This window comes from Brassica napus, chromosome C4 (assembly GCF_020379485.1).
Source record: "Brassica napus cultivar Da-Ae chromosome C4, Da-Ae, whole genome shotgun sequence".
Lineage (NCBI taxonomy): Eukaryota > Viridiplantae > Streptophyta > Magnoliopsida > Brassicales > Brassicaceae > Brassica > Brassica napus.
Genome location: NC_063447.1, coordinates 33,031,145 through 33,097,953, shown reverse-complemented (window position 1 = coordinate 33,097,953; position 66,809 = coordinate 33,031,145). Strand labels below are relative to the sequence as shown.

At 37.1% G+C, this 66,809-nt stretch overlaps 6 protein-coding genes, 1 non-coding gene and 2 pseudogenes across 8 annotated transcripts; 5 read left to right on the top strand and 4 right to left on the bottom strand.

The window, feature by feature from the left end:
* Positions 1–6,083: 6,083 nt before the first annotated feature.
* On the bottom strand, positions 6,084–8,973 carry LOC106393326 (annotated as a pseudogene).
* A 2,473-nt stretch (positions 8,974–11,446) lies between these two features.
* On the top strand, positions 11,447–14,137 carry LOC106396846 (guanylate kinase 2). Of its 2 annotated transcripts, none has more exons than XM_013837343.3 (11): positions 11,447–11,656; positions 11,938–11,985; positions 12,063–12,164; positions 12,243–12,319; positions 12,391–12,520; positions 12,606–12,968; positions 13,038–13,159; positions 13,243–13,378; positions 13,464–13,509; positions 13,608–13,701; positions 13,788–14,137. In XM_013837343.3, the coding sequence occupies exons 2-11, from the start codon at positions 11,983–11,985 to the stop codon at positions 13,870–13,872; spliced, it is 1,158 nt and encodes a 385-aa protein (XP_013692797.1). In that variant the 5' UTR covers positions 11,447–11,656; positions 11,938–11,982; the 3' UTR covers positions 13,873–14,137. The 2 variants fall into 2 exon arrangements, with proteins under 2 accessions (XP_013692797.1, XP_022562772.1); XM_022707051.2 differs by having other exon boundaries at positions 13,605–13,701.
* An 8,091-nt stretch (positions 14,138–22,228) lies between these two features.
* On the top strand, positions 22,229–22,335 carry LOC125586593. The gene has a single exon (XR_007323130.1). It is a non-coding gene; the product is annotated as a small nucleolar RNA R71 (small nucleolar RNA).
* A 3,439-nt stretch (positions 22,336–25,774) lies between these two features.
* LOC106396853 (acetylglutamate kinase, chloroplastic-like) lies at positions 25,775–27,341 on the bottom strand. The gene has a single exon (XM_013837352.3). It carries the CDS (start codon positions 26,981–26,983, stop codon positions 25,958–25,960), a length of 1,026 nt encoding a protein of 341 aa, XP_013692806.1. The 5' UTR covers positions 26,984–27,341; the 3' UTR covers positions 25,775–25,957.
* A 5,069-nt stretch (positions 27,342–32,410) lies between these two features.
* Positions 32,411–33,739, top strand: LOC106395083 (dehydration-responsive element-binding protein 2F). The gene has a single exon (XM_013835610.3). It carries the CDS (start codon positions 32,733–32,735, stop codon positions 33,531–33,533), a length of 801 nt encoding a protein of 266 aa, XP_013691064.1. The 5' UTR covers positions 32,411–32,732; the 3' UTR covers positions 33,534–33,739.
* A 436-nt stretch (positions 33,740–34,175) lies between these two features.
* On the bottom strand, positions 34,176–36,243 carry LOC106396855 (adenylosuccinate synthetase, chloroplastic). The gene is made up of 3 exons (XM_013837355.3): positions 35,851–36,243; positions 34,573–35,577; positions 34,176–34,492 (listed from the first exon to the last, which is right to left on the bottom strand). Exons 1-3 carry the CDS (start codon positions 36,148–36,150, stop codon positions 34,322–34,324), a joined length of 1,476 nt encoding a protein of 491 aa, XP_013692809.1. The 5' UTR covers positions 36,151–36,243; the 3' UTR covers positions 34,176–34,321.
* Positions 36,244–37,944: 1,701 nt separating this feature from the next.
* Positions 37,945–38,673, top strand: LOC106393328 (glutathione S-transferase T3-like). Its single transcript, XM_013834038.1, has 2 exons — positions 37,945–38,260; positions 38,354–38,673. The coding sequence occupies exons 1-2, from the start codon at positions 37,945–37,947 to the stop codon at positions 38,671–38,673; spliced, it is 636 nt and encodes a 211-aa protein (XP_013689492.1).
* Positions 38,674–56,090: 17,417 nt separating this feature from the next.
* On the top strand, positions 56,091–60,604 carry LOC106394397 (annotated as a pseudogene).
* Positions 60,605–62,245: 1,641 nt separating this feature from the next.
* LOC111205736 (meiosis-specific protein ASY2-like) lies at positions 62,246–65,382 on the bottom strand. The gene is made up of 4 exons (XM_048755787.1): positions 64,551–65,382; positions 64,227–64,361; positions 63,241–64,142; positions 62,246–63,160 (listed from the first exon to the last, which is right to left on the bottom strand). The coding sequence occupies exons 1-4, from the start codon at positions 65,380–65,382 to the stop codon at positions 62,246–62,248; spliced, it is 2,784 nt and encodes a 927-aa protein (XP_048611744.1).
* Positions 65,383–66,809: the final 1,427 nt, after the last annotated feature.

Below are 66,809 nucleotides of genomic sequence, written 5' to 3'. Positions count from 1 at the left end.
CTCTCCAAAATGAGCTAAAAAAACCCAAGATTTTGATTCTAAATTTTTTATGGTTCATAGAGTCATAGAAGCTAACGATTCTGGGTGGGTTACTTTCGTTTGTGATTTTGTGTGCTTGGAGAAGCCTTATGTATGCTAAGGAACTTATCTCACCAATTTAAGGTATGACATCGAGTTTTTTTTCAGATCTGTTCGTCAGACGACTTACTTGGGAAGTCGTCTGGCTGTAGACAACTTACCTGGAAGTCGTCTGGTCAACGCAGAGGTTATTTTTGCAATTGACTTTGAAATCTGTAACCTGAGACGACTGAAAGTTAAGTCGTCTGTTTTTGTTTGGTTTCAAAAAAATTTCCAAAGAACCTAGACGACTTACATTTCAGTTGTCATAGGTTAGTTTTGCATTTGACTGGATAATTTCAGAAGTTTGACTTCCCCAGACGACTTACATTTCAGTCGTCTGGCGAAAATTAAAATAATAATATTTTTTTAAAAGTAGACGACTTACAGTTAAGTCGTCATAGGTTAGTTTTGCAATTGAAAAAAAAAACTTCAAAATTTAATTATACACAGACGACTTATAATTCAGTCATCCACGAGACGACTTACTTGTAAGTCGTCCAGGATTTTTTTCCGAGATTCTGGTCAAACCTCGTAAATCCTGGAAGACTTACATTTCAGTCGTCTCTTGGACGACTGAATTATAAGTCGTCTGTATATAATTAAATCTTGAAGTTTTTTTTTTCAATTGCAAAACTAACCTATGACGGCTTAACTGTAAGTCGTCTACTTTAAAAAAAATATTATTATTTTAATTTTCACTAGACGACTGAAATGTAAGTCGTCCAGAAAAGTCAAACTTCTGAAATAATCCAGTCAAATGCAAAACTAACCTATGACGACTGAAATGTAAGTCGTCTAGCTTTTTTGGAGTTTTTTTTAGCCAAACAATAGTAGACGACTTATTTTTCAGTCGTCCGAAATAACAGATTTCAAAGTCAATTGCAAAAATAAACTCTGCGTTGACCAGACGACGTATAGTTTAGTCGTCTGGACAACTTAGATTGAAGTCGTCCGCGTCTTCTCCGCTAGTTTTTAAGTCTTCTACGTTAGTTTTTGAATAACTTGTATTTTTAAGAGTGATAAGTAACTTCAAGATATGTAAAACTCATATTTACAAAATATGTTCTCTCCCTTAGTTTTACTAAATTTGACTAAGTTTTTCAACGCAAACTTATAATAAAATATGATATGCTTTGACTAGTTACTATTGTTTGTTTCCATCTCTTAAGTATTATTGTTATAGACAATAATGATGACTATTGTTATGAGTTGGAAGAAGGGTTAAAATGCTTCTTAAAATGTTGTATCAATATAAAACTACCAACATTCTTGTTTATTAAGATGATAAAAAGGCCATTGGAGTTTATTATTGCATATGAGAGATCCAAAGATAAGAAAAAGGCTACTGAAGTCTATTATTTCATTGATTTGTAAATGTGTAAACACATTGTTAGCACATTTAATACATCTTGGAAAACATTATTATTGATTTTACAAAAAATTCACAACTAAAAGAGTAGACATGCAATTCACAAAACAGACCACAAACAAAACTATTATAGATCATTCCTCTACAAAGACAAGCTTGGATTCCACTTGAGTAGACAAGACCACACGACTTTTAAGAAGTCCAGACGACTTCTAAGAAGTCCAGACGACTTCTAAGAAGTCCAGACGACTTCTAAGAAGTCCAGACGACTTCCAGGAAGTTCAGACGACTTTGTCAGAAGACTTTTAGGAAGTTCAGACGACTTCCAGACGACTTTACAGGAAGTTCAGACGACTTTGTCAGAAGACTTCCAAGAAGTCCAGACGACTTCCAGAAGACTTCCAGACGACTAACAGGTAAGTCGTCCCAGAAGTCTTCCAGATCTGAAAAACCTGCATATTATATCCAGATCTGAAAAACTTGCATATCCAAAAACGTTCAAATGGCTTAAAATCAGAAAAAATGAGTGAAAGATTAGATAAATCTACCTTTACGGAACACACAAAAATACATATCTAAAAATAATAGATCTACCTTTAAATTAGTGGAAGATGAGTACCATCTAATTAAAAACCTGCAAAAAAGATAGATTAGTAAGAAAGACATGAGACAAAACTGGAAAATTCATATAAAGTTTGGTGTTTTCAAGTCAAAGAGATTAGAGTGGGTTTGGAGAGTTTTAGTTTGGGAAAAAAGTAAGAACTTTATACAACAAGAAGTTACCAAATGAAGAAAAATCAGACATAAGAACTTACCAAAACGCTCAGATCTATTATGAAAAGGAGACTTCGTCAGAAGACTTCCATGAAGTCCAGACGACTTCCTGGAAGTCCAGACGACTTCCTGGAAGTCCAGACGACTTCCTGGAAGTCCAGACGACTTCCTGGAAGTCCAGACGACTTCCTGGAAGTCCAGGCGACTTTGTCAGAAGACTTCCAAGAAGTCCAGACGACTTCCAGATGACTTCCAGACGACTAACAGGTAAGTCGTCCAAGAAGTCTTCCAGATCTGAAAAACCTGCATATCAAATCCAGATCTGAAAAACCAGCATATCCAAAAACGTTCAAATGACTTAAAAATAGAGAAAATGAGTGGAAGAATAGATAAATCTACATTTATAGAACACACAAAAATACATATCTAAAATTAATAGATTTACCTTTAAATTAGTGAAAGATGAGTACCATTTGATTAAAAACCTGCAAAAGAGATAGATTAGTAAGAAATACATGAGACAAAACTGAAAAATTCATATAAAGTTTGGTGTTTTCAAGTCAAAGAGATTAGAGAGAAGTTGGAGAGTTTTAGAATGATGAACATTACATTTTTGTTGCAGCCATTTGAGATGAGGAGAGAGGATGTGTAAATTTTTCTTTATATAGGGAGACAAAAAATCCAATTAGGTTAAATATTTTTGACTCAGGCGACTTCCTGGACGACTTACATTTCAGTCGTCTGGTGAAGAAATTAAAACAGACGACTTACATGTAAGTCGTCCAGAAGAGTTTAATATTTTTAGCGGGAAATTAAATATTTTTAGCGGGAAACTAAAATAGAAGACTTTCCAGACGACTTACAAGTAAGTCGTCTGGTTTAAATTATTTAAGCGGGAAAATAATTTTTTTAAAAAATTTTAGGCGGGAATATTTGGACGACTTACATGTAAGTCGTCTGTTTTAATTTCTTCACCAGACGACTGAAATGTAAGTCGTCCGAGTAAAATGATCCGGTTAGGTTAAAACGTACATTGGTAAAATTAAAGGATCGGTACGATGTGGACGACTGAAATATACGTCGTCTGAGTAAATTATTCAACAGACGACTGAAATATAAGTCGTCCACACCCTAAACATAACCCCTAAACTTAATTATCTAATTAAAGACTTCATAAAATCAAATCAAACTTGAAAAGTGTTTACTATACACATAAATAAACACATATAGGTGAAAACTAATTTTTGAAAAAAATATTTTAGTTTTCCAAAATCTAACCCTAACAATACATACAATACTACAACATATGTTTGCCAAACTCCTAAACCAAAGTATTTCATGATTCACTACTTCCACTCATCTATATTCAAAACAAATCAATTTTATCATATCTTAATTTATATCACTTAAAACTGTTTATAATTACTTGATTTTTATTTTTCACGCATCAAAATATTTTTTTACAAGATTGATAAATTATTTTTAAAATAAACCGGTACCAGACGACTTACACTTCAGTCGTCCAGATGACTTCCAACATCTCAGACGACTCAGACGATTTACTAGGGCTATATTCGTAAAAATGGCTTCTGTTTTTTTGTTTGGTCACAAGGGGCTGAGCTGTAATTTCACTAGGCTTGTAGGTTAGTTTTACATTTGATTCAAGTTTGGGTATAGGTTTGGGGTTAAAATCAAGTTGTGGGTTAGTTTTGGCAAAAACCTCATATAGTTTTTCTTTAATTAATCTAATAAATCAACCGTTTGTTGTTCAACTTAGATATTTTAAATAAATTGATAAATTAAAATTTAAAACTATTTATTTTCTTTATACCGTTTATAAGTTTTTGTTAAAAAGTCAAACATTTAATTACCTACAAAAAAAAATTGATTTGATTAATAATGTCTTAATTTTGTATTTGTTAACACACTCCCAATTAAATTTGACAAAATATATTTATATAAATTATATGTTTTCTATCATGGAAATATTGATATATTTGTAAATATTTATTGATGTACTTTTAGTAATGTTACGATGATATATGAGTTATTGTCATATTTTAGAAAATTTACCAAAAATATAAATTATATAAATGCAACTGTTTATATCACAATTAACTCTATGTCATGTCATATTTTATAAGTCTATGTCATTTTTCTTTTTTGAAAATGATTTTAGTAATGACATATAAACAATTTTTTTTAGAAAATTATTTCATAAATAATTTTTAGAGGATATCATATGTTATATTTTGAGAATATATATAAGCTGGGTAATATTGTGCACTGCTTTTAGAAGACAAGACAAAGTAAGTGACAACACTTGTTTTCCAAGCACATGTAAGACCATGTATAATGGGGGTGTTGAAAGTGAGTTTCAACTGCTGAAAGTCTTTCAATGAGGGTGTTGAAACATCGTGTTTATCTAGGTAGATTCAACAAGAGTTGTAAAGTTTCAACTGTTGAAAAAAATAATTTGTGGTCTCGCGCTGCCACATGTCACTTCATGATTGGATAAAAAAAATTCTCATTGACTGTGTAGATTTCTTTTGATTTTCATTCTCACTTAATAATTCGAAAGCATTTATTATATAATAAAATATTTTCTAAAAATATTAAAATTATATCAAAATTTAAGATTTTCCTTTATTTATAAATAGAGACTGCTCTCATTTCATTTGAATACATAAAAAAACGTCATTTTTCATTATAATCAACTATTTTAATGTTTTAACCTTGTTAAATGGATCTCAATAATAATATTTATATGTTATTTTAGTTTTCAAAGTTATTAATATATAATTTTTATGTTGTACAAAATAAATATAATTTAAAATAATGGGGTAAGGCGTTGAATTTTTTAAAACAAACCATTGTAGAGGGTTAAAATAAAGTGAGTGTCGAATAAATGAGATAAAATAAATAGAATCTGATGTAAAATATTTAAAAGAGAAAATTAGGGTGTTGATAACCAAATGGGAGTTGAAACCATTGTACATGGTCTAAAAAGTTACAGAGAGGTCGGCAACTCCTGTGAAGACGTCCTGATGTAACTTGAATTCGTTAATAATTTTACCTCCCATGTTTGTGAATATGATCTATAGCATCTTCTACAATTTCGACCATACTTAGATATATAAATTTAGAACCGGATCATTTAACTATACTACAATGTATGAGACATCAAGAAACAATAAAATAATCACTTTTGTGATCAGATTACCAATTAATAAAATGATCATCACATTAATTTTGAAATCAAAATGATCACTTGGCATATTAATAAACATGACATGGCTTGGACTAATTGTGACATTGACATTTACATTTAGTGTTGTTTTATAATTTTGGTAAGTTTTTAAAATAAGGTAATAACTTATAAATCATCATTAATATAAGAATAAATAGTAAAGTTAAAAATATAGTAATATATAATAATTTACGAAAATATTATTTAATTTTGTTTAAATAATTTTATAATTTTTAGTACTAAAACAAATCTTAAAAAATTTATGCATTTTCAAAAAAAAAAAAATTATAATCATATTATGATTATTTCTTTTTAATATTTACAAATTTTAGAAATATTATTTAATTTAATTTTTTTGTTAATTATACATAACAAAACTTTCCTTAATTTTATAGAATTTTATTTAATATATATTAACCAAAATAAATAAATAAAAATATTTCCAAGATATATATATATATATATATATATATATATAAATGTAAATAAAAATATTTATTTTATCTTAATTTTTACATAGAATTAAAATATTGTATGCAAATATTAAAACCAAAAAATTAAAAAAAAAATTATTTATGAATATAATTTTAAAATTTTATTTCTGCACATGGTGTAGGAAAACACCTAATACAATAATAAAGGCTTAATTTACATACATATATTTTTCGTAAACAAAATGAATACAAACATATGTACAAATATACGTATGGTGCGAATTTGGGCCAAGGGGCTAATAATGATCGCATTTGCAGCAGAGTCCAATCAACTAGCCCATACTCCATATCATAGATTACGGCATAGTCATGTGATTATTTTTGTTGACATGTCATCGAACGAAATTGACGGATACCAATAAGCAGAGCCGGACCTGAGATTTTCGGGGCCCTATTCAAAATAAAGATGAACTTATTGTAGTTTTGATGATAAAAAACAGCATCGAAAAAATTATAGAACAAGAAGAAAAAAAGAACAGTCTAAACATAATTAATCTTCAAAATACAGTTCTACCGATTTTGAAAAATAACTCTTCTTGCAGTTTTTTCAGCAAAATCATTCATCAAACTTTCATAATTGAGATTTTGAATTAAAGCTTTCTCGATCGATAGCATAGTCAATCCGTTTAACCTTTCCTGTGACATAGTAGATCGTAGATAAGACTTTATCAACTTCAACTTAGAAAAACTTCTTACAGCTGAAGCGACTGAAACAGGAATGGTGAGCATTATCCTGTAAGCAATCCATATACTCGGATAGCTATCCTTCATTCTCTTCAAATAATCCAGCACTTCTACATTCTTCTTGAAAATCTTTGGCAAAACTTCTCTGAAAATTTTGATTTCCATGAACAAATCATTCCCATCAATATCAGAATCTGCTCCATGCTTAAGAAAAGCTTCAAGGTTAGAACATTTACTCTTCAAAATATCATCGCTTGTTGAGTTGAGTTTCCGTAGACTGAACAAAAACCCAAAAATATTTTCATACTCTTTAAATTGTTCTAACCTTGTTTGGAAAGAAACAATAGCTTGGTCCATCATTTTGAAAAAAATAATTGATTCTGAAATCATCCTCCACACTTAGAACCTGGCAAACATCATCACCTTTGTCTCGCTCTTCATCAAAATGAGTTTTCCTTTCAATAAGGCGCTTGTTCCTCTTGTTAAACATGGGTATCCATAGCAATGGCAATTTTTAAAGCTTCAGCTTTTGCTTCTTGAAATCCCGTTTCTCTATACTTTTGGAAAAAAAAGGAAAAAAAGAAACTAACCCCTTTAGCTGAGCAATGGCATCATCGATATCAATATCTTCAGACTGTAGCGTCTTGCTCACAGTATTAACAGCAAACAGAACATCATACCATATAACCAGACCAAACAAAAACTCCAACCCTCCAATTCCATGTGTTTCACTTATCGCAAGACATTCAGCATCACTCCGCGCTCCTGGATCCTCACTGTTTTCTGCAAAGTAAAGTAAGACATCTCTGATTTCTGGAGCTTTAAAACGTATTGCCTTAACGCTTTCGAGGTGACTTTCCCATCGCGTATCTGATAGCGCTTTAAGCGTGAAACTTTCCACCATTTTTCTGTACATCTCCCACCTAGTCGTAGAAGGTTGGAAAAAATTATATAAACGCTGGATAATCCCAAAGAAAGACATCGTTTTATCAGAAGATTTAGCAATATCACAAATAGCCAAATTCAGATTATGACAACCACATGGCGTATAAAATGCTCTCGGATTGATATCCAACAATCTCTTCTGCACTCCTTTGTTTTTTCCTTTCATGTTGGATCCATTGTCATAACCTTGTCCCCTGACATCATTAATATCCAACTTCAAACCAATCAGTGTATCACATAGTAGCTCAAAAAGCCCTTTTCCTGATTTATCTTCAACTTTGAGAAAGGTAAGAAAAAATTCTTCAATCTGAACTGGACTCACTGATATATCCACACATCGAATAATGAGAGGCATTTGCTCTTTGTGGCTGATATCTGGAGTACAATCAAGAATAACCGAGAAGAATTTTACCTCTTTAATCTTCTTAATGATCATAAACTTGATTTCAGAACTCAACATTCCAATCAACTCATTCTGAATTTTGTAGCTGAGATAATGGTATCAGGTTTCTCCTTTGGTGATTCTCCTAATGTGCTCCCTCATTACATGATCAAATTTACCAATCATCTCAATATTCCCCAGAAAATTTCCATTGTTCTCTTGACAAATTTTGTCATTAGATCCCCGAAATGCTATATTACTCTTAGCCAAATATTCCACCACTGAAAATAATCTCAGTAAAAGCTCCCTCCAATGATTCTTCTCTTTTCGATTTCCTCTTGGACACACTTATCAATTGTCTGATTCGTTTGCAGCCTCATCTCTAGTTCCATCCACCGGCTCATACACATAATGTGATCATGACTGGTTTCATGTTGGCTCAGCCTTATTCCAGTATTATTTCAATCCAGAAACCCAATGCTTGCTAGTTGAGTAGTTTCCTTGTAACGGGTGAACAACTTGCAACAAAAACAATAGATCTTGTCAAATGTTGTTGAATAAACTAACCAACGCCGCTGCTGCATATCTCCATTCTTCATGATCCTTTTGTAATTTCTATGTGAAAAGTGTCTACCACTTTCATTTTTGGGGAAAATATAATCTTCAGATGGTGGTGGGAGAGGACCTTTCTCAACCAAATAATCTCTTAACTTCTGGTCAATTTTTCTCCAATTTCCAGGATCCATAAGATCAAAGGCTGAATCATCTTCTTTATTGGCAATAAGAATTATGATTGTTGGAAACTTGTCAACGTAACAAAAATCAAATGCTTGAATCCAACGTTGGAAACATATTAGCGTTGGCAACTTCGCATCCACAAGGAGACCAAGTCCTAGTCCACGACGTTGTCTCATTCATCTAATACTAGTCGTGTCACACATCATATTTTGGTTTACAAACAAAAGAAAAGCAATTAACCAAACAGAGATGGATTCTTTTCTGGATCACTATGTTACAAGCTTAGTTTAGTTAAGTTCTCTAAGGTAATATTGTTTTCTTCTTCCAAGTTCCATGTCCTAGAGTTTCATTCGCAGTACTCAAACCTGAATTTATAGCTGGACCGAATCTGGCGTCAACGTCATCAGCTACCATATTGAAAAGCATATACATAACAAAATTTTAGCCAAACCTAATTTTTTAAGTGTAAGTATTAAGTATGCTTGAAGTTCGGCTTCCAATACTTCACCAACCACATCCTATTTATACCTTTGCGTATGCATAATTGAATCGTAATTTATAATTCTTTTTTTTTTTTTGCTAAATTATGTCTGCTGGCTGCTGCATATTATTAGATGTACTTATTTATGTCGATAAAATATTACCCAGCTTATATATACTTTCACTCCCCTATACTATATTTGCGAAGTGATTTTGCCACATGTCCTCTCTACAATCAATTTCACAAAACAAATATGACATAGCTACTGAAATTGATGACATGGTTTCCAGAAAAATATGATATGGATAATTTCATTTAATGTTAATTTATATTTTTGGTAAACTTATTAGAATATGATAATAATTCGTATATTACATTTAATATTGATATATCTTTTTGGTAAACTTTTTTTTAAATATGGTAATAGCTCATACATCATCTATAAAATAAATATATTCATATATAACATTTCAAATTTCGAAATATTATTATTTTGGATAATTTTACAATTTGTATTACTAAAGTTTTCAAAAATTTCTACAATTTTTAAAAAATTTAAATATCTAATCGTAAGATCATTAGTTTCTTATATATCTACAAATTTTATAAATATTGTTTAGGCTAAATTTTTGATAATTATACAATTTTATATCATTTTATTAGTTTTGTACAAATTGATTTAATATATATCAAATCTATATTAAATATTAGTAAGAAAATAGTAAAATCTATAATATTTAATAAAATTTATTTTTAAATATAAGTTAGATTTAAAAAATTTCTTACTGCACATGGTGCAGGAAAACACCTAGTTATTTGGATTAGTAAAGTAAACTAATGTTATTGGTTCGACTTTTATATCATTAGAATACTTTAGCCAAAAAGAGCAGCAGTTCGAGCTTAAGTCTGACCAAACTCGACTGACACGCCATATAGCCGATGGGTTGCACACGTCTTGACAAATATATAGATTCTAAAGGTGTTTAGTGTCGATCATGGATACTATTCTTTACGCAAATGGTCATAGTGGACTCGTCTTTGTACAAAGTATTGAGGTATTGAAGTATTAATGAGAATCATGTTTTGATGTCCTTATCCACTTTTGAATATTCAACACTGGAGAGTTAATGGTTTGGTCAAAATCATGTCATGTTTGAATGGACGTTTGAATTTTGGGGGACAAAATCTCATGTTTCTAACCAATCCCATATGGCCTTGTGGTCCTCGTCTAACATTATTGGTCCAGTTTCACATTTCACGTCATTAGATTAAATGTTACCATCTTCTCTACGTTAACTCATTGTAGTACTTTTCGCTTGAAAATTCTTCCAAAGTCAAACTCTTAAAACTGCAAGATTCATGCATCAAATTTTGTTTTTAACTTTTAGTCAAAAAATGTTTTTAAACTAAAATACAAGCTATATAGAAGAAAAATGGAATAATTGGTGGAGTGACTGGTTTTTACTTTTTAGTTATATTTCTTTGTAAGAAAAAGAGTATTTGCACTCTCAACACAAACACTATAAACCTGTCTCATAATAAGATTTCACTCCCGACTAAGAATGAAACTCTACTTTTATACCAATTAGAAATTAATATGTGTTTGAAGATACAACTAAGACAATTTATTGATCGTCTCTTATTTTTGTTGAATTTCAAATTTTATAAAATAGTTTATATTTTAAAATTTTAAGCTAGCAAAAAAGGCTATCTATAAATAAAAATTCTAAATCCTAAGAAAATATAAAAACCAAAGCTACAATTATAAATGTTCAACTTTCAAATTTACATATTATTTTTAACAGCTAATCATAACTATGGCAATCTAATACTTCTTTAATATTTCTTTTTGTATATAAATTGATGTTTTAGGTTTTTTCACATATATTAAAAACAAGAAATAATTGTATTTATTTGTTAATTTTTGCATTGTTTTTTGTTTTGTAATAAATGTACAACCGTTCATTTTTTTATCATTTAATTTATTTGTAAATTTTTTTTAAAAATGTATTACTCAAAGTGTAAAACATCAATCTTTCAAGTACAAATAAAAACTCTAAACAAAATCTTTTTTAATAAGGAGAAAGTATTAATTGTATTCAAAATTATGACAAGCTATTAGTGTTTCAAAAAAAAAACAAGCTAATAAAAATTTAATCATTAATTGAATAATAATAACAATAATAATAATTACCTAATTGAAAAAAGAAGGATCGTATAGCTTTCCTCACAGCCTCCGGTCCTCTCTCCATGTTGTCTTGGGACTATGCACATATATATTCTGTATTCTTCCCCATAGCTGATTGAGAAATTTCCAGAGCCATATTCGATTGCCACACCAACAAAAAAAAAATTGAAATCTTTTTTCTCATTTCGATCCAAAAAGCCTTCGTCTTTCCTCAGCTTGTTCATATTCGAGGTAGGAAAAATCGTTCTTTTTTTTCCTTCTGGGTTTGGTCTCTTTCGTTTCATAGATCGTTTTGTTTATGTAGTTTCCAAAGTTTTGTGTTTTTACTTTTATGATTCTGCATTTTGGGTTTTGAATGTTTCTGCAGAAAACACAAAAAGGTCTAATCTTTTTTATTTAGACAAAAGTTGTTTTGCTCTGTCTTTTTTTTTTTTTTTTTTTTTTTTGTCTGCAGTTGTTTTGTTCTGTCTTTAGTTTGTTTTTGATCTCTTAATGTTGTGATTGTGCCATAGCTCAAGCTGAGTTGTGTCTTCTTGGAAAGCATAGAAAAAGCCTCTATGGTGAGACTCTTTTGGCGCGATTCACTTCGTTGCTATTCATTGTTTTGCTTGGGATGATTTTGGTTTCTTGTTAATAGGGAGGAGCACCAGCTTTATTTGTGGATCATCTGGAGAATGGACACACTAATGGCTGTAGTCTAAAATCCGAAGATACATCAGTTCAAATTGGAGATCGATCCGTAAGCCTCTCAGTTTCATGTTTTGGAATGTGAAATTGATTCAACATTATCAGCCTTGGTTTTGATCTCTTCTTTCAGTATGTGATTGGTGGAAGTCATGAAGAGAACCCATTGTTCCTTGGAGTTCAGATTCATGACAAAATCACTAACAAGTGGTGTGTGTTACATTACATCTTGTTCTATTAGAATCTTAAGTATCTGATGTCAATGTTGGTGTTTGTTTCAGGTCTAGTCCTACTGTTCTTGGAACAGGCCCTAAACCCTGCAAGGCCTACTCCGCCATTGTTCTTAAACAAGGACGGATCCTAGTTATCAAAAAAGATGCAGCTTCTGATGACTCTATATGGTTCCTCGAGGTTAGTCCTTAGTCACACCTCAATGTTGTTACCATTAGAATCTTTAGAGAGTCTTATTCTTACTTGTCTGAGCATTGATATGTAGGTGGACAGTCCTTTTGTCCGGGAACAAAGGAAACTCTTAGGCAAAGAGGTTGTTACATGGAGCAAAGGAGTGAGAGGAAACGCAGAGAAGCCTATTGTCATAAGCGGTCCCTCTGGAGTTGGCAAAGGAACGCTTATAACGATGCTCATGAAAGAGTTTCCTTCCATGTTTGGATTCTCTGTGAGCCACACGACTCGTTCTCCGAGGTGTATGGAGAAGAACGGTGTTCACTACCATTTCACTGAGAAAACTGTGATGGAGAAAGAGATTAATGACGGGAAGTTTCTTGAGTTTGCTTCTGTTCATGGTAATCTGTACGGAACCAGCATTGAATCCGTTGAGGTTGTCACAGATTCAGGAAAGGTAATACAAAGAGCATCATCTCTTGTGTGTTCTCCTTCATGCTGCTGATCTTTTAAATGATCATTGTAGAGATGCATACTTGACATTGATGTTCAAGGAGCGAGGTCTGTGAAGGCGAGTTCTCTTGATGCCATGTTTATATTCGTGTGTCCTCCTTCAATGAAGGAGCTTGAAGATCGGCTACGTGCCCGGTAAAAACTCAGACTTTTACCATATGAGTTGATGTAGTTGAAAGAGATTGTATTCTCAAGTTTCAAATGCTGTGAAAAACCAGAGGAACTGAAACAGAGGAGCAGATCCAGAAGCGGCTTAGAAACGCTGAAGCGGAGATCAAAGCTGGGAAGTCCTCAGGCATTTTTGGTCATATCCTGTATAATGACAACCTCGAGGAATGTTACAAGAGCCTTAAGGTGATTTTATCCGTCTTTTGTTTTGGAAAGAATGCTCTTAAAAGCTCTTTGGTGACGAATAACAATGGCTGGCTCTCTGTTTCAGAATCTCTTGGGGATAGACAATGACGCTCCAGTGAATGGCTTAGAAGGTAATTAAACCAAAACTGAAGAGTAGACACAATGTATATACTGATGAGGTATGAAAGTAAGCTTAATGTATTTTTTGTGATGGTTTGATTAAAAGCAGTAGAAGGGATCAATCTTCCCAAGGAGCATACAGTAACAAAGATGGAAGATAAGATATTGATTCAAGAAACAGGAGAAGTGATCAAGAACAACATGTACACTACTTAAATTGACTAATGAAATTTCTGGTTTGATGTCTCTCTATAGTGTTTTCGTTAATGAATGGTCTTTTGGTGAGCAGGATTGTGTTGGATTTATCTTCGATTAACGGGGGAGCACCCGGAAGAACAAGAGGGATCGTTCTGGACACGGTGAAGTCCAGCTAACAAAGAGTCTTTTTAGTCTTTCTCCGCTGAAAGCTAAATAGGGAAACATTGCTTCTTGTTTTTATTCTTTTGTTTACTGAAAAGACTTCAAGGCATTTTAGCGGTTGAAAGGTTTACTAGATAGGCAGTGATGATGATGATTACTATTATGATGATTCAAAAAAAAGACATCACCTCTTTTGAGAGATGATGGAGCGATATTTTTTTGTTCCTTTTACTGGTATAAAGTTTTTGTTTACTCTAAAATCTAATCATTTTGGTATTATTATTTAGGACATACACTAAGTATCAGAAGGTTGAAGCGCTGCAATGGTTTTTTTTTTTTAATTGAGATTCCTCATCACTAGTGTTTATATTTGTACATGACTCAAAGACGGTTAGTGGGCAGTTTACATTTGAAAATCAGCCAATCAAGTAGCTGAAAAGCATCTCAATAAGAGAAGAAGAATGACAAAGCTATTAAGGAGAAGAGAGCAACATGTGGGACTTTGGAATTAAAAGGGGTCCCCTCGAGGGAATGCAACTTGCATAGATTCGTTGGTCCAAAAGTCGGTGAGGGTGAGTGTGAATGTAGGAAGGTTGGGTGTACCCTACCCGAGCGTTACTTTACTTGAAGAAGACGACACCCATGATCCATTCCTGCTCCACCACACACTTGTCAAGTGATACTCTGCGATCTGTAATACCAAATAGACATGTGTGGCTCCTCACACGCAGTTAAAAGTATCTTTCTTGGTCCAACCCAACAACATTTCATCTCGGTCAGTTTGAACCAGAGATGGAGTTAATCTTGGTACTATACTTAGAAGGTTTTGTTGGGCTATAACCCAGAAATAATTAAATCTTGGGAGGCCCAAGCCTCAAAGGTGTTAAGGGGGGGAGGTACGAGGGGATAGGGATTAGAACAGAGTTTCACTTTTCAGTTCTGGAACTACTTTAGTCCTGTCAGTTTTTTTATCTCCTCTCCTGTCTATTATCTCCACACGAGAGCCACTTAAAACCAGGAACTAACAAAACCATGAAAGATCTACTTAAAAAATTGTTCTTGGATGCATTCTTCCGCGCAAGTGTGTATTTATTATAAGAATATGTCAACTAAATCTCCCAACAGTCCTTACGGCTTCAACAGACAAACAGCAAGCTCCGCATAAGTTCAACAACGGGAACCGGCGACAAAACAGCAGAGGACGCGGACGTGGTCGTAACTACCAGCAACGATCATGGAACAACAACTGGCCAAGTCAAAACGCAAACAACCAGTGGCCAATGCAATACTTTCCAGCGCCAATGATGCAATGGCCAGGCTATCCTTCACCATGGATGCAACAAACAAGAGGGATCCTTGGCTCTGCTCCTCAACGTCCTCCTCAAGCCCTCTTAACCGATACGCAGCTACAGCCAACAACTGACTTCGCTCAAGCATTCAACACAATGATTCTTGCCGATCCAGGAGCTGCAAATTGGTACATGGACTCTGGTGCTACAGCGCATCTGGCCTCATCGTCAGGTATTTTAATCTCTCCTCTTAAACCTTGCACCGGAAACGCAGTCACAGTAGGTAACGGTTCTCGTATTCCAATTACTCTCTCTGGTTCAAGCTCTCTCTGTTCACTCTCTCGACCTCTTTCCTTGAACAATGTTTTTGTTACTCCTAACATTATCAAGAATCTAATCTCTGTTCGTCGGTTTACTAATGATAACTGGTGTTCGGTCGAATTCGACCCTTTTGGTTTTTCTATAAAGGACCTCAACACCAGGAGGATTCTGCTCCGCAGTAACAGCATCGGAGAACTCTACTCCGTGCCCTGCCAAACAAATAAACCGACGACTTCAGCTTCTCCAACCGCTCTCGTTGTCGCAGATCCTTCTACTTGGCATAAGCGCCTAGGGCACGTTAACGATGCCTCTCTCAATTCTTTAATTTCTGCAAAATCTATTTCTTCTAATAAAAGGCAACTTCCAACTTGTTGTGAAGCTTGCCAAATGGGTAAACACTTAAAACTTCCTTTCTATGATTCAAATAAAACAGTTTCTTCTCTTTTTGAAATTGTTCATTCTGATATTTGGACCTCACCAATTTCAAGCATCAGTGGGTTCAAGTACTATGTTCTATTTTTGGATCATTTTTCACATTTCTTGTGGGTTTATCCTCTCAGATACAAATCCGAGGTCTTTTCTAAATTCACTCATTTTTCGGCGTATGTCAAGACGCAATTCAAAACAACTATTCAATCATTCCAATGCGACAACGGAGGCGAGTTCAACAATGCCCAATTCCACAACTACTTCTCTTCAAATGGAATCGTTGCAAGATTTTCGTGTCCTCACACCTCTCAACAGAATGGCCGTTCTGAGAGAATGATACGAACAATCAACAACACCATTCGAACTCTCCTCTTTCAAGCGCGTCTGGCTCCAACATATTGGATAGAGGCCTTACACACCGCTGTTCATCTTCTCAACATTCTCCCTTCCTCTACCATTCAAAACAAAACACCTTACTCTCTCCTATACCAAAAAAACCTACCTACTCCCACCTACGCACCTTCGGGTGCCTCTGCTTCCCAAACATAAACCACTCTCACCTTCATAAACTTGCTGCCCGCTCCACACCATGTGTCTTTCTTGGCTATCCTACAAACCATAAAGGATATCGCTGCTTAGACCTCAAAACAAGAAAAATCATCATCTCCCGTCACGTCATTTTCGACGAGACCATTTTTCCCTCAGCCCAAACACATTCTACTCCAGCCAAAAACACTTATACCTTCCTTGAAAACACTGAAACTTCCCCTGTTTTCAAACAGATTCTTCAAAAACCGATGGTGCCGGCCCATTCTCTTTCTGGCCTGACCATACCGCCTGCTGTAAATCAGCCGGCTCCGGTCCACTCCTTACCTCCTCCAACACGTCATCCTATGACAACACGGAGTAGGGACGGAACCCGCAAACAAAAATCTGTTCTTTCCCTCCACACCACAGTTTCACCAATTCCAAATACCCACCTTCAAGCTCTTAAAGATCCGAACTGGAACCCTGCCATGACTGTAGAGTACGATGCATTGATTAAGAATGAGACGTTTAAATTGGTGCCTAAACCACCTGACACTAACATAGTTCGTTCCATGTGGTTGTATAAGTACAAACTTGATGCAGATGGCAATCCAGTTCGCCACAAAGCTCGCCTCGTGGCTAATGGGAAGTCTCAGGAACAAGGGCTTGACTATGACGAAACCTTCAGCCCTGTGGTCAAGCCCGTAACGATACGTACCGTTCTTCATCTGGCCCTTCAACGCAACTGGGAAGTACATCATCTTGACGTCAAGAATGCCTTCCTCCATGGCACCCTCGACGAACCGGTTTACATGCATCAGCCGCCAGGTATGAAGAATGAAACAAACCCTCACCACGTCTGTAAGTTGGAGAAGGCACTCTATGGCCTCAAACAGGCTCCGAGGGCATGGAATGCTCGTTTCTCCTCTTTTGTTTCAGGTATCGGCTTCCAGAAGAGCAATAGTGATACATCTCTCTTCGTCTACGACAAAGGTGATCAGCAAGCTTTCCTCTTACTTGATGTTAGGAGTTTTCAAGGCTCCTAAGACAAATGCTGTAGTATAAATGATTGTCGAACCAGTTCTGAGGGATATCAAAGCACTGAGAATGCAAGTACTCACTTAATCTAAGTGCAACCAATGATTTAGATGGGTTTTAAGCTATGACTAAAACTAGAAAGCAATAACAGAATGATACTTCTTGACTAAGGGAAAAGAGAACTCATGGGCATAGGGATTAGACCTTGGGTGATCAAGTATCGAACTAAGGATGGCAAATGATCAATCAAACTATCAACCTTAAGCCTAGACACAATTCTAAGCAAGCTCTATGTCTAGATGAATGCTCATTTGCTAACATATCTCAAACATCAAATGTCTTTGGTTGAATAATATGAAAGCAATCATTACTAACAAGTCTATTAGCTATCTTAGCATCTTTAACAACAAATGTCTTTGGCAAAGTATACTAAAAGCCTAGGAGAGTTGTCTCAGGCATTTCATCAAACACCTTTCGGGTGGGAAATGCCTATTGATCAACTTTTGAGTGGCCAACTCAGAAGATGCATTAAGAATACTCTACTAGCAAGGAACAAGAATGATCTACACTAAAACATCCTAGAACTAACCTAATCACCCTTAATCTCCCTAACCCATGAATTCAAAAGGTGATTACTCACTAATCTCCATGATTCCTCTTAAACCCATGTTGGATTTCAGATTAATCATGTAGAGAAACACAGGAAATAGATAAGAACACAGAATTCTCAATAATAAACTGATCAATTGATTCAAAGAGATGACTTTCCAAAGGTTTTTTGGTGGTTTTTCTAAGAACAAAGATGATCCCCCTCTTGGTGGCTCCTAGAGTATTAAAACATAGGTTTAGAAAATAAAAACGTGCATAATGAAATGACCAAAAGGCCCTTGAGAAATCACAAGTTCGAGTAGAAATAAAACGCGCAGCGACCTCAGCCCGTCGCTCCGACAAGTCGCTCTAGGCTTCGGGAGCGACCTCGCTGTGTCGCTGCGAGAGGTCGCTCCGGGTTCCTTCTCGCGTCTCTGGGTGATGAAACCGCGAGCGACTTCTCCCTGTCGCTCCCATAACGTCGCTCTCAGCTGGAGCGACCTCGCTGTGTCGCTCCGAGAGGTCGCTCCGGGCTCGTTCTCGCGTCTCCGAGTGATGAAACCGCGAGCGACTTCTCCCTGTCGCTCTGGTTAGGTCGCTCCAGTAGGGTGATCAGAGCGACTTGGTGGTGTCGCTCCAGACTGGTCGCTCCCATGCCTTGCTCGCCCAATGACCACTCTAAACACTCATTTTTGAGCTCCAAATGCCTCCAAGTGCCTCCAAGAACTCCATGTGGTACTCCAATACCTAATAAGGACAATGAATGCAAAATGCAACCTAGACATGGCTAAATCCTAATCTATATGATGAAAATGCTCATGGATGAATGGATAAAACAATGTAAATATGCAAGATATCAACTCCCCCAAACTTGTTCTTTACTTGTCCACAAGTGAACTTTCTAGAACTCATAGGGAAAGAGGTTGAAGGTGGGAGCTCATAGCCAAAAGAAACACCACTAGCAAACACAATTAGCACACTCTCTTATTACACTCTAGCTTCTCTAGGCCTATCTCAACTCCTTTTGTCCCTACACTCATCATCAAGCATCCACACATTCAAATCTGCCAACTCTCACATTCATTAAGCATAAGATATCAAGTGAATTCTTGCAAATGGTCAGTTGGTCCAAGTCATTTGGTTGGGTAAGGGAAGGTTTTTATTCAAGTGATTGAAGAGGTTCAAAACATATGATCTTTAAGGTGGTTTACTCTCAAAACAAGTAGCCTTGACATTGCACATAATATATCTAAGAAAGGGACCAACTCATGCATACAATGCTCAATCTCCATTGTTCTACCCTTTTCCCAAACATATAAGTTACACATTCACTCTCAAATGTCAAACCCAACTCACACCTCTCACCAAAAGATTCTAAAAACATCAGCTCTTTTTCCTTGAAATCTATAAGGGATTTTTCACAACCTCAAAATGTCTCTCAGCTCCTAACAACTTTGCTAGCCCCCTTTTTCTTTCTTTTTCTTTTCTTTTCATATTTTATTTCTTTTTTTTTTTTAGATGGGGGCCAAGACTTTTCATAACTTGAGCTAGAGGTTTTTTTACTTATCCCAATAAGACAATTCACTTAAACACAAAGAGTCATTTCTTTTCCTTTTTCATTGCTCCCAAATCATAATCACAACTCTCACCCCCCACCTATAGCTAGACAATAGAGTGCCCAATCTAGCAAGAATGAAGATCAAGCATTGTCGTTCCCGATACTCTCAGCATTATGCACATGTAAAACTTTCCGAAGAAGGCCTCACTCATCAAACAATGAAAGCTTAAAAGGAAGGAAAGGTTTTGGGAGTGGTCTACCACTAGAGTTTGTCAGAATAAGATTGGCATAAAGGATGTGACAACTCAGGTGTGTATAGCCATGACTCAGTACACAAGGGACCATGAGCAAGAAGCATTAAGTTCGTTTAGTTCAAATAAGGTTGTAGTTGGCTTCAAAGACTGAGTTTCAGCAATCAACAAGTTTCAGGAAGAGTTTGCAAGGCTCGAAACATACAAGTCTTTTTGAGAGGTGCAAAAGCTACTCAGGTGCAACGTAGTGTTCTTTACAAGGCATTTAAAATCATTTCTCCCAATGCAAGTAAATGCAACCTATGTGCTCTAGACTCTCCTAGAAATGCCAAAGATGCAAACTAAATGAAAATTTTTTTTTTTTTTTTTTTAATGCAAATATATATGTATAATGCAATGCATGAGACTCAAATCATCAAAGCAAATGTGATCAAATACTTGGTACCTCCCCCAAACTTAAATAACACAGTCTCTGTGTTGTCAAGGAGAGAGAGATACCCAAAAAGAGAAAACTAATATGCAAAAACGAAATGGTATATACAAGGGAAAGTAGTGGGTTACCTTCTATGGAGAATGAGTAGGGGGAGATGCTCCCTCCTCATCGTCCTCAGGTGGTAACTCTTCAAGGTGCTCATCAGTAAGAGTGTCCATCTCTTCAATGTAGAAGGCTTGCCCGAACACAATTGGTTTCTTCATTTTCTCCTTGATGTCAAAGTGGAGAACATGCCCTTTACCCAAATGGAGATCAATCGTGCCCGCTTTCACCTTAACAATTGCTCCTGCTGTAGCTAAGAATGGCCTTCCAAGAATCAATGGGTCCTGAGCCTCCTCACCCATCTCAAGCACCACAAAATCTGTAGGTATCTCATACCTTCCAATCTTCACATGTAGGTCTTCTAAGATGCCCACAGGGTACTTCACTGAACGATCAGCTAACACCAGAGAGAGTCTACACTTCTTGTACTGAGTGAATCCCAGCTTCTTTGCAACAGACAAAGGCATCACGCTGACACTAGCTCCCAAATCGCAGAGACATTTCTCAAATACCATAGGTCCAAGAGCACAAGGTAGTGTGAAGCATCCTGGATCCTCTAACTTCTCTGGAACATCAAGCCTTTGGATGATGGAACTGCACTCATGGGTAAGAATCATCATGCTTTCCATTTCCTTCTTCTTTGCAGCTACAACATCTTTCAGGAACTTGTTGTATTGAGGAATCAACATGAAAGCATCGATGATGGGCATTGCAACCTGAGCTTCACTCATTTGCTTGTCAAACAAAGCCTTGTACTTCTCTAGCAGCTGCCTCTTGAATCTACCAGGGAATGGTAGTTTGGGTTCATAGGGAGGAGGAACAAAAGAGTTCTCACTTGCTGGAGCAAGAACTTCACCATCTTTCACTGTTTTCTTCGCTTCCCCAACCTTTCCTTTACCCTTGGCTTCCACAATCTTCTCCAAGATTTCATCATTGATTTTCTCATCAACAATCACCACTTCATCATCTAAGTTGATGGCCACCTCTTCACCTAGTTTCTCAGCATCCCTGGTGAGGGTTGTAGGAGGTAACTGCTTACCACTCCTAAGGGTGATAGCTTTGGCCTCCTTGGGGTTTTGGTCAGATTTTCCAGGTAGAGATCCTTGCTGGCGAGTCTGGTGAGTGTTCATGGAAGCAAACTGATTCTCTAAATTCTTGACTGTAGAAGCAAGATGTGAGAACTTGTTGTTGAGCTCATTGTAGCTTCCATCAATCTTGGAATGAAGGTTTTTCAACTCATATCCAACATGCTTCTCACTTCTAGTCTGAGACTCCAAGATTTGTTTCAGCAGGGTGTCAGTGCTGCTCTCTTGAGGAGCAGAGGAACCAGATGAGGGGTTTTGATGAGGTTGATAGCTGCCTTGCTGGTTGTTTCGAGGCGGATAACCACTCTGTTGGTTGTGGGGATAGGATTTCTGTTGGTAGTTGTTGTACTGAAAGTTGGGCTCTTTTTTGTACCAGCTACCATTGTTGTTGATGAAACACAGCTCTTCCTGACCTTCCAAACCCTCAACCTCATGGACAACAGGTGGTGTATCTTGGCTTGGGTTACCAACAAAGTGCAGGTGCTCTTGTGTGGCTTTATCAGCAAGGAGGATGTCTATCTTATCCTGTAGAGCTTTCAACTCCTTCCTCGTCTGCTTATCATCTGTTCGACTGCTTCTGTCGTGGTCTCCACTGTAGACTGCATCACTCTTTACCATGTTGTCAACCAGCTCCTCTGCATCTTCCTCAGTTCTCCCCAAGAAGAACCCATTGCTAGCTGTATCCAGTCTGGCCCTGTACTTAGGAAGAGCACCACGGTAGAATGTGCTCAGCAAGCTCTCCTTAGAGAAACCATGGTGTGGGCATTGAGCTTGGTAGCCCTTGAATCTCTCCCAGGCTTCACTGAATCCTTCCAAGTTCTTCTGTTGGAAACTGGAGATCTCATTTCTCAGCTTAGCAGTTCTTGAGGATGAGAAGAATTTCTCCAAGAATGCTCTCTTGCACTCATCCCAAGTGGTGATAGAGTGGCTGGGTAGAGACTTCTCCCACTGACGTGCCTTATCCCCCAAAGAGAAAGGGAATAGCTTGAGCTTTAAGGCATCTTCGGACACACCATTGGTTTTTGACAACCCACAGTAGCTGTCGAACCTATCCAAGTGATCAAATGGGTCCTCCAGAGCCAAGCCATGATACTTGTTGTTCTCGATCACGTTGAGGAGTCCTGACTTGACCTCAAAGTTGTTGGCTGCCACAGCTGGTGCTCGGATTCCGAATCTGTGACCATGTATGTTGGGGCGGTCGTAAGTGCCAATGGGTCGAGCTGCCCGCGGTTGGTGTTCTGCCCCTTGCGGTGGATCTGCCATATCAATATCCAAGTGGGCCTGGTGTTCTTCTTCTCTTCTAGCTCTAGCACACTCCCTCTCAAAAGCTCTGATGTCTGCTACTATTGGAACTAGGTTTGATGGACCCCTGCTCCTCAAGTTCATACACCTGAAAGTGAAAGGTAGGTGAAGAAGAAGAATCAGTAACAAAACAAAATTAAAATGACTTAGTCTCAAGCAAGTGACTAAATCTCAATGTTTAAATCTACTCAGAATTTGGCAACGGCGCCAATTTGATGTTAGGAGTTTTCAAGGCTCCTAAGACAAATGCTGTAGTATAAATGATTGTCGAACCAGTTCTGAGGGATATCAAAGCACTGAGAATGCAAGTACTCACTTAATCTAAGTGCAACCAATGATTTAGATGGGTTTTAAGCTATGACTAAAACTAGAAAGCAATAACAGAATGATACTTCTTGACTAAGGGAAAAGAGAACTCATGGGCATAGGGATTAGACCTTGGGTGATCAAGTATCGAACTAAGGATGGCAAATGATCAATCAAACTATCAACCTTAAGCCTAGACACAATTCTAAGCAAGCTCTATGTCTAGATGAATGCTCATTTGCTAACATATCTCAAACATCAAATGTCTTTGGTTGAATAATATGAAAGCAATCATTACTAACAAGTCTATTAGCTATCTTAGCATCTTTAACAACAAATGTCTTTGGCAAAGTATACTAAAAGCCTAGGAGAGTTGTCTCAGGCATTTCATCAAACACCTTTCGGGTGGGAAATGCCTATTGATCAACTTTTGAGTGGCCAACTCAGAAGATGCATTAAGAATACTCTACTAGCAAGGAACAAGAATGATCTACACTAAAACATCCTAGAACTAACCTAATCACCCTTAATCTCCCTAACCCATGAATTCAAAAGGTGATTACTCACTAATCTCCATGATTCCTCTTAAACCCATGTTGGATTTCAGATTAATCATGTAGAGAAACACAGGAAATAGATAAGAACACAGAATTCTCAATAATAAACTGATCAATTGATTCAAAGAGATGACTTTCCAAAGGTTTTTTGGTGGTTTTTCTAAGAACAAAGATGATCCCCCTCTTGGTGGCTCCTAGAGTATTAAAACATAGGTTTAGAAAATAAAAACGTGCATAATGAAATGACCAAAAGGCCCTTGAGAAATCACAAGTTCGAGTAGAAATAAAACGCGCAGCGACCTCAACCCGTCGCTCCGACAAGTCGCTCTAGGCTTCGGGAGCGACCTCGCTGTGTCGCTGCGAGAGGTCGCTCCGGGTTCCTTCTCGCGTCTCTGGGTGATGAAACCGCGAGCGACTTCTCCCTGTCGCTCCCATAACGTCGCTCTCAGCTGGAGCGACCTCGCTGTGTCGCTCCGAGAGGTCGCTCCGGGCTCGTTCTCGCGTCTCCGAGTGATGAAACCGCGAGCGACTTCTCCCTGTCGCTCTGGTTAGGTCGCTCCAGTAGGGTGATCAGAGCGACTTGGTGGTGTCGCTCCAGACTGGTCGCTCCCATGCCTTGCTCGCCCAATGACCACTCTAAACACTCATTTTTGAGCTCCAAATGCCTCCAAGTGCCTCCAAGAACTCCATGTGGTACTCCAATACCTAATAAGGACAATGAATGCAAAATGCAACCTAGACATGGCTAAATCCTAATCTATATGATGAAAATGCTCATGGATGAATGGATAAAACAATGTAAATATGCAAGATATCATTACTCTACGTCGACGACATTCTCATTACGGCTTCATCACCATCGTTAAGAAACAAGATCACTTCGCTCCTCAAACAAGAATTTGAGATGTCAGAAGAAGGCCTCCTCAAATATTTCCTCGGCATCAAAGTAGACTATAACACCAAAGGAATGATGCTCTCTCAATCAGCATACGCAAAAGAGATTCTAACACGTGCATCAATGGAGAACTGCAACCCCATCTCTACCCCTGTAGATCTAAAAGCGAAGCTCTCAAGTGACGAAGGCGCCCCAATCGACGACCCGACCTTATACCGAAGCCTCGCAGGCGCTCTACAATACCTAACCCTGACTCGCCCAGACATCCAGTATGCAGTCCAGCAACTTTGTCTTTTCATGCATGATCCGCGAGTCCCTCATTTCCAAGCACTCAAAAGAGTATTGCGCTATCTCCAAGGAACCCTCACGCATGGCCTACAACTCTACAGAAGCACTTCCTCAACGCTTACAGCGTATACTGATGCCGACTGGGCCGGGTGTCCAAACACACGCCGTTCGACATCAGGTTACTGCATCTTCCTCGGCGACAACCTGGTCTCCTGGTCATCAAAACGTCAACCCACAGTATCTCGGTCCAGCGCTGAAGCAGAGTACAAGGGAGTGGCGAATGCAGTTGCAGAAACGTGTTGGGTACAAAACCTCCTCCTGGAGCTCAAGTGTCCAATAAAAGCTGCGACACTAGTTTATTGTGACAACATTAGTGCTGTCTACCTATCCACCAATCCTGTGAAGCACCAACGAACGAAACATGTCGAAATAGATATACACTTTGTCCGTGAGAAAGTTGCGATGGGCCAAGTGCGGGTGCTTCACGTTCCTTCGTCTTCACAATTCGCAGATATATTCACAAAAGGCTTACCAAGCTCACTCTTCAATGACTTCAAACACAGTCTATCCGTTCGAGCTCCCAACGATTAGACTGAGGGGGAGTATAAGAATATGTCAACTAAATCTCCTATATTCTTGGATAGTTAGAGAATATCCCTACGATAGTGGAACAGATACTCAAACGTGATGTATATAACAATTGTATCGTGTACGTTTATGATCAAGGGAAATACATAAGATTTCATTTATACTTTACAGTTAACTTGGATCTGTAATGGCAAAAAAGATCAACCGTCTTTGTTAACTGAACTGATATGCCAAAAGTGTTTATTTGATTGAATCAGATAGAACATAGGTTGACATATATAGAAACAGAACAGAGCTAAGCAACAGGTACTCAAACACCTATCCTTAGAACAGCTTATTGTCTTCAAAAATTTATAACTTTTCAAGACCAATGATAATCATTAGAAATCAGAAACAACGAAGTTGCAAATGCAAACCACAAGAGCTGCCAAAAAAATTGTCTTTCTAAGACTCATAAGCAGCGATCATGAATGTATCTTGCCTACACACAGGCATTGGCATTCTCAAATACAAAACCATGGATCACCTATAACATCACATTTCATCCAGTAATCATAGTTCCAGCTCCTTCATCAGACATGATCTCATGAAGCAAAGAATGCTGCCTCCTCCCATCGATAATACTCGCCGTCTTCACTCCCTGAGCAAGTGACCTTATACAGCACTTCACCTTAGGAATCATCCCACCACCAACTTTCCCATCATCAATCATCCTCTTCACTCCCTTTATATCAATCTCCTTCACCAAGCTCCCCACATCCTCTCTATCCTCCAAGATCCCCGCCACATCAGTCAACAGAATCAGCTTCTCAGCTCCAAGCGCCGCCGCGAGCTCCCCCGCCACCGTATCCGCATTGATGTTATAAGCCTGACCAGCTTCATCCGCAGCCACAGAGGCAATCACCGGAATGTAACCGGATTCTACTAAGGGACGCAACACGCTCGGATCAACCCTCGCGACTTCTCCGACAAAACCTAACTGATCCGAGTTAGGAACAGGCCGCGCGGTGATAAGACGACCGTCGTGTCCGGACAGCCCAACAGCGGTGGCTCCGGCGGCGTTTATTAAAGAAACGAGATTCTTGTTCACTTTTCCGACGAGAACCATCGAGACGATCTCCATCGTCGTGGCGTCGGTGACGCGGAGTCCGTCGCGGAACTCGGCCGGGATGTTAAGCTGTTTGAGGTAGCGGTTGATGTCGGGACCTCCGCCGTGGACGAGGATGGGGCGGAGACCGACGCACGCGAGGAGGACGAGGTCGGTGACGACGGAGGCTTTTAGCTCCGGCGAAGTCATGGCCGCGCCGCCGTATTTGACGACGATGGTTTTGCCTCGGAATTTTTGGATGAAGGGTAGGGACTCGGAGAGGATCTCGAATCTATAATCCGGCGAAGGTGTGTCTGAAGGCGGTGGTGATACGGCGGCGTTTACGGATAAACGGTGGTGGTGATGATTGTTGCGAGGTGGAAAGCGGAGGGATGGAGATTTGGGGGTTAGGGGTTTGAGAGGATTGGAAATGGAGAAGGAGAAGGATTTAGGCGGCGTTTTGGATGTGACGGTGGCCATATCTGAGTGAATCCTACCGGAGTAGGCGGCGGAGATAATACTGAAGCGAGAGAGTCTCTCAGGTTTAGTTACAAATTAGTTAAAATCTTCAGCGGTGTATGTCGCAGGCAAACAGTAATGAACCAATAGTTACTGTCGACCTGGAATTTAAACTCAAAGACTCTGTCCTAAATCTGAGATGCGAACCAAAGACTTCAATCGGTACCCAATTCAAACAGTAAAAATATCAAAATTGAACATCATGTAACTAGGTCAGACGCGTTATTTTGGTCTCAACATGATATGAATCTGAAGATTATGAACGGCTATCCAAAGAACTTTTTCGAAAAACTTTTGAAATAGTTTGATCTGATTATCCGAATTAGTATCTAAAAGTATTCAAAATTTAAATATAAACTACCTTAACATATAATTTCATGTTTATTCTGATATAATATAGAAATTATATGAATCTGGAGTAGCCACGAGCATTTCGTTTTCGGTTTTTTAGCTTTAAAGATATAAATTTCGTTTGGTTATTTATGAAATTTGGTTCAGTTATTTTGGTTTTGGTTCTGATAATAAAGTTGAAAACTGACTAGTATCCAAGTATTTTTTTGGGTCCAATTTAGTTCTGGTATTTCATGTACTTTTGTAAATTTAGATCAATTTTATGGATAATTCAGATTTTTCAAATAAAAATATCGGGTAATTCAACTTCTAGATAAAATATCAGGTAATTCGGCTTCCAAATAAAACATCTGGTAACTTGAATATTTGAAATATTTTGTATAACAAAATATTTTCATAATTCTGGTTTTTGGGATAATTCAATTTCCAAATAGCATTGTTAGGATATTGGGTTATTGCAAAACTAAATATATTAATATTTTACGTAAAACTCTATTTCTAAGTATTATTGGAGATTTTCTGACGAATTCCAGAGAGGAAATTCTGACGACCCATGTATATCATAGAAAATTCTTTGAAAAATATTCAGGAATCAATCAAAAAAATCCTATGAATTTCTGACGAAATTAAAGAATTTTCAGCAAAATAAATCCGAGGATTTTTGTCAGAAATTTGTAGAAAATAGTTCGACGGATTTCCAGCGAGTACGGCCTGTTTGTTTCTCCATCCGAATGAGTCATCTGTGTGGAGATGAAAGTTTTGTTCGTTTAGTAACTAAAAGTGCAACTCATCCAGCCGGATGACTTTCGGAAATTTAGGCTTAGTTTTAAAGTCCATTCAGCTGAACCAATTTGGACCATTTGAATGGAGATGATTCATTCAATATGGTATAATGTCTATTATTCCCTTGATGTAATTCACAAATTACAAACCTAAAAATCGCATTTCCGGACATGAAAACTGACAAAACCACAAAAACGCATTTTCCCGCGAAAACCTAAAAACAAAATTTTCACGCCAAAACCCTAAAAACGCATTTCCGGACAAAATTGCAAAAACGTGTTTTCCCGCCAAAATTACAAAACGTGTTTTCCCGCAAAAAAATCGCAAAAATGTGTTTTCATGCCAAAACCACAAAAACGCGTTTTCACGCCAAAACTCCAAAACACATTTTTCCGCCAAAACACAAAAACATTTTTTTCCGCCAAAACCGAAAATGCGTTTTCTCATCAAAATGCATTTCCTGCCAAAACTGCAAAACGCGTTTTCTCGTGAAAACCGCAAAACATGTTTTCCCGCCAAAACGCATTTTCCCGTAAAAACGTGTTTTCCCGCCAAAACGCATTTTCCCGTAAAAACGTGTTTTCCCGCCAAAACGCATTTTCCCGTAAAAACGTGTTTTCCCGCCAAAACGCATTTTCCCGCGAAACCCGCCAAAATGTATTTTCCGCCAAAATGCATTTTCCGCAAAACCCGAAAATGCGTTTTCATGCCATAACTACAAAAATGTTTTTTCACGCCAAAATCGCAAAAACGCGTTTTCCCGCCAAAACCGTAAAACATGTGTTCTCGCCAAAACCGAAAATTGTTATGTTCTTGCCAAAACCAAAAAAAACTTTTTTTCCCGCCAAAACCAAAAAAATTTGTTTTCCCGCCAAAACCGAAAAATGTGTTTTCCCGCCATAACCGAAAATCTTGTTTTCCGCAAAACCGCCGCAAAACCGCAAAACCCGTTTTCCCACCAAAACCACAAACATGTTTTCTCGCCAAAACCGAAAATTGTATTTTTCTCGCCAAAACCGAAAAATCTCATTTTCCTGCCAAAACTGAAAAATGTGTTTCCCGCCAAAACAGAAAATTCGTGTTTTCCCGCCAAAACCTCAAAAATTCGTTTTCCCGGCCAAAACGTATTTTTCCGCCAAAAGCGCAAAAACGCGTTTTCTCGCCAAAACCAAAAATTGTATTTTCCCGCCAAAACCGAAAAATCTCATTTTCCGCCAAAACCGAATTTACAATCGGTTTGTTATTAATACTATTTTTAGTTTGAAACTCTAAAGTTTTTTTTTAATACATGTTTATCTATTTTTTTATTTATTAGAAGTTATTATTGTAGTAAAATTTTAACATATGATTAAATCAACACGAGGGTATTTTGGTAATTTGTTTACTAAACTCATTTGGATGGAAATGAAAATAAAGAAACAAACATAAAATCCATTTAGATGATTCATCAAGATGAGCTATCTGGATGGACAAACAAACGGTCACAAAAATCTGAATAGATTACCTGGATAGATCATTCAAATCTGGATAGATTATACAAATGAATCATCTGGATAGATCATACAAATGAATCATCTGGATAGAGATGAAAGATGCTGAAACGAACAACCCCTCCATCAGGAATCAGCTGTTCTTGTAGTGACTGAACACTCAATTTGGTAAAAGCCCCTTCATATTCCATTTCGTCTATGCATGGCAAACGTTCTTATAGTGCATGCTTGTCATCAAAAGCTCCTTGAATCTGCCAAGAATACTTTAGCTCGAAAAGCTCTTCCGCATTTCATTCCCTCAAGGTACATTTGACTGCTTACACTCATTTCAGATTCGGTTAAATCTATTTGTAACTTGTTTTACTGAATCTGGTGCAGTTCATATCTACGCATGAGCAGGCCCGGTCCATTAATTGAAAATCTCATGCAGGGCCCTAAGCTAATATAGGAAAAAATACAAATAATGAAAAATTGTATGTACAATTTTGAAATATTTTCCATGGGCCCTAAGCAATGGCTTATGTGGCCTACCCTATGGGCTGGCCCTGCGCATGAGGTCCGAGCAGCTTGTATACAGGTCCTGTTCTCGGCCATGTACCATCTAAAGTCCACACTTCTCCCTTTTGCATCTTTTTTTTTTTTTTTTTTTTTTCCCTTTTGCATCTTATCTACTGAAACTTGCCTCAAGATTTCTTGAACAAGGATCCGTAAAGATACCAGAAGACACAAGTCACAGAAACGATGTTATGAAGCGTCGTTTTCTTTCCACATGAAACTAGTCACGTTATGCTCGTGATATATATATTGTTTTGTGTAGGAGAAGCTGGCTGGTGCAAAACTGATGGCATCACTCATGGAGAGTGAAGACGTGATACTGGAACACATATTCTAAGGATTGCTCGAAGCAAGATCAGTTTTGTCGAAAGCATTGTCAGATCCTTCTCAAAACGTACGTGAAGTCTGTGATGAGCTATTGGCATGTATAACCCCCACGTAATGTCTTTTTCTCCACTAGGATCAGATTCTATACATATTTTTATGATATATTTTACCTTTTCTCCTTTTTGTGTGTCACGTGACGAAGAAATTTGTATGTATGTGGCATTTGTAGCAAGCGATGAGCCTAATCTTTTTTTTTTTTTGTATTTTTCTCATGGAAAATTAACTTTTTAAGCAAAATAAAAAAAGAATCAGTTTAAAATTACACCAAAAAAGTATCAATTTAAAATTTTATTTTATCTAATGTCGTATAAATTGTTTATGTTCTGCTAGAAGTTGCTAGACTAAAATCGAATATGAACTGAGCTAGCTGAATTAAGCCTACTGCTACATATTTGTAATACCATAACAAATCTTATTGGTCTCATATTATTGGTCTCGAGTATGAGCATACGGTCAAATAAAAAATCGACACTCATATAATGAAGTCATATCTTATTGGTCTCACAAAATCGACACTCATATTAATTATGAATTGTCGTTTTCTTTCCACATGAAACTACTCACGTTATGCTTGTGATATATATTGTTTGTGTACTCTTCATAATATGAGTCTCGATTTTATTGGTCTCGAGTATGAGCATACGGTCAAATAAAAAAGAATTGGTCGAATGTTATGTATAATCACTTTTATTTTACTATTAATAAGTAAATGGATTTCAATAAGCAACGTGTTCATTAGATGTGGGGGGAATGATCATGCGATATAGATGAAGGGAGCGGCGAATAAATCTGAAGAATCTCTAAAAACACTTAAGAGTACATCTTCACGATCGAACACGTGATTCTTACGTGTGTGTGGCTCGTGACTTTGCCTCTGTTTTCTCACTTCACTCCAATTCTCCTCGTAAAGAAGACAACCAAAATGATAGAAAAAATAATAAACCCAAAAGCTTTAAAGTGTCTCAGGAAAAGAATCATAGGGAAAAGACCTTTACATTTGTCAGGGAAAGACCTTTAAGTTTGTCTGACTATTTATCGCTCTAACTATAGCATATTAGTGGCACATAAACAAATTGAATCCAAATGAACAATTATATTCAAAAGTTAGAGAAAACAAGTCGAGTCAAATATTCGTCTCAATTTCTTTTACATAACAATGTGAATGAATTTGAACAAAAAAAAAAACAATGTGAATGAATTATTTACAAAATTTTAACATTATTTTTCAACATTTGAATCACCACACAATAGCAAAATCAAAATTTAAATAATTTGATTTGATTGGTATGATGGTTTCATAATGAACAAAGTTTCAACGCAACAGAATTGAGCAAAGTTAGATGTACAATGTCATTTTTATTAAAGTTTGTCCAATGGATTCAGAACCAATAAAAAATGTTTACACTTTTCTTTTGTTTTCATTTGTTTGTAGTTGGATCAGTGTATTCTTTCAAACCAAACAAATAAAATCGACATTCAATTTACTGTGTCTGAACTAACTAAATATTGTTAGTTCAATTGAAAAAATATTTAAACAATGTATTAACTAATGTTTGAGCATGTGTAGGCCAAAACTAATGTTACATAATGTGGTTTGAGATTCGGATCAGAATTTCTTATTAATAACAAATGTGTCTGAATTGATTTTTCTTTTAAAGATTTTATTAATATATAAGTGGAAATGTATTAAAATGTGCCAAGCTTTAACGGAACAGGTAAAAAAAGGTTTCAAAGGGTAAATATTGCTTTCAAAATGTAAAATCCAAAACGAATGGGATTAGCAGAATATGCCTAATCGTCGCTAATGGATTGCCATGAATGTGAAATTTCTATCATCAAAGTGGATAATACTATGGTATTACTACTACTCTTTAAAATAAAATTTGACATCTACAACTAAGGATTACGAGATTTATCTTTATTAATCTTCTCCGACAAGAAAAGAAGAGGACACGAGATTTTTTTCTCTCTCTCAAAATAACAGAAGAAAGCAACGGTCACATGCGCGGGTGAAAAAAAAAAATTCTCTGTGAAGTGAAGGGAACCGTGACACTTATTTAAACACTCAACTCTTTCAAAGTTTCCTATTATCATCATCACATCCCTCTTTTCTTTCTTTCTTCTTCACTCTCTGCAACACACAAATGGAAAAACCATCCTCAATGAAACAATGGAAGAAAGGTCCTGCCCGTGGCAAAGGCGGTCCACAAAACGCTCTTTGCCGGTACCGTGGAGTCAGGCAACGAACATGGGGCAAATGGGTGGCTGAGATCAGAGAGCCCAAGAAAAGGGCAAGACTCTGGCTTGGCTCTTTCGCTACTGCTGAAGAAGCAGCCATGGCTTATGACAAAGCCGCGTTGAAACTCTTTGACCATGAAGCGTATCTCAACTTACCTCATCTTCAGAGGAAACAAGGGCCTCCTGTGAACAACACTCAGAGGTTTAAATGGGTGCCTTCAAAGAAGTTCATCTCTATGTTTCCTTCTTCTCGTGGTTTGCTTAACGTGAATGCTCAGCCTAGTCTTCACATTATCCAACAAAGACTAGATGAGCTCAAGAAAAATGGACTTCTATCTCAGTCCTATTTCTCTACTAGCCTTCTTGATGAAAAAACCAGCAAGATGTTGGAAGGTGATGATCAGAAGAAACCAGAGATGGACCTGAACGAGTTTCTTCAGCAGATGGGAATCTTGAAGGATAAAAGTAAAGCAGAAGCAAGTGAAGTAGCAGAATGTCATTACACTCCACCATGGAGCGAACAAGAAAAAAGTGGAGGTCCTTTCACAGATCAGAGTTTAAGCTGGGAGTCGATGATTGATGAGATGCCAGGAAGTGACACCTTAGTTATGCATTTCGACTCCAATAATTTCGGAAGTTATGATGATTTTGAGGATGATCTAGGCTTCCCTTCCATCTGGAACTTCTGTGGAAGCTTAGATGAGTGAGAGGTACTTCTTGTGGATCAGGTTCAGAAGTACACGTGTGGAGTTAGGCTTAGTGTAGTGCTTTTTGGACTAGTGTAACATGATAGCTGCATGGATAGAAAAGGGATATGCTCAGAGTGCAGTCTAATGAGTCAGTGTACTTCTGAATATGAACGAGTTGTTCTATGTTTTTCTTTTTGTTGTAAGCATGTTCATTCCTTCCTCTATACTTCATCTCAAGAGTAATTAAAAAGTACTGAAACTCAAGAGTCCTAAACAATGTTATATGTAACCATGCACAAAAGCTTACCTACCATGGATAACAAAAACAGTACATAAAGATCATGGTTGGTATGAACATATCTACCTGTAAAACAAGATGTGCCTTCAAAATAGACCAGCAGCACAAACTTGCTGTCAAGAAGAGAAAACGACAAAACTGAATAACACATAAAGACTCATAACATGATGCATTAGTACCCTAAGAAAGGTTTCAATGCCAAGACTAATCAGAATCTGAGGGAGGGAGGCATTAGAGACTAGTCCTATTCTTTTCATTCAATGTCTAAACAATATCTACAGATCTTCTGAAAGGCCGAGAATGATCTTGAAGCAGTAGAAGGAAATAGAGTAAAGATCAAACATGAAAACATAAACTTCAAAAATTCAACAAGCTCATTCCTTATTCCTCTTTTTTATTCCAATATAAGAAACAGATACATTAGTCACTCCAAAGCAAGTGTAATCATCTCAATTAACTTGATGCTTCAGTCTGTGGAAGAGCCAAAAAGAAAAGCCTAACCTAAAACTCATTTATATATAAGGGCATCACGACCGGGGCCAATACCAATGTAATGAATGGGCACACCCACTAGTTCTTCAATCCTCTCAACATATTGCTGTGCAGCCTTGGGAAGATCAGCGTAGTTTCTTATTGAGGATATGTCAGACTTCCATCCAGGTAACACTTCATACTCCACCTACCATTCATTTTCACATATAAACAAGAGTTTATTCACCATTCTAGACAGTCAAACATATGTCAGAGAACAACACTTACTTGCAGTTCTTCAAGAAGGCGAAGGTCACCAGGGAAGGAGTCAACACGGGTGCCATCACTCTTTTTATAAGCCACACCGAGCTGGATCTCGTCTAGGTCGGAAAGTACATCAAGCTTAGTGAGATTAAGCGACGCAAATCCATTGATCTGGCAAGAGAATCTCAGGGCAACAAGGTCAAGCCAGCCACACCGACGAGGACGACCAGTTGTTGTCCCAAACTCCTGTCCAGCCAACCTCAGAAGGTCACCACCTGGTCCCAAATTCTCCGTTGGGAATGGTCCTGAACCAACTCTTGTAGTGTATGCTTTCACCACTCCAATGAGATCACCAACTGCTCTTGGAGCTATACCAAGACCGGTACAGATCCCACCAGCTGATGGACTAGAGGAAGTAACAAAAGGATAAGTACCAAAGTCAATGTCCAACATCGTAGCTTGACCACCTTCAACCAAAACCTTCCTCTTCTGAGAAATTGCATCATTCATGAAATGCACCGTGTCAGTTATGTAAGGCTCTAATCTCTCAGCGTATCTCTTGTACGCTTCAACTTCTTCCCTAAGCATCTCCGGAGTATACTTAAACCCTTTAAACCTCGCAGCTGCATCCGCTAGCAAAACCTCAAGCTTCTGAGGCAAAGTATCCATGTGCCTGAGATCACCAACTCTAATCCCATTCCTTATCACTTTACTAGAGTAGCAAGGACCTATTCCTCTCTTAGTCGTGCCGATAAACGATTTTGCAAGCTCGGATTCTCTGAGACCATCAACCTCTTGATGGAAATCAAACAAGAGATGAGCACGGTCTGAGACCAAGATTCTTCCTTGGCAGGAGACGCCGTTGGACTCAAGACCATCAATCTCTTTGAAGAGACCTGGCAAATGCACCACGACTCCGTTGCCGATTACACAAGTGGTGCCCTCGTTGAGTATACCTGAAGGCACAAGGTGTAGAGCAAACTTCTTTCCCTCTGAGTTGTAGATAGTGTGTCCAGCATTAGCTCCACCCTATGGTTAAACCACAAAACAAAGAAAGACTTAGACTTTGCAACTGCCCTCTATACAAAGTTAACAACTTTCAATCCAAAACAAAGAAATAGTTAAACTTTGTAACTGCCCTCTTTACAAAGTTAACAACTTTCAATCAAAAACAAAGAAAGACTTAAACTTTGCAACTGCGCTCTATACAAAGTTAACAACTTTCAATACTAATGTTTGTGATTCTCTGAGATTAACGAAAGGGTCACAGAGAATCTGAGGATAAAGGTGTGAGCTTTTTACCTGACAACGAGCAACGATGTCGAAGTGTTGAGCTAAGATGTCAACGAGTTTGCCTTTGCCTTCATCTCCCCACTGGCAACCTAGCACGCCTGAGACTTGACTCAGTGATCCAATACGTCCGAGAGGTTGCTCAGTGGTGGTTGAATCAGCGGTAACGCTTAGTGACGCTGAGACAGTTGGACGCTTAGGAGAGCAGGGTAGGAAGCTACGAGGGTGGAGGGGAAGAGGATAGCGGCGGTGGCATGGACCTCCGACGGCGAATCTCGGCTTGGAGTCTAGAGAGAGAGAAGAGAGAGACATCTTTGGAGAGAGTCAGAGAAGAGCTAGGGTTCGCCGGCACTCGAGAAGAACTTTTTCAAAATGACCGTTGTGCCCCCTCCACATGGAATATGTTCTCTGAATCAACAAAGTTGTACTGAACCGGGTAGAACAAACCGATTTAGCAAAGGAACCTTCAAAACGTGTTCCATATAAAATTTCAATCCAGATATCGGTTCGGTTTAAGTTCGGTTTTTTTCGGTTTTTGGTATTTCGGTTAGTAAAATATAACTACTATTTTAAATCCATATTTACTTCGGTTCGGTTCGATTTATATACCGTCGGTTTTCGGTTTATTCGGTTTTATACCAAAAAAACATAATTATTTAGTTTGAGATCATATTATATGAATTTTAGAGTCATATTGTCAACACAGTCATTTATTAAAAATATATTACATGTTCAAATAAATGAACAAAAAAGTAAAAATGCTTCTACCATCAAATAAAATAATCAAATCTATAACTAAAATCAAAGCTTGGAATTTTGAAAATAAATATGAAACAAAACAGAAACATCAAAGAAAATTTATTTCACTCTTCCATATTTAGTGTTCATTAAAGTCATGCTTTTTAAATTGAACAAGAAACTCTGTTTGTTTACAGATAAGAAAAAAATTGTGAAATTTTTTCATTAATTATTGTCCATCAAATTTATAATCTTCATATTAATTTAGTGAAGACTAAAATAAAGCAAAAAGATCAAAAGAAGACTTAGAAAATAAGATGTCTGAATTGCGATGTATTGTTATTTAATTATAGTTCAAGTGTTTTACAAATTAAGGTTCTTTATTACTATAAAATTATGGTAATAGTTATTAACACAAATTTAACTTATGTAACAAAATAGATTTTCATGTATTGTTATAAAATAGATACATATTTACATGTTTCTACTTTTAATCGGTTTTGTTCAGTTTATTCGGTTTAATCGGTTATATACCAAACCATATCCAAATCCTACGGTTTTTATAACTTTATCGATGGCTCTCGGGGATGAAGGAAAACAGCGACCTATCTATCGGTGGCTCTCGGCGACGAAGGAAAACGGCGACCTCTCTCTCTATCGGTGGCTCTCTGAGACGAAGAACGACAGCGACTTTTGCGGCTCAGGCGAATCGAAAGGTAAAGCTGCGGTTATATGTTTATATGTTTCAATCTTTCAATTATGCATGTCTTAGATTCTTCATCGTCAATTTCTAATATATATCCTCTAATTTGTTTTGATTTGTTTCTGTCTTTTTTTTCTTTAGGTGGTTTGATCAAGACTCAAGAGGCATGATCCAAGTTCGTCAAACAAAGGGCCTACGATTGTTCATACAAGTAAAGCATATCTCTTTGCTCTGTTCAATTGCATAAAGCATTGTATTCGTTGGTGGTTTTTCATTTATGGTGCTCCGTTGAATTGGATAAAACCTTTCTCTTTGCTATGTTGAATTGGATTATCAATGATTTTGTTTGAAATGAATTGAATCGTTGGTTAGTGTTAGGTTAGGTAATAAATAGATGTTTAAGTGGTTAGTATTAGATTATGGTTGTAATAAATAGATTTTTATGGTTAGATAGGAATCAATGGTGTAGTGTGATCAATGTGTTAGATATATGTCAACTCGGTTTGGTTGGTTGTGATCAATACATTGATTACCGTGTTCTTCTCTTCAGTCTTTAAAAATCTTTCCTTCTCCTCTTTCTTCAATACATTGCTCACCGTGTTCTTCTCTTCCCATTTTCTCACATATGTTCTTTTATTTCCCTTTTCCTTGAGCTTCCTTCGGATATGGATTCTTATCCATCTACGCAGACTTCAAAGTTTGTTGAACTACTTAATGGTCAACAAAGTATTTTCTTTGGTAACTATGAAGATAGTTCGACACTATCTTCATCACAAGTTCATTTTCTAGGCACTCTAGGTTCCGAAGCTTCAAACTTTGGTGGAGACACTGCTGCAGACCGTAGAGAACAAAGGAAGTGGACGCCAACAGATGATGTTGTGCTCATCAGCTCGTGGTTAAACACGAGCAAAGATCCTGTTGTTGGCAACGAGCATAGATCAGACGCTTTCTGGAAAAGAATAGCAGCCTACTTTGCGGCAAGTCCTCGGGTTGATGGCTGCTAACAGAGAGAGGCAAGTCACGACAAGCAACGTTGGCACACGATCAATGATCTTGTTTGCAAATTTTGTGGAGCCTATGAAGCTGCAAACCGAGAGAAGAGTAGCAGACAAAATGAGAATGATGTTCTCAAACTAGCTCATCAAATATTCTACAACAACCGTAAGAAGAAATTAACGCTTGAACACGCTTGGAAGGAGCTGCGCAACGACCAGAAGTGGTGTGACCTTGCTACTGCTAAAAACGAAGGGAGCTCTAAAAAGAGGAAGTTTGAGGACGGTGCAGATTCATCAAGCTCTCAAGCAACTGAAAACAAGCGTCCCCCGGGTGTTAAGGCCGCAAAGATGAGTGGTAAGAAGATGATGGCAGAGGAGAATGCGCTGAATGAGTTTTAGAGTATGTGGTCCATTAAACAATAGGATTTGGCAATGAAAGAACGATTGTCTAAGATGAGCCTACTTGACAGTCTTATTGCAAAAAAAAAAAGAACCTCTAGCTGAGTATGAAGAAGCCATCAAGAAAAAGCTTATTAATGACTTGTTGTCTAATTAATTAGTCGTCTAAGTGTAGTTTTGTTTCTTGTTCTGTTTCTTGTTATGTTCATGTTATGTTAACTTGTTCTCATACTAAAATGTTGTTGTTATGTTTATGTAGTTCTCACGATGTGTAATGTAGTTAAAAGTTTGTTTAAAATGTTCTTGTTTATGTAGTTGAACTTGTTCTCATGCTAAAATCTTCAAAGTTTCTAATGCAGGTGAGAGAGTACACGTTGGGAAACAATGTTCGTATGTCGGAGGAAGACAAGAACATGAGAAAAGAAGTGATTTGTTGCTGTTGATGGTCTTGTTGCTGGGAAACCCGTGTGTCATTTATTTGTTGTTGTTGAGAGAGATCTGATCATCAATCACGAGTGTCCATATCTTGTATTCTTGTGATGTAATGAAAGTGGTTTTGTATTCTTGTCACATGACAGTGAAAGAGTGTATTCTTGTGTGTGTTGTTTGTATTTGTATGTGTGTGTGTGTTGTATTCTTGTGTCACGAGACAGTTAAAGAGTGTTATGGAGAATGAATGTGTGTGTGTGATGAGAATGTATGCGTGTAAAACAATTCTTCTCTTTCTCACATTCTTCTCTCCATTTTGTTTCTCACAACGTTATCTTTTTCTCTCAATTCTCTTTCTCTATTATCTTCTCTGAAACAATTTATATTTTGTAAACAAGAATCTAAAACAAACCTCTCATGGCATCTTCTTCTCATAACACTTTCGAAAGGTCAACTGATGAAATTTTCAATCAATATTTTAATCAACATTTTGATCAAACATTTGAGAATCTGTTCAATGATCATGGTGATCAAGAAGATGAAAGGAAGACAAACGAGTTTTTATCGAAGGAAATCGTAAAGAAAGCCATCTCCAGTTATGGAATGGTTATTTCAGTGACACTTCAACATATCCTGAAAATCTATTCTGACGACGATTTAGAATGAACAAGTCATTGTTCATGCATATTGTTGATCGCCTCTCCAATGATGTTCAATTCTTTCGTCAAAAGAAAGATGGTATCAGAAGGCTTGGTCTCTCTACACTTCAAAAGTGTACATCAGCTATTCGTGTGTTGGCATATGGTTCTTCGCTTGATACGGTCGACGAATACCTCAGGCTCGATGCAACTACTACTCGGTTATGTGTGAAAATTTTTGTGGAAGCAATAATAAATTTGTTTGGCGATGAGTACCTAAGAAGACCAACACCAGATGATCTTCAACTTCTACTTCATATTGGAGAGCTTCGTGGATTTTCCAGGATGATAGAAAGCATCGATTGTATGCATTGGGAGTAGAAGAATTATCCCACCGCTTGGAAAGGGCAATATTCTCGTGGTTCGGGAAAACCAACAATCGTTTTAGAGGCGGTTGCTTCATATGATCTCTGGATATGGCATGCATTTTTTGGACCTCCATGTACCTTAAATGATATCAATGTTCTTAATTGCTCACAAGTTTTTGATGACATAATAAATGGTCGAGCTCCGTAAGTGAATTTCTCGGTCAGCGGAAGAGAGTATCATTTGGTTTACTATCTCACCGATGGTATTTATCCGAAATGGACAACTTTTATCCAATCTATTCCAATTCCACAAGGGCCGAAAGCAGTTTTATTTGTTCAACGTCAAGAAGCTGTCCGAAAAGAAGCCGAGTGTTCTTTCAGAGTCTTGCAAGCTCGATTTCCCATTGTTAAAAATTCAGCACTTTTTTGGGATAAAATCAAGATTGAAAATATTATGAGAGCATGTATTATACTTCATAATATGATAGTAGAAGACGAACGAGATTAATACACTCAGTTTGATATTTCAGAATTCCAACAAGGAGAAGGCAACAGAAGTTCACTTGTGGATCTCACGTATTCTACATATATCTCTACAAATATCGCCAATATGATGGGTGTTCGAACTAGAATTTGTGATAGACAAGTGCATCAACAACTGAAAGCTGATTTGGTTGAAAATATATGGTGTAAATTTGGACGTGATCAAGACAACAACTAAGCTTTGATGCTTTTTTGAAATTATTATCGTTTATTTTTGTAATCTTTGTTTTTATGTTTTTATGTTTTTATTTTTAAATCTATGTTTAAAATGTTATGTTTGACTTTGTTTTATTTAATAAATAAATTTAATCTTCAATAAAACAATGTTTAATAATTTTTTTAAGAACCAAGAAACTTCCATTGGAGCACTAAAATTAAATGTTTCTTAACAAAAGTTTTTAACTTAACTTTAATACTTAAAAATTCACTAAGAACCCACTTAGGGGTTGCCCCAATAAACATGTTCTAAAAACTAAACTGAATTAAAAATGATACGATTGATGGTTTGTTACGTGTGTACATAATTCAGTAAACATGATATAATTAATGGTGTGTGCCTAATACAAACCACAAGATTGTTCCTTTTAATAAATAATCGATGGCAAATAATCATGAATGATTCTGCCAATTTTGTGTTTATATGCTTCTCTGCAGCTACTGATGTATTTACTTCAAAAGTTTGTCTTGTGATAAAAGAGTGTTTTGCCTACCACTCTTTCTCGTTGGAAAAAATATATTTATATTGTTAGGGCTCTCGACAAAAAGATAAACCACCTTTTTTTTTGCCATCTATAATATTATTATAAGGGTCTTGGTCCAAACTGGACCAAACCCGACAATATTTACAACCAAAGCCCAAAAGAACTCAAAACAACATAAAAACATATTAAACAGAAGCCCATTAAAGGTAAGCCCAACACCGAAACCAACCCGACACGTCAAAAACACGTGTTTACGCCTCAACTGCGAGACAAACACGTGTCACCATAACCCTACTCCTTTTCCACCGTCGAAACCAAGCGGCGTTTCACCGGAATCCCCCTGGTTCACATGCATCTTCCACGGCCGTGCTCTTTTCTTCGGAGAGATTTCATCGATCAACATCGATATCTCATCCAGAGCCACGAAGCCGGCAGACACAGGATTAAGAAATCCAGAACCTCCATCTCGTTTGACTTCCACGCCTTATTTTCATTCTTGGAGAGCATCAATCGATCTATTCGAGATCTCATACAAGAAAGCCAATCCGACAAACCAGAACACCGTAACAGATAACCCACCGTGAATAAAGATCAAAATTCAAAAGCCGGCGACGCAAGGTTTTGAAAGCCTCCACCCCCCGGAATCTAAGTCGGCGACGACTAAACTAACAGAGCTTCCTCATCCCGGAGTCAGAACAAAGACATGCACAGCGAAAAAACGGAAAAAAAAATACAAAAACCGGACCGGCGGTGGCTGTGGAAGCCCACTCCGCCGACCGGAGAACACTATTTGCGGTGGTGATAAAACTAGAGAGAAGGAAGAGTGTTTTCTCTCTCCTAGTTACAATAGGTTGTTATCTACATGTCAACCTTATACGTGTTGTTGTTTTAGGTGAATTGGTTAAAATCTTTCTTTTTTACCCAAAAAAATTGAAAAGAAAAAACTTGTTATTATTATTATATTTTTTTGAAAAACTCATTATCTTGGGAATGCAAATGTAGATTATAAATATTAACGTTGAGTTGTATATCAGCAAGGACCGAACCAGCAAGAAAAGGTGAACGAAGTTGTTTTGCACCATGTGGGGGAATATATGATGATCACGCATGCTTTTACTGAGTGCATACCCAAAGGATTCGATCATGGATTATGTACTATTAATCGATGTTGTTGCTTCAAATTAACTAATGATAATACTCTTATTATGTGTGGAATTGGGTTTGAGATTTTAGAAAATGAATTATATTCATGATAACTGGATTTGAGCGAAACATGTTTTGTTCACTGCTTTAGTTTATCTTTTCTTCTTTCCCGCAAAACGTATTGGAGAATTTTAATAAAGCAGTAAAGAAAATGCAGCTGAAAGTAAAGCAGTGTTCTCGTTTTGATTTTTTCATTTATATATATATATAAGTATAAAATTTAAACTTTGTTAGATAAATCAACCACTTCAACAATATCCCCTATGTACATTCAAACTCTATTATTTACAAAAACATTATTTTTTACATAAATTGGTATCAGTGCCCTCAAAAGGGACCAATACTAGTGGTATACTCTCTCATGTTACACACATCATTTGTTGATCATCTTACCCCTACCACATAGCTTCTGGACTAGAACAGTAATCTAAGAGGCTAAAACAATGTGTCAGATCTCTGTCAGGTCTGTCATCGATGCTTTTTATTTTTCCCAACAATGCATTGGTATGTGAGAACAATCTCACATTATTTCGGGTTTGACTGACAACACAACAGAGTAAAGTAGAGTAACTTGGCGTAAAAATAAAGAGGTAATAAATATGTTACTTTTTGTATCCCTCTAATTTACTCCTTGTTTTTTAAGAGTAAATAAAATGGTGCAAACAACTAATAAAAGTTAATTTATGGAGTAAATGAGTGAATTTTTTTTTTCACCATATTAATCTTGATTGGATGTATTTAAGTGAAAGTAAAAAAGTTTTACTCCAATTTTTGTTACTCTAATAATGTCATTCAGTCATAATCTACATAAAGTAAAGCTATTTTCAAGATCTTTGTGGATGCATCTGAATATAATTTTCTTTCCAATTTTTTAATCTCATTCTTCCAAAAGAAAATAGATTTTTACTTGCTTTAGCATAGGCTATTCTAGATTTCAGAAGCTTAAGAATCCAATTTTGGAGTTTCTACCGTTCTATTACACAACGTTATTGCATTTGGCACATGCAAATTTTTTTGAATAACGTTCTAGATCCTTGTGAATTTGTGACTTGTAACTAGAAAGAGCATTTTGTAAATGGTGTTAGTCTCGTTCCCTCTTCATGCTTAACATATCTATAAAATTTTACTCTTTAAATATGTTTGTTTACTGATCAGATCTAAGTACACATTATCTTCTCTTCCATATTCTTCGGTCCTTATCAATTTTTTTTGTTCTGTTTGTTTTGCAAGGTGAAGAAAGAGACATCTAGGAAAAAAACAACTAGAGAGCAAGTCAAGTAGAGCTACAAACCAAAAAGGATCAAATCTTTTATTAACACGAATGAATCATACGATAAGTAACTTTTAAGTAATTTTGTTATTTTTGTTGATTATTGTAGATAACTATCTAAACAATTACTTTTTAATATTATCTATATGTTCAAATTAACACGGTTATGATGGTTATTGTCTCTCCATTTTTTGTGTTGTCTTGTTTTCCCATTTAACATTATATGTAACCGCTATAAAAATAAGTAGTTGTCATGTGTTCATGTCCAGCATTAGTTATGTTGGTTATTATCTGTTCAACTTTTTGTTTATCTTAGTTTTCCATTTAACAGATAAAATTTTACGTAATTGCTACAAGAATAGGTAATTTTGGTAACAAGTTGTCATTTATGACCCCATAGTTTTAGTTACACAGATAAAATGTTCGGTAACTGTTACAAGTATAATTAGTGATATGTCTAAATATTTTGTTATTAACAAAATTAAAGGTTGAAGTAAATTTCATCATTAAAGATTTAGATGGTCATATATCCACTGATCCATATTATTATGGGATGACGAGTTAGAAGACAAATGTGTGGATATCATGGTAATGTAAGGCTAAATGGCAAAGGAATGGCTTTAAAAACGAGATGTTTTATGGGGGCTTAACGGTGAACTTTTTCAAACGTCTAAGGAACCAGATGAAAAAAAGAAAGAAGCCAAAGAGAAGAAGGACAAATACAACAGTGTTGAGCTTGTGGATGCATATATTTCTGACCGTGTTGACCTCCAATCAATTGAAAACCTAATTGTCTCCCTGCACAATCTAATTGCTAAAATGGAAACTACACACTCTTTGAGACACACCAGTACTTGCACCATCTAACTAAAAATAATATTTTCTAACATTATTGTTAACCAAAAACCAGTCCTCTAAACAACAATATATAATTTTGCACTCTTATTACATAATTTCAGACAAGGTGTTCATGAATTATATGTGATAGTTGAGATTAAAGAATGAAAGATTTGGGTCACGGTTAAAATACTCAACTACTCAGTATTAATATAATTATTTCTCAAAAACCCGACTGTTAAAAATAATTTGACTCCGATAGCTAACTTCGTATCAATTAAAATTATTAATAACAGTTAAAAAATACACAAAGTCTGTGTCTTCTCGCTAACTCACCCATGGCGTTTCTTGTTATGATTCACCATTATTTTCTAACATTATTGTTAACCGATAACTAGCCTTTTGACAATGTGTTCATAATCATGTGTTAGTTGAGTTTAAATAATCAAAGATTTCAATCACAATTATAATACCCAATTACTCAGTGTTAACATAATAATTGTTGATTAACTCGATTGTTAACAATAACTTTACTCGGTAACAAACATCTTATCAACTAACGTAATTGTTATCAGTTAAATAACATACATAGTTTGTATTTTCTCTCTAATTCACACATAGTATTCTTCTTTATGATGCACCAATATATACATATCTACAAACTCTAATACCTAACTTGGATATATACACTGATATATATATATACAGTACCGGTCCTGATAATCCAAAGGCTGGAAGCAAAAAAAGAAATTAAGGCCCATTTATCAAAGGTATTTTTTATTAAAAAAAGAAGCTTTAAAGGAAATGGGGTAAAGAGGAATCAAACCCATTACCTTGATCACCCAAAACAGCTAAACTAACCACTAGCCTACTAGAAACTTCGGTGCTTTAGAGCATCATTATCCTAGAGACCCATTAAGAGTCTCTTAATTAATTTTTAATAGTATTTAAGAAGTAAATTTGGTTAAGAGACTTTGTTAAAAACTTTCAACCTTTTTGTCGTCCATTGCAAGTCTCTTAATCAAAGAGTTTTTTTAAAAAAAATGTAGAGAATGTTTTTTGATTATTTTGTGAATATAGAAGATGAGAACATTTCTTCCCATGATCATTCTTCCCATGATCATTCACAAACAAGTAAAACTGCACGTACCTCACCACTGATCCTCATGAAACAGTTTCTCACCGAAAGCTGCACAATTCAGTAGGCAAAATATTGTTAGGGAAGAACATGTTATTCCATGAGATGATTCTTCTTAAGGTGTGACAAAAAGAACAAATCCTATCGCATTGAGTAGAAGAACACAAGTCAGACAAGCAAAGCTTTAAGATATAACACAAGCACGTACAGAATCCAAGACCAATCATATATCTCAACAAAAATATGCGTAAAGAGACGAGTAACAATTCATTCCTTCAATAGTATGTCAAAGTTTTCATCTTTATCATACAAAACCGAGCTTTAATCCCATTACATACAAAAGATTGACATCTTAGAGTTTCAGCCCCCTATTCCATGAACGACATTCTAGCTTACTAATCAATAAAATCTCCAAGTTCACTTTTAATTTCAAAACCAAGCAGTGATGAAGTAGATCTTGGCGTAAAAAAAAATCAAGCTTCCATGATCAAAGATTACAATTTTAAAGAAATTTAAAAGATCAAAAACAAACCTCGAGCAAGATGTCTTTGATCCTAACAACCTCCTTAGAAACCATTGAAAACTCTTCAATCGCATCACTCAGGGCGTCCGCTTCATCTCACCTGTACATAATAAGTCAATACCAATCAGTTCTCAGACACATTGGTGCATCAGCTTTTTAGTTAACTACATACTGTTATGAGCATGGCCTGTAAGAAGTCACTGGACTTAGTTTTCATACTGTTATGAACATGAACAGATTCGTTTTCATCATATGGAACAAGGCAAGAACAGAGATTTATAGAAGCAAAACCAAGAAGAGATATAATCAAAGATCAAAGCTTTATGGACAAACAATCAAATCCAGAAACTTAAATTCCATTAAAACTGAAAATCCAATTCAATCAAGCGTGGTAAGAAGAGTCATCAGAGTTGATCGTAATTGAAAGAAGCAGGACAAGACCAAGAACAGCAAGCAGAGAAATCTAAAAAGGGTGAGAAGAAGAGTCATCAGACTTATCACCGCCGTTAAACCACCAACCATTGTCTCCGCCGGAGCCGTTTCCATTATCATTATTGCCGCCGATATCTCCAGAAGGAAAGCAGTTTCTCCTCCTAGCGATTGATTAGTAAAGCTTTCATTAGCAGTGGCTACTAATAGAGGGAACTGGGAAAAGGAGGGAAGTGGTGGTGGCCGGAGTGATTGCCGTGGGAGAAGTACCGTCCAATTTTCCGCCTAGAGAGAAAGAGATGTGGAGAGAAGAAGAGACACGTGTCTCATAAGATACGTCCCTTATTGTCCTCAATTAAGGAACGTTCCTTCTAATAATAGGCAATTTTCTTTTTCTTTTAATCCTAATAATATTAAGAGACAGCCTCAAGAGACTGCGTTAATGATGCCCTTAGCGGCCGATTTAATAGTTAACTAAACTAGGGCCGGAAGCCCAAGCTTCTAATGCTTTCCCTCAGGACCGGTTAATATATAATATATAAATATCTTTAGTCTCTATCCGTTGATTGGCTCGCTTCACATCTTGATATATGGTTGAGAGAGTGATATGAAATGTTCTTTGATATATATATGAGCTCATATGGAATATTAATAAATATATATTTTGCAACTGATCCATAATAATATATGTATGTTAGATGTTTAGGCATCGTGAACATGAAAATAGTAAAACATACTAGATTAAGATCCGCGTCTTGCGCGGAATAAACATTATATATAAAAATTATTTTATGTATTATATGTTCTTACATATTATGAAATAATAAATATATATTGAATAATTAAAAGTCAGTAACTATTACATATATAATTAAATTGGTGCGAACGTATAAATCAATTTTATTAATCCAGACAATTTTTTAAAAATTTGATAGGATATGTAATTAAATTTAAATGATATTAACATACATAGTATATTTTTAATATTAATGTCTATTAAATGATGTTTTCTACTCATATGTTTTTTTGATCATGTGCATCTTTAATAGCAAAAAATTTAAATTACTGATAACAAAATTTTCATTGTGGGATTAATAATTTTAGTAATTTATAATTTAAAAACAATTATCAATGTTAGTTCAAAACTTTTATCAAAAAAAATTATTCAAAGTAAATTTTGAAATTAAAATATTTATTTATTCAATATGGTTTATAGTTTAGTTTAAAATGATATATATACATATATATTTTAAATCTTAATGATTAATTAACTTAGACTTTTATTTATATGATTTTGTAATCATTTGTATTTTGTCATAACAAAAATTTTAAACAATGGATCGCAAAATTTGAATGTGAGACTTTTAAGAGTTTTAGTAATTTAAAGTCGTTTTTTAAAATTCAAAATATAACATATACAGAAAAATCTAAATTTTTATAATATGGTTATTGTGATTTTTTTAAATTATTTAAATAGTTTAAAATTAAACAAATTTGATATAAGATACATTATTTTATTATGAGATCTTTATTATTCAAAATCATTAATTGTCATATATACTTTAGCCACATTAGGCAATTCCGTAATCTTTATTTAAGAAAATAATAAATGATATTAATAATGAATTTATGGTTAGCTTAATAAAAAGTTTATTATATAATTAGATGGACCAACATATTTCTCTAATTATTCTAAGAATCATTCTAGTGATGACATGTGGTTACAAAAAGAAGTTGTAATGTTTCACAAATAATATATAGGGGATTTGTGGGATAATGAGAATTCGGCCAAAAAAAACCTTAACTTTGCACGAATTCCCAAAAGAAACATGAACTTTTGGGCTGACAAAAAAAACACCAAACTTTCATTGACTTTAGAATTAATTAACAATGATTTCGTTGACTTGCCAATTTAGCACGCCGTCAACAAATTTAACAGAAATATTTGACGTCGTTTATTGTTGGCGTTAAGTGAAACGACGTCGTTTTCAAATGAGATGAAACGACGTCGTTTTACATGATTTGAAATTAAAAATATGTAGACCCCTGGATTCGAACCCATGTTGTTTGGTCAAATGGCAAGGTCTTTTACCACTAGGCTAGTGGAACTTTCAATGTACTTACTAACATGTTTACTTTTATTTGGTACCGATTGAATATAAAAATATTCTCTAAAAACTTAAAAAGATCTTTAAAATTCCAAAAAATTGAAAAATAAGAAATTTTTTATAAAATCAATTTTGAAATTAAAATTGAAAATAAATTTTATTTTTCTTTTTAAAAAATAAAAACTCTTCCAAAATTTTCTATAAAATTAAAACGAACTTTAAATTCCAAAAAATTGAAAAAATAAAGAAATTTTTTATAAATTAATTTTGAAATTAAAATTGAAAATAAAATTTTATTTTTCTTTAAAAAAAAAAAGTTTATATTTCTTAAAAAAAAAATATCTCCCAAAATTTTCATAAAATTAATTTTGAATTAAAATTAAAATATTGTTTTTCTTTAAAAAGTCAAAAATTTTCCAAAATTTTCATTTTTTTAAAAAAATCCAAATTTTTTAAAAATTATAATAAAATGCAAAAAATTAAAGTTACAATTATCAACTTTTTATGTGTGTATAATTAATTTCAACTTTTAGCAAATGTATTAAAAAAATTGAAAATTTTGGAAGATTTTTTATTTTATGAAAAGAAAAAATAAAATTTTATTTTCTATTTTAATTTCAAAATTAATTTTATAAAAAAATTCTTTATTTTTTCATTTTTTTTGGAATTTTAAAGAATTTTTTAAGTTTTTAGAAAATTTTGGAAGAGTTTTTATTTTTTAAAAAGAAAAATAATTTTTTTTAAAAAAATCTTCTTTATTTTTATTTTTTTGGAATTTTATAGATCTTATTAAGTTTTTAGAGAACTTTTTATATTTAATATGTACCAAATAAAAGTAAACATGCTAGTAAGTACATTGAAAGTGTGAGTAGCCTAGTGGTAAAATACCATGCCATTTGACCAACCAACCTGGGTTCAAATCCAGGGGTCTACATATTTTTAATTTCAAATCATATAAACGACGTCGTTTCATCTCATTTGAAAACGACGTCGTTTCACTTAACGCCAACAATAAATAATGTCAAATATTTCTGTTAAATTTGTTGATGGCGTGCTAAATTGGCAAGTCAGCGAAATTATTGTTAATTAATTCTAAAGTCAATGAAAGTTTGGTGTTTTTTTGGTCAGCTCAAAAATTCATGTTTCTTTTGGCAATTCGTACAAAGTTGAGGTTTTTTTTGGCCGAATTCTCGTGGGATAATAGTTGCAAAAGAGAAGGGCAAACTTGAGAAAAAAAGACAAAGTATGATAATTAATTTATATTGATTTGTTATTTCCGTACTCCATTTTCTTTTAAAATAATCTAGATTTTGTTATAAAAAGAACTGGTATTTTATTGTTTCGCAGAAATTTAGATAAGGGCAAAATTTTATACCCGTAGAAACTTTAACACTGATAGAAAGATTTTATCAGAGAGAGAAGAGAAGGTTGAGGTTTTGAGATGCGTAATACAACGAACGTAAATGTTTGTATATATAGAAAGAAATTTACTGTGCAAATAGTGCAGCGGGCCCCACATCTTTTATATTTTTCAACATAAACGGCTGGCTGCTGGCTTTCTTAGCTGTCTTTCATAATACTCCCCCTTGGGGACCGGTGTCACTATCCACTCTCGCTTAACGTCTTTGTTGCCTCGTTAAAAACCTTTCGAGGAAAACCCAATGGGAAAAACCATAGTAAGGTAAAAAGAGTACAACCACGTAAGCTCCCCCTCGAATAAGCAGTCATATATCCTTCTGATGGCGCATTCCAATGTTGTGGATGTGTTTTCTGAATACCGAGGTAATGAGTGATTTTGTGAAGAGGTCGGCTGCATTGTCGCATGATCGAACATATCTTACTTCAATCTCTTTATTCTTCTCGAGCTCTTGAGTGTATGAGAAGAACTTCGGAGGTATATGTTTGGTTCTATCGCTTTTGATATATCCTTCCTTCGTTTGAACAACACATGCCGCGTTATCTTCATATAGAATAGTTGGCTCCGCATTTTCGTCAATCCCACTGCTTGAACAGATGTGTCGGCTTATTGATCTTAGCCATACACATTCTCTACTTGCTTCATAGAGTGCAATGATCTCAGCGTGATTTGAAGAAGTAGCAACAAGTGTCTGCTTCTGAGAACGCCAAGATATGGCGGTGCCTCCAATTGTAAAAACATATCCTGTCTGGGATCGAGCTTTGTGTGGATCTGACAAATAACCTGCATCTGCAAAACCAATCATTTGACCTTTTGAACTTTTAGGATAAAACAAGCCTAAATCAGTTGTTCCTTGAAGGTAACGAAAGACATGTTTAATTCCATTCCAATGTCTTCGTGTAGGAGACGAACTGAATCTCGCTAAAAGATTAACAGAAAAGATATGTCAGGTCGAGTACAATTTGCAAGATACATAAGAGCTCCAATTGCACTTAAGTATGGAGTTTCAGGACCAAGTATTTCTTCATTTTCCTCAGATGGTCGAAACGGATCATTTTCAACATTAAGTGATCTAACGACCATCGGGGTGCTAAGAGGAGTTGCTTTATCCATGTTAAAGCGTTTCAATACTCGTTTGGTATATGTAGACTGGTGTACAAATATACCCTTTCGAGAATGCTCAATTTGTAATCCTAGACAATATTTTGTCTGGCCGAGATCTTTCATCTCAAATTCTCCTTTCAGATAGTTTGATGCCTTTTGGATTTCGTTTTGAGTTCCAATAATATTAAGATCATCAACGTACACCGCGATTATCACAAATCCGGATGTTGTTTTCTTTATGAAAACACAAGGGCATATAGGATCATTCGTGTATCCTTCTTTTGTTAAGTGTTCGCTGAGACGATTATACCACATTCGTCCAGATTGTTTTAACCCATATAATGATCTTTGCAATTTTATTGCACATAACTCTTTAGGTTTGGAACTTAACGTTTCTGGCATTTTAAATCCATCTGGGATTCTCATATAGATATCAGTATCTAATGATCCATATAAATATGCCGTAACGACATCCATGAGACGCATTTCTAAATTTTCATTGGCCGCTAGGCTCATCAGGAATCTAAATGTGATTGCGTCCATGACAGGAGAATAAGTTTCCTCATAATCAATTCCTGGCCTTTGAGAGAAACCTTGGGCTACGAGACGAGCTTTGTATCTTGTAATCTCGTTTTTCTCATTTCTTTTTCGGACAAACACCCATTTGTACCCAACAGGTTTTACATCTTTGGGTGTGAGCACAATAGGTCCGAATACATTTCGTTTGTTAAGCGAATCTAATTCGACTTGAATTGCATCTTTCCATTTTATCCAGTCATGTCTCTTTTGACATTCATATACAGACTTTGGTTCTGGATCTTCGTTTTCTTCATTTATTTCCTTTGCTAAAAGGTATGAGAAAACGTCATCAATATCATCCATCTCATTTCGTTTCCATATCTTTCCATTATGGATGTAATTGATAGAAATCTCATGATTTCCTTCAGATTCAAGATGCTTTATATTGTCGTTAGATTCACAATTTTCTTCGTCCAAAATATTTTCTGTTATTTTGGGAGTATCATGCTTTTCACATTCCTTACGTTTTCTAGGAAGTTTATCCTTTGAACCAATAGGTCTACCGCGCTTTAAACGTGTTCCTGATTCACGTGTATCAACTGCCGTTCCACCATTTTGTGGTATTTCAATACGAGCAGGAGTATTTGCAGCGGGTATATGTGATTTAGTTACCATTTTGGTATCAGCAAATGCATCAGGTAGCTGATTTGCTATATTTTGTAAATGCATGATACGTCGAACTTCTAGTTCTGACTGTTTCGTAGGAGGATCAAGGTGTAATAACGATGGTACACTCCATTTGATCTCTTTTCCTACTTGTTTATTGTCTCCCCCTAGAGTTGGGAATTCTTTCTCATTGAAATGACAATCGGCAAATCGTGCCGTAAACACATCACCAGTTTGTGGTTCTAGGTATCTTATTATTGATGGAGAATCATAGCCAATATATATTCCCAACCGTCTTTGCGGTCCCATCTTTGTACGTTGCGGTGGTGCTATTGGAATATAAACCGCACAACCAAAGATTTTTAGATGAGAGATATTTGGTTCTTTTCCAAATGCTAACTGTAATGGGGAATATCTATGGTATGCACTTGGTCTTATCCGAATTAGTGCTTCTGCATGCAGAATAGCATGTCCCCATACAGAGGTTGGGAGTTTTGATCTCATGATCAATGGCCTTGCAATTAGTTGCAGCCGTTTAATTAATGATTCTGCCAAACCATTTTGTGTATGAACATGAGCAACAAAATGCTCTACTTCAATCCCTGATACCATACAATAATCATTAAAAGCTTGGGATGTGAATTCACCAGCGTTATCTAATCTAACTCTTTTAATTGGATAATCTGAGAACTGTGCTCTTAATTTGATTATCTGAGTTAGAAATCTCGCAAATGCCATATTTCGAGATGATAACAAACAAACATGTGACCATCTACTCGATGCATCGATTAATACCATAAAGTAGTAGAATGGTCCACACGGTGGATGTATTGGTCCACAAATATCACCTTGGATTCTTTCCAAAAACTTTGGTGATTCTTTGTCAACTTTGGTTGGTGATGGTCTTATGATTAATTTTCCAAGAGCACACGCATCACATGTCATTTTATTACTTTGGTATATATCTTGGGTTTTTATTGAATGACCATGTGAGCTTTCAATGATTTTTCGCATCATTGTAGTGCCTGGATGACCAAGGCGATCATGCCATAATGTAACATCTTCTGGATTTCTTTTTATCACAAGATGTGATTCTATAGCATCAATATAAGTGTGATGCAATCCAGAAGGAAGTTCTGGAAATTTTTCCAGTACAAGGCCTTTGCCTGATTTTTCAGAAGTTATATACAAATACTTCTTTCCATTCTCAGTTGCAGACTGAGTGTTATACCCTTGACGGTATATATCTTTGAAACTCAACAAATTTCTCTTAGAATTTGGAGAATATAAGGCATTATCTATGGAAAACTTTGTTCCATTAGGCAACATAAAGTTCGCCTTGCCAATTCCTTCGATCAGGTCTGTAGGACCTGATATTGTGTTTATAGTCATTTTTACTGACTTTAAAGTAGAGAAATATCTCTTATCCTTCAGTATAGTGTGCGTTGTGCCACTATCTGGTATGCAAACTTCTCTACCAATTTGTTTAGTTGTTGTTCCATTTGCTTTCTTATCCATTTCTGTAACACACAGTTAATATTAATAAAGAAAATAAACTTTCATAAGTAAACATATTATTCATCAATAACAAGTACACAATAATTATACATTATATATTTTGAAATACAACATTATTTTGAAAGTGAAATACATAATATTTTATGGCATCACTAGGCATTATTAAGCTTGATTAGTACAAGCACTTCAATTATTTTGATGAGTGGCCTCGTCGAAATCTCCCATAAAGTCAGAGGATTCGAGGTATGTCGATGTTGTACCCACAAGGTGTTCATTGAGATTTACTTCCTTTGCCTTGCCTTTAATAGATTCTTGGTACAATTGGCATAGATGCCGAGGAGTTCGACATACTTGAGACCAGTGTCCCTTCGATCCACATCTGTAACAGACGTTCTCATTTTTATGAGTAGGGTTTTCTTGGGTTTCTTTCCCTTTTACCCGATCAGATCGATTCCATGTGTTGGATCCCCTTCCTCTTGGGTTGTTACTCCTTTCATGGTTGCGGTTAAATCGATAACCACGACCACGACCAAAACCACGATTGTGACCACGGCCACGACCACGCCCACGATAGGAATAATTTTCTTTTTCCGGATTTTTTATATCCGTTGCATTTACCTCAGGAAATGCTTTGGTTCCCGTGGGTCGGGCATTGTGGTTTTTAATGAGGAGTTCATTATTTCTCTCCGCTATTATAAGCGCCACAGCGAGTTCAGAGAACCTCGTATACCCACAATTTCTATATTGTTCTTGTAGAACATAATGATTTTTGTGGAACGTTTGGTAAGTTTTCTCGAGCATTTCTGCTTCCGAGACAGGCTTACCGCAATAATCTAATTGCGCCGCTATTCTCAATATAGCGGAATTGTACGTTTCCACTTTTTCAAAATCTTGAAATCGTAGATTTTTCCACTCATCGAGTGCATGGGGGAGAGTAATTTTCTTTTGGTTATCAAACCTCTCCTTCAGAGCTTTCCAAAGATCTAAGGGATCTTTGGTTCTCGCATAATCATGCGTAAGATTTTCATCTAGATGCCTTCTCAGAAATATCACGGCCTTAGCCTTTTCACGAGAGGTTGATATATTGCCGTCTTTTATTGTTCCGAGTATTTCCTTGGAATCTAGATGAAGCTCCATGTTTGTAACCCATGCCGTGTAGTTTGTCCCAGTTACTTCCAATGTCGGAAACTGAAGTTTCTCGATTTTTGCCATTTGTATTTCTAAAGCACATAAATAAAAAATTATTAGAATATTATTCATATTAAAAGGAACCGTTTACATTAATCATGCAAGCAATTACAAAGAGAAGCGATGTAAAGAAAATTAAACCGATATTCATCTTAAATTCACTCGGAGTAAATTCTCCAACGAATAAACCATAAATAGAAGCACAAATAAAAATGACACATAAAAACAAAAGTGCGCGAATCATCTTTCTTGAAATGAGAAATCGGAGGAGAGCGATTTGAAATTTTTTGAGAGAAGATGAAATGTTTTGGATGATGAAATGGAGTGAAAATGAGTTGTATTTATAGATAAAAATTACTGTTCATGACCGTTGGAGAAAGGGGAAATTTTTGAAAAAATTTCTTTGTGACCGTTGGGGTTAAATCGAGTGCACTAAAAATCAGTCTGAAAATATCGTATTAAACAGTCAATCAAATCTATAAAATTTCATAAAAGTAAAAATTATGGCAATGAAATATTTATGTTATGACAACAAATCATGCGACGGCTCAGCCGATCAATGCAGAGTAATAAATAAATTATACGGCGGCTCGGCCGACCAATTAATAATAAACAGAATATAAGGCGGCTCGGCCGACCAATAAATAATAAACAGAATATAATGCGGCTCGGCCGACCAATAAATAAATTAAATTACTAGTAAATAATATAGGCGGTATTCCGGCCAATATAACATGATATAAATAATAGTAGAGGCGGTATACCGACCATTATAACATGATATAAATGATACAAATAAATTTTACCGAATCGCAGAGTGATCGTGCTGATAACGTGTTATAAAAAGAACTGGTATTTTATTGTTTCGCAGGAATTTAGATAATGGCGAAATTTTATACCCGTAGAAACTTTAACACTGATAGAAAGATTTTATTAGAGAGAGAAGAGAAGGTTGAGGTTTTGAGATACGTAATACAACGAACGTAAATGTTCGTATATATAGAAAGAAATTCACTGTACAAATAGTACAACGGACTCCACATTTTTTATATTTTTTACCATAAACGGCTGGCTGCTGGATTTCTTAGCTGTATTTCATAACAGATTTCTTTTTTTCATATTGTTTACGATGATTTGAATGAGTGGATGAAAACACAAGAGAATGTGTGGCTAGAAAGTTTCCTACCTGCAGACCTACCACTTCAAACTGCAGACCTACCACTTCAAACAGTAGCCTATGTAGTCTCAGCTCAAATCTCATTAGGGATATTCTCGTCCATCTGAAGCTAAGACTGTAGTCGATTATCCACTAATATTGACTAAGGGTAGTCTTCTAATTTAGACTTCATTTGGATATATTTCCCTAAATCTTTCTACTTTCTATGCAAAAGTGTCATTTAGTTTCTACCAACCATGAAATATTCTCACGCTTAGTTTACATAGCACAAAACAATCTGAGCAACGCCAGTTATTTGACTATATATAATCAAATCCAGTATCCCCAGAGGTGAACTCGAAAAAGCTGATCATCTATATATGGATGAATAAACTCAACGGAAGTTAATAGTTTGATTAAATCAAGTAACAGTATAGTAGTGGATAATTTTTCTGCATATGTAGACTATAGATCAGTTCTTGTATACTTTTCTTGGCAACTTCTTGCTCTATTCACGTATACTTTTCTTGGCCACTTCAAAATTCAATTTGCTTTTTAAAAAGTTGGTCCATCTTATTAATTATAGAAGATACGAGACGTTTTCAAGTTTTGAGCAAATCGAGGGGCTAGATTGAAATAATGAAAGTAACGCCCATATATACTGTATTTTTTTTAAAGTGTCCTCGTGATCATCTCCGTATATAAATCAAATCAAATAAATAAATTTGCAAAGTGTCGGGTGTTCAAACTCGCCGTTTAGTTTTACGTAAATCTCGGAACGAGTTTTGCGTTATTGGGACTTGCTCCGTCGTTGATCCTTCGCAGCTGTCATTAGTTGACATGGCGATGGCTGCAGCTGTAATCGTGCCTTTAGGCCTTCTCTTCTTCATCTTTGGTCTCCTCGTGAACCTCCTCCTAGTGAACTTCTCTTCTTCTTCTTCTTCTTCTTCTTTTACCTTCTCCGTATTAATTCACTGCTTTTTAGGGTTTCCGTACGCTGAAAAGATTCTTCTTCGTATTTAGGGGTTTAAGTATAAAGTTCCTCGAGAGTTATGTTGATTCTCTGTACTTGGTTTACTTCAGTTTGATGTTTACAAAACTTGTTCTTTAATTACAGGCAATTTGCTATGTCCTCATTCGACCACTGTCTAAGAACACATACAGAAAAATCAACCGGGTGCTTGCAGAAACCTTGTGGCTTTAGCTTGTCTGGATCGTTGACTGGTGGGCAGGAGTCACGGTATTATTTTCCCTATTTAGTAATATGATTAGGAAGCAAACATGTACCTGCTTATTATCTTTGTTACAGACTTACAGTAGCTTATATAAGTGTAGACATGACCTTATGTAGATTTTGTTTTTTAAGTTATATGACTTCCTCTAACACTTTCTTTTTCTTCTGTGCCAGATCAAAGTCTTTACTGATAATGAGACGTTTAATCGAATGGGTAAGTTCCTGTATTGTGAACTAAAATATAAAAATTCCTATATATGTGTTACGATTTGGATCTCAAAAGTGAGCAAAGTTGATAATCAAAGATGAAACACTGTTTTATTGAATAGAAAGATTGATTACAAAGGTTAAAATGTTCTGATCAAGATCTCTCTCACTAAGATCATCTCAGTAGCATCACTCTCCCCTCTATTAGCTTACTCAAACTTTCCATAACCTCCTCTTTCCCATCTCCCCCTCTAATATTTAGATAAAGCATAAAGATAAAGTAACTAAACCATAATAACTTTATGCTAACTATGGTTACGTGCTCTTTTCTAGTCAAGAGTCAGTGGCCATTTATCCCATTTGAATATACTGCTCTTATCAATATGTACAATATTATGTAACTTTCTCTATAATTCTCTTCCAGGCAAAGAACACGCTCTTGTCGTTTGTAATCACCGAAGTGATATTGATTGGCTTGTGGGATGGATTCTCGCTCAGGTACATGATTTAATCTCGGTGTTTCATGCGTCTTGTTTCTAGGCAATCGCTTTTGCTTGAATACTTAAATGGGAATCAACATAGACTTCTTGGTGAACACGCTTGTATACGTACAATGGGACCATGTATTGCTTTCTAGTTTCTAGTGAATATAGATTCCCTTAGCTAGAAGGTTACAGTGAATGTTCCACTGATGAGATAAGAGATCATATAGCATCATCATTTTTTTTTTTAGCATCATGAGATCATATTTTCTCTAGCATCATCATATTTTCTCTAACAAGCTCAATGTTATGCTTCATACATCTTTAATTTATTGTTTCATATCTTCTTACCTTGCAGAGGTCAGGTTGCCTGGGAAGCGCATTAGCTGTAACGAAGAAGTCTTCCAAATTTCTTCCAGTATGTGAATTTAAAGTTTACTTAGTAACCTTGAATTGTATTTCTTAATAGCTAGCTTTAAGTTAGAAACTTAATAACTAGCTTTGAGTTGAGAAAGCAATAATTTCTGTAGCTTTCATACACTATTCTCCTTTCTATTATGTCACATACTCTTGAGTATTCATATAATAGAATTGTCGCACATATACAGGTCAAAGGCTGGTCAATGTGGTTCTCAGAGTATCTATTTCTGGAAAGAAACTGGGTAAAGGATGAAAGCACAATAAAGGTATGTGTTTCTATTCTTCTTGTGCAACTCATTTAATTAGTTTTTGCTTCTGTGTAAAACGTTTATGGTAAACCTCATAACCCTGAATATGCAGAATTTTCATCACCAGAACATGACGTATATCTGTTTATATAAATTATAGTCAGGTCTTCAACGCTTGAAAGACTTCCCTCAGCCCTTCTGGCTAGCCCTTTTTGTGGAGGGAACTCGCTTTACAGAGACGAAACTTAAAGCAGCACAAGAGTACGCAGCTTCCTCTGAGTTGCCTATCCCTCGAAATGTCTTGATTCCTCGTACCAAAGTAAGTTTGAATGTTCTTGTAGTTGTGGATCTTTTTTATACTTAATACTTTGATCACATCGACTTGGTGGTTGATGTTTGTGTGTTCTGTAGTGATTACTAAACTTGGCTTGTTAAGTTTTCAGGGTTTTGTGTCAACAGTTATTAATATGCGTTCATTTGTCCCAGTCATTTATGATATGACCGTGGCTATTCCAAAATCTTCTCCTCCCCCAACAATGCTAAGACTATTCAAAGGACAACCTTCATTATCCATTTTCTTTACATTGTAACTGAGACTAATATAACCCTCTATCTTGTGGTATTTGCTGGTTTAGAGAGGGAAATGTCACCTTTGCTTCCATAATATGCATCCCAAATCTTTTTGTAACTAGCTGACCAGTCCCCAAACCATTGTTGCTGGTGTCAGGTACATGTTCACATCAAGTGTCACTCGATGAAAGACTTGCCTGAATCAGATGAGGCAATTGCATAGTGGTGCATAGATCAGTTTGTGGCTAAGGTATAAATATTATGTGTTTACTGATTTTTCTACTTCTCTGTTGTTGGGAACACACTTGGTCAAGATTTGTAGAGAAATTTTCATTCTGGACACACTCATCTCATCTCGGCTCTGTGGTACAGGATGCACTGTTAGACAAACACATAGCGGCAGATACTTTCTCCCATCAGCAAGAACAGAACATTGGCCGTCCCATGTAGTCTCTTGCAGTGAGTCTCTCAAAACATTCTCTTGTATTCATACATAAAAAACTCAAAAAAGTATCTTCATCTTTTCTTTCAGGTGGTTCTATCATGGGCCTGCATACTAACTCTCGGAGCAATGAAATTCTTGCACTGGTCAAATCTCTTTTCCTCATGGAAAGGCATGGCGTTATCAGCGCTTGGTCTAGGTATAATCACTCTCTGTATGCATATCCTTATCCGCTCCTCACAGTCAGAGCGTTCTACCCCAGCCAAGCCAAATGACCATCATCACTCAGAATCACCCCCCCAAACAGATGTGGAGAATGAGAAGTAAAAAAGATGATTCTAACAGATCAAACGACATACACAACAAGAAGCGTGTCAGTTTTGTTATAAGTAACCAAAAAAAAATATCCAAGTGAAATCCTCTAATATCATCAATTTTTGTCCAGTTACTAGTACTATCTACACTTTTATAGACCGTAGGATTTTTTTTGTTCTCAAGTCCTTGTATAATTAGATTTGAATTTGGGATTGATCTTAAGACTTGCTTTATTGAAAACAGTTTATTTTTGCAGCTTATGCAAGTCATATTACTGATAAGTTTAGGAAGATTACGGTAGCAGATATTATAAAGTGTGCGAAAGTGTCTGTAATACCATTCGCAGTTCATATGGGTGAAGTTTGTAGTGTTCACAAGCTTAAAATAAATCTCTATAAGCCAGAGGATTATCCTAAGCACACTGATATAACTGAAGCACACTTGGAAGAGACAATGACGGTTATGTTTTTGAGGAAGTTGGAAGATGCTGAGCATGCTATAGTTTTGTTATAAGTAACCAAAAAAAATATCAAAGTGAAATCCTTTAATATCATCAATTTTTTTTCCAGTTACTAGTACTATCTACACTTCAGTAGACCTTAGGACTTTTTTTGTTCTCAAGTGCATAGTCCTTGTATAACTGGATACTTTCTATTATTAGAATTGAATTTGGGATTGATCTTAAGACCTGCCTTATCGAAAACAGTTTATTTTTGCAGCTTATGCAAGTCATATTACTGATAAGTTTGAGGAAGATTACGGTAGCAGATATTATAAAGATTATGGAAGTGTCCGTAGCAGTTCAATGAGTTCATATGGGTGAAGTTTGTAGCACACTGATTTAACTGAAGCACACTTGGAAGAAACAATGACGGTTATGTTTTTGAGGAAGTTGGAAGATGCTGAGCATGCTATAGAGACTAACATGAAAAATGCTCTGTAGAATGGCATAAAAGTTGACGAAGAGACCGGTCCAAAATCTGGAAACGAAACAGATAATGATGATCAGGCCGAGGCCAAGGGTACGGAGGCGGGGTTGATCTTGATGCAGATGCACAGAAACGTAAAAAGCAAGCAACAGATGAGCAGGGTTATGAAGAAAGTTGTGACGATGAGAAGAACGAACCATCGTTCACTGGTGGAGTAGATGACCTTGTGATGGATAATGAGGATGAGAACACAGAAGGTTGGTTTACACAGTTTCTTAAAGCTGTTTCCCTTATGACTCTGATCTGTGCTAAGACCTCATTCTAAGGTGCACAGTGGCTTATTGTGGTGATCCTCAAGTGATATGGGAAGAGTTGCACAATCAACTTCTCAATTCCGCAGAATGACATTTGAAGCAGATGGAGAAGTGGACATACTAGAAACCCCTCGCCTAGAACATGGAGCACTGAGATGAAGTCATCAAGACTTGATTCGTCTGTCAAATCCTTAAGTGGAGCCTACTGCCGAATTTTCTCTATGGTTTTAAAGTTATACTATAGACTGTGTTCCCATTAATGGATAGTATCTGCCGACATATTGAGAAAACGTTTGGAGGCAAAGAGCTGCTGCATCTGTAGTGACCTTTTGATCTGATTTTATGTGTGATTACATGCAAAAATAATGCTATCAGCCCACTTTTGTATTTACCTAATTTATGTTTGGTACCTTTTATTTTCTTAAATAATTTGTGTCGGTTTTGGATTATGTATTCCGAACACTTTTTTTCTTTATGTATTCCGAACACTATTGTGCCTTTTAATTTACCTAATTTATGTATGGCACCTTTTGATCTAATTCTATGAACTAAATCATAATCAAAATTTTGTACGCATAGAAAAATATCTTCTAGTTTTCACCAAACCAAACGTGTTAACTAGACAACTAATACCGGTCTAACAATACTAGAAAAGACTAAGCTTCCCGATCGCTCTCACGATCGTTGAGGACGGAGAGCTCCGAAGCCCTGACGCTTGACTCACGAGCAGCTGGAGAAGCATGCACTTCGTCTGATCTCGGGACGATCTCTGGATCGGCCGAAGGACCTTCAAGAAGAAGCGTCGGGTCTTCGCGCCGCTCTTCAGTCGGATGGGTAAGCGGAACATGAAGACTCGCTGCAGTCTCCGGATCGATCAAGCCGGCGTTGGACCCATACGGATCGAGACTCGCCAAGATTCGAGCATCCACAAATTGAGAGTCCAATACGAGAGGAGAAAGCGTGAGATCTTCCCCGGGTATCTCGCCCACCCTAAGCTTCTTGGCTTCCTCCTCGTATTTCTTCTCTTGCTCGGCGAATATCTCGATAGTAGCTTGCGAGATGTCGTTTCCAGCCCTCTTCAAAGCCTCAAGGCATTTCCTGGTTCCGAAGGCTTGGCTATGAAGCAACCGGGCCTCCTCATAGGGACCTCGTCGCTCTTCTCGGGAACGAATCCTAGCGAAGCGACGATTAGCTTTCGCGGCCATCTCGACCTCAACTCTTCCCCTTTCCCTCGTCACTTCCAGGATCCTGGAGTCTCTAAGGCGCCTCATCTCTCTTTCATGAGACACAGCGAGCGAAACCTTCTCGCTCTCAAGTTCGGCGTTCTTCCGCTCGAGCTCACGAACGACTCCTCGGGATACCTCCAACTCGGCTTTGAGCTCGTCTCTTCGAGGGATGATGCGAGCAACCATCCCGTTAAGCCTCTCGACGTCAGCCCTCGACGCATTCAGCTGGCGAGCAGAAGCTTCCTCTTTCTCCGCGTACTCCTTCTTAGCCAGCTCGAGTTCGCCTAAAGCTCCCTTCAGGGCAGTGTCGTACTTATCGATCACGACGTTCGTCGCACTATCCCCCTAAATAACGAGGAGATGAAAATTGTAAGAAAAAGTCAAAGAATAAAACAAGAAAAAATAGAAGGGGCCGAGCCATTTACCAGCAGCTTGGCCCTCGCGGCTTCCTCGTATTCACCCCCAAAGATGAGGTCCTTCACAGCGGGCAAAGGTTTCGCCCTCCCCCTTAATTGGCGAAGGAACTCTCCGCACTTCTCAGGAACGTACAATAGAGGGGCCGGTCCCTCGTAGTGAAACGAAACCTTGTCTGGAAAGTTGACTCCGGGCACCCTCCTCAAGATAGCGGAGCCGCGAGAAGAAGTGCCGATCTGAGCGACCCCTTCCCCAATGGGAACCGGAGTTCCCTCGCGAGAAGACGCCAGAATAGGAGATCGCGCCTCATCGCCAACCTCGTCGTTACGTCTCCTGATCAAAAGCGGCGACTCTCCGCTGTCTTCTTCAGAACCGTCTGGACGGGCGGCATTAAGAGGAACTTCAGATTCTTCCCTTTCACCAACTTCCACCGCATCGTCCCACTCTCCCGAGATTTCAGCCTCAGAAGCCTCCTCTTCGGGTTGAAGTTCTTCTTCTTGAACATCACCCTCCTCATTCTCAGTCGGTTCTTCGGGATTCTCCGACTGCTCGTCAGCGGGCTTCTCTGTCCTCTTCTTCTTCTTCTTCTTCTTCCTCTTCTGGGGTTCGCCAGAAGGAGGAACATCGCTCGCCTCCTCGGCGCTCCTCTCGACTCCCGAGCCGCCCCTCTTCCTTTTTTTACCCTTCCCCGCGTTTCTAGCGCCAGAAGGGGGAACCTCACCAGTGCGAGGAACCGTCACCGAGGGTCCTTCCTCGCTGGCCAGTCCCAGCTGGGCGGCTAACATCGCGCTTAAATCGGGAAGAGTTCCCATCCTCTTTGCTTCAGAGACTTGCTTCTGGATGTCCTTTGGGAAGATGTCTAGTCGCTTGGTGCGAATAGGAAGAACGGTCGGAAGATCAGATCTCCACTCTCCTGAAAACACAAGGCGAAAGGGTCAGGACGCGACAAATAAACTTTGCGATAAAAAAAATAACCAGAAACGGCGAGAGAACGCACTTCGAGCGATCCGGTCCTTAAGTTCGCGAATCTTCTCGACGGTAATCTCGGACCAACGGTAGATCCGAAGCAAAGCGACGGCTCGAACGCTCTTCAGGAAATCCTCAGGATAGACTGGAGACGTGGGATGGCCAACTGCGAGCACAACAAAAGAAAGTTCCGTTAGGATCAACAAAATCAGATGTAGCTCGCGACTAGATATTCTACCACAAAAACAGTTCCATAGAACCCGATAGTCCTCTCGAGGAGGTTCCTCGAAATCCGAGTCGTCGGACTTGATGAAGAAGTAGGAACGCTGCCAATTCTACGTTTTGTTTGGATGACCGGCGCACACATTGCAGTTTGGTCGCATCTTCACCGAGTAGGTTCCGTCCTTCATATCGGTTATCGAGTTCATCTCCTCGAACGACCTGACGCTCATCGGCATGTCAATCTCCTCCGCTAGGACTGATAGAGTGACGGCTAGTCGCAGCGAGCCGTTCAGTAACTGACTAATCGCGATATCTCGCCGCCTAGCGTACGCGGTGATCAGTCGCGGGATGGGGAACCAACAGCGAGTGTCATCCTGGAAATAAGACTCGTATACTGTTTGGTACCCGATCGGAGGAGACCAAGGCCTTTGCTCCTTCGTAGGGATGAGGAAGGTCACGCCTGTAGCGTTCTTGGCCCGAAGAACCCTCTTCACGCTCCTCAGGGTCGACTTAGTCTCCTCCACACCGTCCCAATCTTGACCAGCCACGAAAGCAGGGCGCAATAAGTCAGGATGTAGTCGTGGAAGCTCCTCGAAAATCCCTTCGGGATAGAAGGTCGTCGGAAACAACTCGGCTTCGGAATCGTCGTCTTCCGAAGGATCGTCTTCCACTGCGCGAACCCTCAAGGTAATCGAGTCAACGGGCACCGCCCCACTCTGTCCGTCTCTCGCACACTCCGTCGCATTCCCCACGACGACGTTCTCGCTCCCTTCCCTCGCAAGCCGTGTAGCATCTGCGACCAAAAGCCTCTGGGAGCGAGACAAATCAACTGTGTCCATCATCGCCTTGTGATGAGTCGACTCGAGATCCCCGATACAACCTCCGTCTGGACCCGTTGCCGGAGCTGATGCCGCCACAACTGAGTTCCCCCTTTGCTGCCTCGATGACCCCTGAGCCGATGACATGGTAGAGCAAGGCGGCGAAGAACGCGTCGAATAAAGGCTATAACACTTAGAGAGATAAAAGAAGAAGAGAGAGAAAGTACCTTTGATCGCGAAGAAAACTTGAAGAAATGAGAGGGGGTCTGCGTATTTATAAGGAAAAGAGAGGGGGGAACTCGAGGCATCATCATTAGGTCTATTCGGGCCTAGATGGGCCTCGAAACTCTCTCCAAAAATCCAGCGGACCCTCGCGACGTTTCAACTTCTCGGTGCATTTAAAAGAGAAAAAAGGGGGGGGGAATTCGAGGTGTCGTCATTAAGCCTGAACGGGCCTAAATGGACCTCGAAACTCTCCCAGATATCCAGCGGACCCTCGCGACGGTTCGGCTTCTCGTCTAAATCGGACGTCGGTCATCTTAAAATCAGAATAAACCAACGGTTAATCTAGATATGTCAATCGGGATCTGATTATCCGCGACTAATCGGCCTCAAGCGGAAATATTCCAGAACCCTCCATGCGACACAACGATCAAAAGGAGCGATAAAGCCTCTACTGCTCGCTTCCGAGAGAACGACGCCGTGCGACTCATCAACCAACCGCTCCAACTTTCCGACAGACCTTCTATTCCCTCAAACCTTCAAACCTTAGAATCCATCACGAGCCAGAAAACACTTCACTCACTAATGGACTGGGGGGGGACTTACTGTAGAGGATGGATTTGACCATCCCACAAGGCCCGAAGAATAGAAAGGCCTGGCCCGGATTAGGTAGAGCGACGGCTCGATCGGTCGGCTCAAGAGTCAGGTCTCTCGGCTTGACTCTTGAGTGCTTTTAGTCGATCATCATCGACTGAAGTACATCCGGCTCAGCGGCTGCTCGGACGCCTACGGGCTTCTCGGCCCAGCAGAGGAGGCCAACCAAGATGGCGTAAATTAGGTCAAGGACGAGGCATCAGGACGTCTATATAAGGGAAAGGGGAGACAACGAGAGAAGGATCCGAAATCACTGACTAACACTTGGCGGCTAGATTAGGGTTTTCACCTTTGCTTCATCTCGCCGTTAGTTGTACTTTTCCGGTAGCTCATCGAGCCACCGGCTTCCTTTCTGTCGCACTCTCTTCTTTTCCCTTGTAACCGACTGAACGTTTTTTTCCGACCATTAATAAGACGTCTTTGTTTAAACCCACATCTTATTTATTACCGTTTTCCTATCAAACATTTTGTTTTAACCAATTTTAAACAATACTAGAGTTTGACTTATGTAGACTGTTTTTTTCATTTTTATAAGGGATAATTTGTAAATTATTCCATGAATAGTTTGAAATAAAAAAAATACACCTTCTATTTTATTTTTTGAAAACTACACTTTCTGAAATGTGAATTGACATTTTTACCCAGATTACATATTTCAATAATTGAGATATAAATTCGAAATTAATAAAAATATTATT

Excerpts from the sequence above, each read along its gene's own strand:
- LOC106396846 (XM_022707051.2), top strand. Across the intron at positions 12,320-12,390 it reads GACAAAATCACTAACAAGTG|GTCTAGTCCTACTGTTCTTG; the intron begins GTGTGTGTTACA and ends TGTTTGTTTCAG. Across the intron at positions 13,160-13,242 it reads GAAGATCGGCTACGTGCCCG|AGGAACTGAAACAGAGGAGC; the intron begins GTAAAAACTCAG and ends GTGAAAAACCAG.
- LOC106395083 (XM_013835610.3), top strand. The coding sequence starts at position 32,733 with ATGGAAAAACCATCCTCAATGAAACAATGGAAGAAAGGTCCTGCCCGT.
- LOC106396853 (XM_013837352.3), bottom strand. The coding sequence starts at position 26,983 with ATGGCCACCGTCACATCCAAAACGCCGCCTAAATCCTTCTCCTTCTCC.
- LOC106393328 (XM_013834038.1), top strand. The coding sequence starts at position 37,945 with ATGGATTCTTATCCATCTACGCAGACTTCAAAGTTTGTTGAACTACTT. Across the intron at positions 38,261-38,353 it reads AGCAGCCTACTTTGCGGCAA|CCTATGAAGCTGCAAACCGA; the intron begins GTCCTCGGGTTG and ends AATTTTGTGGAG.
- LOC111205736 (XM_048755787.1), bottom strand. The coding sequence starts at position 65,382 with ATGTCATCGGCTCAGGGGTCATCGAGGCAGCAAAGGGGGAACTCAGTT. Across the intron at positions 64,143-64,226 it reads TAAGGACCGGATCGCTCGAA|GAGAGTGGAGATCTGATCTT; the intron begins GTGCGTTCTCTC and ends TTGTGTTTTCAG. Across the intron at positions 63,161-63,240 it reads CCGCGAGGGCCAAGCTGCTG|GGGGATAGTGCGACGAACGT; the intron begins GTAAATGGCTCG and ends CTCGTTATTTAG.
- LOC106396855 (XM_013837355.3), bottom strand. The coding sequence starts at position 36,150 with ATGTCTCTCTCTTCTCTCTCTCTAGACTCCAAGCCGAGATTCGCCGTC. Across the intron at positions 35,578-35,850 it reads ACATCGTTGCTCGTTGTCAG|GGTGGAGCTAATGCTGGACA; the intron begins GTAAAAAGCTCA and ends GTTTAACCATAG. Across the intron at positions 34,493-34,572 it reads GCCTTCTTGAAGAACTGCAA|GTGGAGTATGAAGTGTTACC; the intron begins GTAAGTGTTGTT and ends AATGAATGGTAG.